The sequence below is a fragment of the Melozone crissalis genome, unplaced genomic scaffold (assembly GCF_028551555.1).
Source record: "Melozone crissalis strain CALT ecotype California unplaced genomic scaffold, PUWL_Pcris_2 ptg000013l_1, whole genome shotgun sequence".
NCBI lineage: Eukaryota > Metazoa > Chordata > Aves > Passeriformes > Passerellidae > Melozone > Melozone crissalis.
The window spans coordinates 28,436,085-28,508,173 of NW_026535791.1; positions in this window are offsets into that span (position 1 = coordinate 28,436,085).

The following is a 72,089-nucleotide window of genomic DNA, read 5'->3' on the forward strand; positions in this document are numbered from 1 at the left end:
GTGTTGTGTGAATTCTGTAGTGTGTTGGGCAAGATCTCACAATAGATACAGAAAATTTAGCTCTGCATCTTGGCACAGATACATTTCTTTTATGAAAATTGAATCACACAATGTAAATTAGAGAAATATATCTCTAATATAAAACGTACAGGTTTTAAGCAAATTATTTTTCTCATTAGTCTAACTTGCCCATTCTCACAAGAAATTCACATTCTCTTATGGCTATGTATCTATAGCCTGCACTTGATTGCTCCCAAGTTCTCTGAAGAAAACCAACCTCAAAATAACACAATGTGCATTTTAAAACATCTGTTATTGACTATGACTTTTGGAGGAGTAACTATGCTAACTAAGTCTCTGGTCAATGAGAACTTGGTGTGCTAAACAACAATATAACAGCAGATGTACAATAAAGGCCAGAAGGCTGAAATATTTTGGCTGCTGCCTCTTCCTTGGTAACAGGAAATGAACAGCTCATGGCATAATCTGTCATAATATTTCTTTGTCATTCTTTGCCTGACTCAGGCACGAATTCAGTAAGACAGCACTTTGTTCTTTTGAAACATCCATATTCCACCATCTAAATTTCAATGTTTCTTTTGCACAAGCAATGCTTTTGTACTGACCTACCAAAGGCAAATATTTTCTTTGGGGCTTGAATGTTTTTCTAATTGTTTTTGCAGTGTTTTTATACTTTAGCATTAATTTTAGAACTCTTTGAAAATTGTGATTTGCATTTAATGTTTATGAACTGTATAGAGATAAGATTTTTAAAAATTAAAGGAAAAAAGCTTCAGTCTATCCCCAGAATATTTCTGAAAATATTAATTCTTTTTCTTACAAAGAAATAATTGCATCTGTTTAAAATAAATGCTACTGCTTATTTTCTTCAATACTTTATTTTCTACCAATTCACCAAAAATTTTATGTGTTCTTATAGTAGGTCTTTCAAATAAAATAGTTTTCAAAAGAATATACTCCTACAGTGAATGAAATGACAATTTTTGCCCACATTGAGTACTTGAAGAAAGTATTATCTAACAGAAATGTAGCAAAATTCATAACAAATCCAGGGAAATATGCAGGGAAATTTTCAAGACAAACCTCCTGAAAGGAGTATATAATACTTTTTAATGGACCATAGCCAGTAATATTGGTACAATGCTTTTGGATATCCCCATGAGTTAAAAGGCAGACAGCCTTTTTTGACCCCTTTGCTTGTTTGCTTGTCATTTCCTTGTTTGTTTTTTTCCAAGCAGTAATAAAACATATCTGGTAGAGGTGCCACTTCTGTTACTATTAAACAATAATCATGGCATGTTCTAGTGCCTTATTCTGCCATTTTCCAATTAATGGGGTAGAAATTGTTCTGGTTAGATGTCTCTTTCTGCCTAGGAATGACGTTTTGGTCTCTCAAAAGATGACTGTGGGTTTGTATCTGTAAGTTATGTATCATTAGCTATGATAGACTGAAACATTGGGATGCAAAACTTTTCCTTAAATTTCAGAGTTGCATTGTCACTACACATGTTGCCTCAAATAATTTTCAGTGCAGTAGGGTTGGAGAAGGATTTCTGGGGTTTTATTGGGGCATATTCAACCTGAAGCATTTGGTACCACAATCAAAAGAGTCAGTAATGTGCTGGACATTATAATGTGTGTGTTCAATCAAGGCACATCCTTTGGCAGAAATATCTTTAAAGATTTTGTCATTCCATTTACATTGAAGCCCTTACCATCTTGCCATAATGCAAAAAAATGTGATAAATATTTACAAATTTCTCCGGACAGTAGATTTTTCAGGAATATCTAAAGATAACTGTTGTTATTTCTGTTAGTTTGGCTAGAAAGACAAACAGTTGGCATACACTTACATGTACTATTGGTTGTAGAAATCACAAACAGCTTTGACTTTCCCAAAGGATTTTTTTTTAAAGCAACTTAGCTGTATTATCCAAACAGTAATTTATCCCACAGCTAAAACAAGTGATATATCCTGTCATTGAGCTACCTTCTCTTTGTAAAGATATATGATGTCTGCATGAATTTTTCCATATCCCACTTCCCAGAAAAAGTCTGCATTGATGTTCTGATTAGGAGATGATGCCCATGATTTCTGCTGGAGAGACCTTAGTAGCTCCTGCTTTGCTTTGCAACAGCTACTAGGAGCCTTAATAACACCTTTTACAGTTACCTCTAGATGCTTTTAGATGGGGCAAAGTTTCATTTCATCTTACTCAAAGAATAATATGTTGACAAACTGTGGAAAATCCAGGGTTCATATTGTTTCCTTCTGATCAGCTAAAAGGATTTGACCATATCCATTGCAGAGTGCTGTATAGTATATTGGTGGATAAGGTTTTCTATGTCTTATAGAGCTTTTTGAAATCTTCCCTACTAATAAAAGTGTTCCTTCTTTTCATCAGTTTTTATGACTTATAGCTAGTGTGTCCTGTTTAGCAGCATATAGAGCAGAGAATTTGTTTGCCAGTTTTCTGGGGTTTTCATCCAAACTGTACTTGGAATAGACATACAGTTTAGCAACAGTAATAAGTGGAGTTGTCATAATCCAGTTTGGATGTTTTACAAAGACACTATATGTTACCATATTTGTTTCTCAGAGTCTTCTATGCTGCTTCAATGCTTTTTATTTGATTTAGGAATTGAGTTGTAGCAGCAATACTCTTAGTTTATATTTTTTACTATGTGCAAATTTGAATAATGCAAGTCAAAACTTTTATTGAATTCAGAATTTTTTTTCTATTTTGGCAGGAAATAACACACAGTATCTCATTAGTCTATGACAAATAATCACCATCACATATGACTGTGGCAATTCTGATGTTATAAGCATCAGCTGAGTTACAACAAAATAACAATTACTATGCCAGTATCTGAATCTTGGTGGAATCCATGCCATCCTGTATCATTTTAGCAATCCAGGACAGTGCTGATTGCTTTACATGCTAAAATTACTGAAGGAATTGAAACCTATGTTGGGCTTGAATATTAGCAAGAGACAGGGTATAATTACACCTTATAACTCCAGTAAGAAAATATTGTAGAAAAGCTTATTCAAAGTCTAAGTAAAAGCTTAGGTAAGTCTTTAAAGATATTTTGTGGATGCTTGGTTTTTAATTGAATATGTTTGTTTGCTAGAATACCTCTATCAGTTTATTCAACTGGATCATTGACTTGTTAATAATTTTAAGCTGCTTTGCTTGACTACATAAGGCTCTCAGGAATTATTTCTCAATGAAATTGAATTTTGTCAAAAGCCACATACTTATTTAGAAATATTTCAAAGAAATTACTTTGTGTCAAAAAGAGTATTTGCAAACTTTATGCACAAAATCAGCAATTTTTGATTTTGAAAACAAGTGTAAATCGAGAAAAAGTCAGCATATTTGGTTTGGAAACACATGGGAATGCCAGCATCATATACCCTTAAGAATGAGCCATTTACACACAACTTTTTTTCTCTGTCACTCATACAGAACCTACTAGGGACATGTCCACGAAAAACACTCCCAAATTCTAGTGGGAATGAGGAGAATCAAGAATGTATTTAAAGGAAATATCAAAAGCAGTATTTACAAAATGTTTCTCCGTGTAACTATTTACATCTGCAGACTTGTTGCTTGTTTGAATTTTCTTTATACAGCTTTAAATGAAATTTAGAAGCAAAAATACTTAAAAAACCCTATTTTTGCTATTAGGAGCAAAAAACCTTAAAATATTTGGTACCTCATCCTTTTAAAACCTAATTCACAATTTCACGATAAATACATAATGTTGATTAAAATCTAATGACAATGTCATGGTAAAAAAATTACCTAGAATTCCAAAAAGTCATGGATATACACAAGGTTACTTGATATATTTGTTCCAATGTAATGTGCCTGAAATTTTTACTGGTACATATGCAATATAACATAATAAAATTTAGTCAAAAGCAGCTCATTATACAGAAGAAAATAAGTCATTATTAAAATCAAACCATCTGCCTTACTCAGATGGGGGTGAGAAAGGTCTCTTCAAGGCCTAGCGTGTGTTTTCACTTCCCTGATGGTTATTTTGTATTCTTTTTTACTGAACATACTCATTTAATTTGCTTTTACTGATATTAACTGTAATTTCTGTTGGCAACAACTATGTGCTCTAAACAATTAGCATTCACTAGGACAATAGCAACAAAAGTGGTTAGACCTGGAATGACTCACCAGCAGAAAATCATTGCCAGGATGGGAAGCTTTGGTGAATTATAGTGAGCTGATAACCTGCTAAGTTTACAGCATGTCATCATTCCTGACTTTTCCTAAAGAAATTAGAACTGGGAACAAGAGATAGAAATTAAAATCAAATAAATGTAAACCTGTTTAATATGTTGGCTCATTTTCTAAACAGGGCCACAATTTTCATATGCTGATTTATAACTTTTAGGGCATGTACTCTAGGGAAGCTTCAATGCTATCACATCTTCAGGAAATTCTGAACTACAGTCAGTTACTTCATTTAATCAAACAGAGCAAAAAAGATTAATATTAGAAACATATGAGTTTTTGATAGATTTAGCAGCAGGTTCAAAGAAAGTAAACACATCTGAATTTTTCTCTTAAAACACCTTTACTATATAAAATTGAAAGCTTAAAAGTCCATTCTGAGTGATTTCTCTCCAAGTAATGGTTTCACTCAGATTGTATGAATGGATGCACATCTATAACTAAGAAATTAGATGTGTCGCAGTCAGATATGAGGCCTGGAAGGCAATGACAGATGGGGGGAGAGAGGCAGTCACATATGGAAGATGTTAGAGCAGTCTGCAAAGCCCAGTCGCAAATCTTATGTTTCTTTTCTTTTTTTGAATGCTTCTAAATAAAACACTGGGCACCAGCCCACTTTCCAGGATCTGTGGGTTGAATGTGGGAGAACAAAACCCAGCTCTGAATCAGAGTTCTGTGTCCCAGAGTCATCATTAATGTTGAAGGATAATACAACTATGACAGTGTAAGAGATGTGTATTTATATGCACTGCTCATGAAAATCCCAAACAACACTAATGGTGTTTTATCTGAGAGCCTTTGATGTTAATGAGAGATAGGCTTGTGCCAAGTCTGGCACATCAAACTTTTGAATTGTATAAAGGCAGCAGCCACAGCAGCTTTGTTCTGCATGAAGGCTTACATGTTGAGAGGGAGATTGTGCTTACAGTTGTGAACAGTGTAAAAACAATTTCAGAGGCTGTAATGCTGTTTCATGTCAGCTATTTTTTAAACAGGGCTATCAACCAGCTGACAGTTTTCAAACTAGTTGGAAATGAAGCAATGGATTTCCTCCCCTCTTCTATATCAGACATTTTAGTTAGCTATATCCCAGCCCCAAAAGTATTAGAAACTGCTATATTTTACTATGTACTTAGAAATAACAATTACTAGCCTTCATATCATTTTTGGTTTCATGTTGGAAAAACAATCTTATTTTCAAAATGGATATACTTAAGTGTATATACACCTTTGTTTTAAAGAGAAGGAAGTTAGAAAACCTAGTTATGTCTGTGAAAACTTATAGATCTTATATATGTCTATATATCTATACATATGGTTTAAAATTACAACTAATACAGTATTGAAATGGACACGATGAAATTATGAGATTTAAATATATAAATGCTTTGGAGACTTTCCCAACCCAAAGAATTTCCATTTTCAGATCAATTTAAGTTTCTGAAAACCATATTTGAAGTCATCATCATTTTACAGTCACCTAAATTTAGGCAGTTAAAAATTAGCTGTCAGCACTCAGTAGTACACCATTTAACTGGAGAGTCTTTCACAGTGTTGTCTGGAGACCAGAATTTCTAGTTTTTGGAAATAAGGATATTCTGAAATTTCTTACACTATGATGTCAATGTTTAAAGTTTCATGTAGAATCAGTTCTTGAAGAATGGAATTTTAATATTTCAGAATATATCACCTAAAATAAAATTTAAATATATCACCTAAAATAAAATTTAAAAAATTTTTAACATTGAAAGTTTTTCTATAAAATATTAAAAAAAAAGCAATGAAGTTTTAAATTAAAATATGATTATATAAAAGTTAAAATTAAATGCCGTTCCAGTATTGAATGTAAGCCTTGCAACTATCTTCCAAAAAAAGAAAAATTTTACAAGTAAGATCAAATCATATATTCTAAATACTCTGGTTTTGTTTTCTTCCTTTTCCCCCCAAAATTTATGTCTTGTCAAACCCAAAATTTCCAATAGAAGTCCTTTTTGTCACTGAGCTCTATTTGATCCAGCCCTCACATTTAAATTTTTACCCAGAGACACTTCAGTCTTCCTAATAAAATTACTTTGCCCAGTTTTTTTCGTATTAATTAAAGTTGAGAGACCAGTGCGCTTGTGTCCTAGATAGAGAACTCTTTTCAGTGCTTACCTCATTCATTGTAATATGCATATTCTTCTGGGAAGAATTAATAGAAGCAGGAAATCTGCCGAGACTTCTGATTAAATTCCATTCCTACCAATTCAACTTTTAAAAAAAAAAATCTAGAAGTACTGCTGAGTAATTCAAATCACACTTTATAATCATGCACATGATATAATGATTAGATTAATGCTCCTTTTTATCCTCATTTGATTATTTATATTGTCATTTGTTTAAGAACTGACAGTGCAAATATGTTTTCTTAGCCACCTCAAGTGGCTAAAAAGCCTACCTCATAGTGCTAGAGACTGAGTATTACTAATTTGGTAGTTTTATATCTAAAGAGTAATTTGTACCCAAAAATGGTGTTGAAAAAGTGTTAAAAACTTGAAGAGAACCATTATTGTTGAAATTTTCTTAGCATAATCAGCCCCAGAGAAAATCAATTTTAGAAAATTGCAGATCAAATGATAAAATTTTGTAAGGAATGAAACAACTGAGGCAGGAGGCTTATAATGGTTAATGCAGGAAAAATTAGCTATCAATTGAATTACTTGTTCAAACTATGAAAGAAGCTGATTCTTTTTAAAGTTCCTTGAGGCTGATTTTAATGAAAATTTTAGCAGTAATAATGAGTTCCTGCTTTATCATCTTAAACTGTGTCTATTTGATATAACTACATGGCCCACTGTGGTAGATCTCATATCTAGGAGAGGCTTGGTCTCTAGGCAAAGTGAAGTTAACTGTTGAGTCATGGTTAGATTAGGTTTTAGACATTTTTCCTATAACTTTGTAAAATATCCTCTTGGTGGTTTATTTCTTGATAGTTAATATCCTCTTGATACCTTTCAATGGAAATCATAGCTTTTTCACTCTTCAAAAGTTAGTTTGGCCTGGAACCAAAATATTAGGAGTTAGGAACCAGAAATTTAAATTTAAATTCCATCATGATATCAAAAGACCCTATTTTAAATCAACTTCTGTTGCTTCATTTTGGTATTAGTTTATTTTGCTTGCTTTAATTGTTATGCTCTTCTATTTTTATTCCATCACTGAGATAGATTTTTCTTATTTTATTCTGGATTTATCTAAGTCTCCTCATTCCTGCTTAATTCAGACAGCTTGTACAGGCTTTAGATAATTGCAAAAAATTTTAAATAATCTATGTAGAATTTATTGCAAATTTATCAAGGGCTTGCAATTTAATTTTTAAAAATTGCAAAAATATATATAGCAAATACTAAGCTAATTTTAATCAATATGTTCCCTTACTTTTTTTTGGTACACTGAAGAAAGAGTGTCACATTGTGGAGGATTCTTTAACAAATTTATTTATTTAGTTCTATTTAATATTTGGTATCTCTTGAGGAGAAACACTTATCTCTGTACTAAACAGTCCAAAGATCTCACCTCCATTTACACTATTCACAATAAAATTCTTAAGGAATTTGATAGAAAAGCCATTAAAAATGGCACTCCAACTTTCACTGAATAAATTATTTCCATGCTTTTGTGAATACACACACACCCCTGTAAACACACACACAGATGAATCAGTGCGCTTCCTCCTATCAGTCAACGTTGTCCTTGATGTTCTCTGGATTTATATCAATACTGACCAAGAATTTGCAGCATTTGTTTAAGGACTTTTTGTTTCTTAGTTCAGTTTAAAAGGCCAGTTTAAAGGATATGGTGGAAGAACTTCAGATTTTAAACATATGTTATTGAGAGACAAATGCTAATCAATTAGAGGGGAAAGAAGTCTGTTATATCAATACAAGAGAAAAAAGCCATAACACCTGCAAGGACTGAAATTTTCAACAAAACCCCCATAAATACTTCCTATTTTTTCTGAATCAGATAGCATAAGTGGTTTTCCTGAGACTCATAATTTAAAAATAATTTCTTACAAAGCCTCACTCTTGCATTAGATGTAAGAGGGTTCTATAAGTTGATAGGTAATAATCTACCTTGGCATATTTAATTTTTTTTAATCAACCATGAGCAAATTAACATTTCCTCTCTACCTTTCTTGTGAGTAGTCCGCCTACTCTGGCACTTGATAAGGAGTGGGATTCTTGGAATAGTTGGCTGAACTGGAAAGAAATAGCAGAAACCTCTCATTTTATAAACTGCTCCTCCTGGCAGAGGAATTGCAGCTGTGAGGAAGTGAATGAAAAATTAGAAGTGGTGTCTCACCAGCCCAACCACTGATGTGGGCACATGCTCTTCGGGAGTGACAAGAGGTAGCAAATATTTCTTCCCTTTCCTGTCTCATTATCCTCATGATGATATTTTTTATTGCTTTCCATACTGAGGCATGTAAACAGGATGGGTGGAGTGAATTGTAAAGCTCTTGTAATTCAGCATAGCTCATGTAATGGAGTGTTTTGGTCACTGCTGATCAGAAGTTGTAGCGAAAGTCATGAAATAACTTTCTGGAAGAGTGACAGGAATGATGTTGGGGGGTGTTCAGGGAATTACTTCATTCCCTTTACTTAAGGCATCTCTGGTGCATATGCCTACACCTGCACTAGCATCCAATTGAGAGAAATGGGTAAAATGGGATGTTATCATAAAAGGCATTCTTGCTTCAGGGTAAGATAAATTAGCTACCACACGCCCCCATTGGAGATAGCAAGATTAACTCACATATATTATCCTGCTTCAGGTACTTGAAGTTACATTCAGCTAACTGTGAGTCCAATTTGTGGTTTAGAAAACACTCAAACTCTTCTTCACTTCCTTCTTTTACCTTCAGAAAAGGCCACAAGATCACTGCAACACATCTGGCATGACAATGGAAGCTATTCTGAAAGCAGAGTACTTGCAGGAACAGCACAGTCTTTACTGCCAGATTCTTCCCCAAGCAGTCTGGTTAAACTGTGGGCAAGTTAGACCATGGGCATTTTGTCTTGTAGCTCTCCTGCACTGAGACAATGAATAGAAAAGAAGCTAATTTCTCTTGTCACCTTTTTTTTCCTTCATGGGAAAAAATACTTTTTCATAAGTAAGAAAAAGTATTTTTTAGTCTGGCTTTAGAGTCATAGCATGAAGTCACATCAGTTTTTGATACTCCAAGATGATAAATCTCTCTGGAACTCTGTCTTTTTTTAAACAGTTCAGTATACTGATAATATTCAGTAATTAATGAATAAGAACATTAGCCACTAGCAAAATATATAGTGCTCTGCTTTTCTCTTCTCTCTCCCATCCCTTGTCCCGTTGTCTGTCCCCATCTCTCCATTCATCATGTGTCCCCCTCCTCTTTCTCATCTGGAAGCAGAAATCTCAGGCCCAACAATTAATTTTAGGGAGATCTGATACAGACTAACTTGTTCATTTACAGACTTGTTGTGAGTTCAACTTGCTCTTCTCGGCTGGTTTTAACTGGAAACAATCTACAACAAACATGAGTGTTCTCCATCCCCAAAACCTCTTTATGAAAGTAGCATTTTGGAATTCTCTCTTTAAAATTTACAGTTCCCTATATATTCCTCTACCCCAGGTGTGTAGCTGACTTCCAAGCACAGACGAGGCCAACAGTTTCTCCCTTGCAAGTTGCAGATTCCCAGGGGAAGTAAATAGTAAAAATTAATTACAACATATATCCTTTCTCTTTCCTGTGATTTGCTTCTAATGCCTTTTCCTCTAAACCTGGGTTTCCTCTCCTACATTTTTATTTTATTCTCTGAAGGGGTGCCCCAACATCAAATGTCAGTGTTAATTGAAAATACAGTACACTAAAACAGAAGAAGTGAATGCTCGTCCATGTTCTCTGTGGATTCTTTTATCTGTTAAAATACTTTTTTGGATCTTTTCTTTTCAAAAGAAGAACTTGTGGTTTCTGCAGGTGCAGATATTAGGGATAACATGCACCACAGGTAGCAATTCTCAAGTCCAACCACAGGCAGAGCACTGACTTTAGGGGTTGTAACTGCCAAGACTTTCATACTTTGATTTATGAAATCCAAATTGGTTTAGAGTGCAAATTTCTAATAAGAACTGTGACACTGGACTTGGAATTATGATAATATTTTTTCCTTCTAAGTATGTTGAAAATATAATTTTATTTTTCCCAAAAAGTATCTGTGAAGTAGCTAATAATTTTCTTCATTTTTGCAGAAACTCCTGAAAACATTGCCAGAGCATAGAGGGAGTTAGTGTCATAGTTGGATGAGACAACATTTTATTGCCATGCTTAGATCAGAATTTCCGAGAATTCCATGATCCTGAATGAACCCCAGTCTAAATGCAGGAAATGAGAAAGGATGTGGTATGTTCTAACACACACATGCCCGCCCCCATGCACACAGATACTTCTTGAATATTACAGCAGATCCCCTTAGGACGCAGAGGACTTCATCTGTGATCTCATCTGGCTTTGGGTCTGATCCTGCCTATATGATGAATGAAAGTAAAAAAATGGAGTCTAAATTTTATTTTTACAAGTAACTTTTTTCCCTGGCTTTTATTTTTTAGATCAAATCATTAAAAAATAGGGATTAATTACTTGAAGGTGATTCCACTTTCCAAAACAAAACAAATCAAAACAAACAAAAAAAAAAAAAGGAAAAAAGAAAAAAGAACAAAAAAAAGAATTTAAAAATCCCAGATGATTTACTGGTATAACAGGTTTTGTCTGAAAATTTGTAGCACCCATAAATTTCAGAGACAAGCACATATAAATTTATTTTTAAACAATATTTAAAATATAACATTTCACTGTAGAAAAAACCCATAACACAATAACCATTTGTTTAAATAAATGCTCAAAGGAGATCAACTTCTAGCAGAGTTTCTTTGGTGAAAAAAAAAAAAAAAAAAGCCAACCAGCTCCATTCACAAAATTCTTTACATTTCTTGTGAAAGAATTAACCATCTCTAATTTGTGATGACTTTTGGAAAGCGAGTTGGACGCCCTATCTCCCGCGCTAGTGCTCTAATCTGGCATGTACTAAGCTGGTTACCCCTCCGAGGCGGGGGCACTCAGGCTGGGCTCTTTCCCAGGCTCCGGCTGCTCCCTCTGTGCCTCTCCATGCCGGCTGCCAGCCCATCAGCTGTTCCGGGGCCTCCGACAACAGCTGCCAGCAACTGCAAACATCCGGCCTCCGCAGAGAGGCATAAAGGGCCAATTGATGGCAACAAACGTCAGGATGCGCAGGAATGCCAGCACGGTTATAAATTAATTCTTTGAATTTTAATAGTCTTAAGGGAATGAGAGAGAGGGAAGAAGAAAGAAAAAGAAGGGAAAAAAAAAAAAAAAGGAAGTTTTTGTCAAGATAACTAGAATGTGGTATATTGATATTTTTTCCTGATTTCCCCAGGATGACTGAAGTGATTTTTTACTAGTGTTGTTTTGCATTTAATCCTTTCTGACCTTCATTTCCTATGTATTTACTCTTGCAAGGAAGTTTCTGCAATATGCCTATAAACTGCTAAGCCAAAAATCATTTGGCTCTTTAACACTTTCCTTGTCAAAGGACAGATAAACCCGTTATTTTGCCTCCAAAGCATCAAGTGATAGACTAGATGGATGTGTTGGTCTTTCATTCCTATGAACTGATACCCCTGCCAAGTTGACTCTCTTGTTGAACTGCAATTACTAGTTCTTAAAATATCTTTGTGATAGCTTAGGTATTTGAGCAAATGAGCACTGCTTTGTTGGGAGATGTCTCTCCTACTGACCTAACACTGCCAGATTAGAGAGAATTTCTTAGTAAAATTACTATTGCAGTCAATCTCCCTTTTTAAAAATGAACATTAAAAAATACCCATGTTAGAAAATAAAAATGTTAGTTTCATGCTGCAAGATATGACTGAGGAGCTGTTCTGTGGCTCATGATCAGTTATTGTGACAAATGAGTTCTTCCTACAACTAACGCAGCATTTCAAAACAGATCACTATAAGGCTGGAGTTCATGAATGGAGTATGTTCATACAGAGGAAAGCCACATTTAAATGGTTGCATTGAACTCCAGTGAACAAACACAAGACAATTCAGATTATAAAGTTTTCTCCAGTGTCTGTGAGAATTCTGAGACAGGAACAACAAATGAGCTTGTAATAGAGCATCATCCTTAACTCTCAATTTCCTGGCAGTTATTAATTTGAGTCACAACTTTAACAGTGTTCACTTTTTGATTCCCCCTCCATGTGAATCCAACTTGGATTTTATTTTGGGCTTATCTGTTTACTTTTTCTTGGTTTAATTGCTTCTTTCCTATTGTTTTTGTTTGTTTGTGGTTTTCTTTGTTTTGTTTGTTTTATTTTAAATTTGTTTTATTTTGGTTTTGTGGTTTCTGTTTGTTTGGTGGTGTTGTTGTGATGGCCAGTTTAGTAACAGTATCTTTCTATTATATGCACTTATAGAAAAAACCATGTTCTGCCATGATTTAAAAAAAATATATTATTTTTCAGGTTTTAAAAGGTCTTGTCTTCATTAATAGGCAAGCCCCACTCACCTCTCTTTAGCCACACATGGGCTCTTGGCCAGCAACTTAATGTTTTGTTGCTTTGGATCTGGAGACAAGAAGGAGAAGCACACAGGGTTAATAATTCCAGCAGGAAGCAAAGCCCAGCATTATGCAAGCTGCATACATAGGAACTGAAGGCATTAGAAAAGCCCATGCAGGCCAAGACTGATGCATGACTAGATAATCTAATACTAAAAAAAACATTTCCACCCTGCCTCTCTGTACAGAGGTACCTCAGAACCATGCAAAAGTAACTTCAGGCGTTAATATTTGATGGACATCTGGGAATAGACTTTATTGTCCCCTTTTCTGACAGCGCATTTGAAAGCTCCTAATCATAGATTCCCATTAACACTTCTGCTGCCTGTTTCTCAAAGCAGTAGCTATCCATAGCTTACTGATTACAGTAAATCAGGACACCTTTAATCAAACTTCTTCTTCCTGCTAGCATGAAAAAATTCCAAATTTTTATCTGTGCCTTCAGTCAAGTTTTATTTGCTATGAACAAAAACTCAGGATTTGTTCTTAGGATCTTTTCTACATTAGAAAATATTTCATTGGTTAGAATGTCAGTGTTTTGCTATTTCACTAAAATGAAGGTCTAAGATTTAGACTGGCTACTCTTATACGAGCAAACCTTCCAGTGAGAGTGTAGGCATTATTGCTCACTTGATTTTGGGTATCCATATGATAGGAACTTTTCCTCTGAGTGTCTATTTTAACTCACTTCTATTCAACAGAAGGAAATAGACCCTTTTATGGCTATTCAAAGTTATTGAACTTAGCTTGGGTAGCTAACTCTGGATAAGATGGATTGTTTCTCAAAATCCTGTTCTTTGCCTATAAAAGATCCCTAGAGTGAGTAGCTAAGATAGATCAGTTTACACTTTAGAGAAATAACTTTTACCCTCAGAGCCAATAAGAGCTTTATTGATGAAAAGAGGTCCTGGAAGAGAGTTGGCAGAGTCGCCTAATCATATTGATTACAAAACCTTGAGAGTAGTTGGTTGAAATGTTTCCTAGGATGGGAATTTTTACTGTGAATCCAGCGGGAGCTCTAGGAATTCTGCCTCCCAAAAGACTATGTGCAAAGGGAACAGCACTTTTCATTGAGACAGGTGCCTGCTTGTCTGTTTCTCCCTTTTCTCCCTTCATTCCAATTCTTGCCATTAAAGTTAGGGCATGTTGTCCAATGACTCTTTAATGCAGAAAGTATAAGGTCTTTGAATGAAGAAATGGAACTTAAAGAACCCCTTCTCCTGCCAGGGAGGGCAGCTGTATTGTCTACTGGGCAATGCTACTACTAGGCTCTCCTGTACTTCTCACTGACCTAGTTTTGCACAGTAGCCCAACACTTAACACAAGAATCTTCCCACAGCAGTTTCAGCTTTGCACACAGACTGCCAGTTAGGCAGTCTCTTTTTGGAAGAAGAAATGAGCACCTATAGTCCTGGGCAAACCTACTTCTTCTCTCCATCACTTTTTGGAAATTGCAGTCCATGGGATATAAATGTTTGGTTGTGTTGTACTAAATGCTGCGAGAGTGCTTTAGGTGTGGTCTCTTCCTCTCTCCTCCCTCTGCTTTACCTCCAACACATGCATTTTGCGAGAGTTAGGCACAGTCTTTGGCTTGATCTGAACAGCCTGAAGCATGAGCTAAGCACCAAGACCTTGGCTCAGACACGATGGCAGCATCTCTAAACAAGTACAGTAGCAGAACTCTGGTCATCTGAGTATGTAAATACTCCTGCTTTGAACCATGTGGTCAATGACTGTTTAGGCAACTGAGCTAATTGGTGCCCTAAGTCAGTCATGATTTCTTCTTGCATAGCTCACTTGTTTAGTTGTTCTTTTGGATTTCATCCTTAACCATCAAACCAAAAACTTTAGCAACTTTTAGCAAAATCCTTTAATGTTTAGGAAACAGAGCAGTTACTGTGGAGACATGCATAAATATATCTGGCCTGTAAACAGCAATATATATTTTTCAAATATAAAGGAACAATGCTATAGCTACTTTTAAATATAGTTTGTTACTTTAGTCTTACAAGTTTAGTTGTCTAAGTCAAGACTTGTGGCATTTGGCATCTATTCTTCTGTTCTTTTGATAAGTACCTAAACAGGATGTCCTTGCAAATCAAATGGAAAACAGCCCTGGAAGATTTCCTCCCTCAGGAATAAGTGTTAAGATTGGCAGATGGCTTGAGTGGAAATACACAGGAATGCACTTAAGCCAGTACTTGAAAATCATTCCAGCAGATATTGTTGAGGTAGATTCATGATGCTCCATCAGATATCTTTCTGCATTGAATCAATTTTTAATGGTTCTGATCAAGAGTTCTAATTTATTCTATCCTAATTGTCACAAAGCAGCCTCACATAAAAGTACATAAAAATCCAGAAGTAATTACTTTTTGAAATACTTTTTTGTTTCAGAAAGAGCAAGGAAGGTTGCTGGTATGCCCTAGCCAGCAATCATTTCTGAAAAATTGATGCAAGGTCTCAGGCATCTTGCAACTGAGTTCAAATGCATGTGCACATGTGCAGCCATTCTTGTAAGTATCCCATTTAGCATATTGGTTGGTATGGAGAGCATTTATATGTAATAAAGTTGCATAAACCTGGTAGTTTACATATTAACTTATGCAGTTCTTGTCCCATTACAAGAATTTTGCACCTCAAACCTTTGCTTCATAACAAATCAAATAGATTCTCTGAGCAGTGTCCAGTGGCAAATGCATAAAACAAAGCAATTACAAACTGCCAGAAATAATATTTGCTCCCGTTCCAGATTCTTCCTCCATTAGCTGTTTAATGGGAAATTTAAAGAATTCAAGGATCTACTGGCCCTCTAGTGGTAAAACGAGAGCTTTTGGGAACAGGTGCCTTCGGATTCCAGAAGAAAATACATTGTCTCATCACTGAGTAAAGAAAAAAAAAAAGACATAAAATAGCGTGCTTTTGTATATGTTATGTGTGAATGTATGTAAGATAGTTGGATGAGTAAAACTTAATTTAAGTAATTTTTAGACTCTTCTGGATTGGGTCTTAATGGGTTTGAGAGTCAACACATTCCATTGTGCCATATTAATGTGTCTGATGGCAGTATTGCCATTGTTTTCATAATAAATAAGGCCTGGACTTCCTTAGTTGAATCATAAAACAAAGCAAAATGAGTGTGCTGAATGATTTAGCACTAAGAAAAATAAATATCTTAACTAACTGTCTTTAGTAGACATGTATAAGAAAAGAGATGCATATCTATGTCATTCCAGAAAGGAGAGGAGAGATAACAAGAGGATTAGGAATTGCTGGCCATGATCTTGACATAAGTCTTTTAGCTGTGTGACCAACTCTCAGGGTAGGCAGAGAGGCAGGAACTTTCTCTTTGCCTCTGTTCTTCTTTAAAGGAAGGGGATACACTTTTTTTGTCCTCTGTGGTGCACTTTTGCTGTTGCAAACTTCATATTGTTGTAGGGGTTCTTTTTTTTTTTTTTTTTTTTTTTTGTGGAGGTGTAGCTGCAGTGGGATGAGGTGTGCTGCTATGCATACTGAAGTGTTTCCCTGAAAGTGAGACTTTCTGTGTTGCTGTATCACCTGTTCGTGCCATCTGGAAACTGTGAAGTGAAATAAAACAGCAGGCACGGGTGCTACAATTCTCTATGTAATTGCTACCATACAGCAGAATATATATGGGAGAGAATAGTGACTTTTAAATGTTAGAAAGACAGTTTGAGGGGTAAATTAGAGAATAATGTGAAAGCAGTCAACATTGGAAAGCACTGATGATAGGATCAGACTTCTGTTAGGATTTTCCTTCTCTAAGAGTGAAAAAGGGTTACATTCCTATTCAGGACTCTTATATGGAACACAAGCTGGCTTCCATTCTATGCAGAAATGAAATTTTGACTTTCTAAATAGTAAGATATATGTCATACTTACTCTCATGTAGAGCTTTTCATCTTAGATTTCCCATGTAATATACAAAATTGTACTCTTAGTAAAACTGCATGAAAATATACTGGAAAATGTTAAATGTGATGAACTGTGTTTTGATCATGGGCACAATAATGTAGTCACAGTATTTCAGTTTATAATATATAATCGAAGAAGAGGTAAATCTGGAATTTTTTATATAACTAACTAGAACAAGCTCAGATGGACTCAGCAAAGGAGAAAATATCTCCATAAAATTGCTCTTGCAGCCTGGGTTTGCTGTACAATGATAAAAATGTGCTTTCTATTTTTTTCTTGAATCGGAATTACCTCAGCCTCAGAGATCTGCATGTAATGAGAATTTTTCTTTGATAAAAAAAAAAAACAAACAACTATTTACTCTAATCAATGCTGAAAAGCCATGGTTATACCCTGTACAAGGAGGTATATCAATTCATATGTTTAGGTGAAATAGATAAAAGAATAGATCAAAGGCATTAAAAACATGTCATCAATAATTCTAAACTAAAAAATCATCTGTGAAAAAATAACAAAAAGGAAAAAAAATCTGCATTTTGTATGTCAGTACCTCTTCTGACTGGTTCTGTGGCTTTCTAACTGCTATTTTAATCCATTTATTCCATGGTTTCCTTCTTCAAATTTCTAACCATGGAGGGTAACAGAAAAATATGTGTATCTTTTAGAATGCTGAGCTATATTTGAAGTTTTTTGCTGTTGCCAGTCTTTTTCATCCCAGTTTTTAAGTGTGTTAGAAACCGACAAGAAAATTTTCATTTCTTTCCCATTCTAATTAAAATTTTCAGAAATATACTCCCAACAGCAATTCAATAAGGAAAATAATATTAACCACAATGTTGTGTTAAAGTGAAACAAAATGTTATTAAATTCTAAAACCTTTTTCTCAGGAGAGGAGAAAAAGAAAAAGGAGAAGATATATTTTGAAGAATAAATCTCTATACAAAAACAACACTTTCACTTGCTGGAGTACTGAGCTGAGAACAGGATGGTTAGCTATTAGCTGCTGAATTGTTAAGCATGAAGTAGTTGTGTGTGTTTTCCAAAGGAAGCTCAGGTTTATTTTAACTATAAAATCAATTTAACTGTAAGAAAAGAAGCTCTTAATAACATTTACTTTTACTATTTTCCTGGTCAATAATATCTTCAGTGCTCTGACATCAGGGTGAGCAGCATGTGGGATTGGAAAGGAAATCAGCTTGTTTTTGCAGAGGGATATTCATGGGTGTAGACTAAAATCCTTAGTGAATGCCAGCTGATTTACCACCACTGGCAACAATAGATTCTCTCTCCTCAGCCACATTACACCACAGGCTCAAGTTCTTTTATTTTTTGTGCTCCACCAGAGACATTTTACAGTACTATTTGTGATTTTAATGACGGCAATATGTATAATGACCTTTTTTTATGGTTGTATGTCATCAAAGACAAATCAATTGACATGAGTTTATAGTGATCACTATGTGGGAATAAAAGTGTTCTGAAAGTACTGGAGTTGTATAACAGTGATACAGAATATTATATCCACAGATATCTTATGTTGTTTTTGATGTGTGTTGTAAAGTCCCATTAGCAGATTCTAAGATTAGGAAAATCTTGTTAACAGCTTAGCATTAATAATATGGCATGGATTTTCTTTGAGGCAAGCTTTATTTTATATTTCTCTATGAAGTTTTTCTCCACTACAGTTCTTAAGGTCAGTAGTCACTAAATAATAGTACTCCTTATTTAAAAATCCAACACATTTTATATGATAATTAAAAATATTTTATCAAACTTTTATCAAGTGTTAACTCGAGAAGAGTCAGTTCAATTAAGTTTTAAAGCAAAAATTAATATACTTCAGAGGTGCAGACTTTGGATTAAGACAGTCTGATGTTTAGTGAGTTTCACAGCTGTTAAAAATGCTTGGCTTCATTAAGCAATGGAAGACTGACAAACCTTGTGACAAGTGGTTGGTGTGAAAATTCACTGTATTCTATCTCATTTGAAGCTACAAATACCTTACAAAAAAGCACTTCTTTTTCCAGTATCTTTCAGAACTGAAATGACAAAAGTGAACAAAATTAACTTAAATAGGCTTAGGTGACAATGCATACCAAGTTTAGTGTACGGAGCCCATATAATTTATGAAATAGGACAGACAGAGAAGATGATAAAATCCCTGGTTCTCATGTAATTAGTACTTAATCCCCACCTTGATTATCTGAATCCTTCCATTAAATTTATGTTACAAGTGAGGTTGCTGGGCCTGTTGGGATGCTTATGGTCAAGTTCTTGCTCAAAAATCTTACAAAATCAATATTAATCAAAGCCTTTGTCATGATTATTAATTTGTCACCAACTTCAAGAAATCACTGGTATCTTCAAACTTCCATTTCTCAAAATTGGGAGCATTTGTCCCTTAGTTTAGCCTTGTAAGACTTAGATGTTTCAAAAACACTTTGTATAGTTATCTTTTGACATTTTATCATTCCATCAAACGCCGCAAGTAGAAAAAGTACACTGAAAATCAACTGACTTACCAATGATATGGAATGACTCCCATGAAGACACTGTAGACAGATGAGGAATTTTCAGCAAGAGACAAATATGAGTGATATAAAGACAGAGGTCTTTAAAATTCAAAAGGGACTCACACACGTGATCATCTGTGGTTGTCAAACTGAAGCATAGGGCAGGAATTCAAAATGATCTTGACCTGTAAGTGAAATTGACTTAGAAGAAAATGAGAGATATGTTAAAAGGACCACTGTAAAGTAAGAATAATCATAGAGAATAATAAAATTATTTAGGTCGGAGAAACGCAAGGTGAGAAAAAGTATTTTACAGCAATTCTTAAGAAAATGCTCTGAGATTACTGGGAACCAGAATTTCACTATAACATATTCTTAAGAAGAAAACAATCAAATGGAAATGTTTAAATAGGAATTAAGGTTGCAAGAAAAGTAAATTATTTATCTTGTCTACTGAGCAACATTAAAATATCAACTGGAATTCATGTTTGGATACCTCAGTAAGTAACCTAAATTGAGTCTCTATGAAAACAAGGAAAACATTGACAAGTACGGAAAATGTAATGTATGAGAAAAGAATGAAAGTTTTGGTGCCTCTTATCTTAAAGAACAGAAGATTTAGAGAGCTCATGATAACATTCATAAAATATATAAAAGATTTTTCCAAAACCAAAAAGAGTCTTTTACATAGCTGTGGCAGATAGGAGTGGTGGCAAATTAGTGGTGTTTGGTTGAAGATATTTTTAGTAAATTGAACATTTTTGATAAAGAAAATGAAATTAAAGGTAAGAAAGTAAAGAATAGAACATATTCAGCACACGTTGTGTAGTCTGTGTCACTCAAACACTGTCAGAAGTAGATATTCATGATCATGCTGGCACAAAATTAGACAGGCACTAAGTGATTTCTAAATTAATGACGTTGTTTTCTTATGATTCTTATAAAAATCTAGTGACATTCAGTAATGTGTTAAATTAAAAAAAAAATCATGAAACTCAGGGCCACAGGATAACACTGAATCCAAAAATATGAATAGTTTGACAAAGAGACTAAACAGATTTGCCTGTGATAGTAAGTAAGTAGAACAGGCAGTGTTCTAATGCTGCAGTGTTTACACAGGATTGCTGCATAGCTCAAAAATACACTGGAAAGATAATTTTGAGGCAAGCTTTTAGGCTTAAAGATTTCTACATATGCTTTTATAATCTTTTAACATGAAGATACCTTTTTAGACTCCCTACTGTTCAACCTGGTGTTTTTTACCTTTCCTTTTGGTAAAACGCAAGATTAGAGAGAGATTACAAGCAGTACTCTGGAGAAGATCACTTGATGTTTCAGGCATAAATTATTTATTTTAGTTGATGCAGAAAGTTTCATCAGCTTCCTCTTCTGGAATGGGTAAAATGTAAAGAGCACAGATGAAGATCTGAGAGAAACAGCTATTCATTCAATTTTTGATTGAGGTACACACATTTTATTCCTTGAGGGAGGAAAGAGGAAGAAAAAGGAATGAAAATTAAAATAGCACATCTCCTCGGCAGATGGTTCAAAGGGATCTCGTCCTTCCAAAGGAACTGAAAGAATAATTCTCTGTCAACAAGGGAGTTTGCAAATAATGTAGTTGGAAAGGCCTCTCATTGCAGAGGAAGTAGAGGCCTGGGAAAGTTCCTGAGCAAAAACCCAAGTAAAATCAGCAAATTAAATTGGAGGGTGCAGTTACTGGGAAAATAAGAAAGCCATATGAGTTTATTAATTATTTTTTCTTGTAAGAAGAATACTTTAGAAGATTTTTATAATTAGACCTCTGTAAAACTTTTGTATTCAGAAAAATGTTTGTAAAAATATCAGGAAAAATCTGATTGAATATAGGCACTTTAAAAGTAAATGTCAAATTCTCATGAGAAGGCAGTCTGTAGTACTTTTGAAAATATTTATTAACAAGAGAAAAGCCTGGAACAGGGTGCAAAAATTTTTAGATAGAAATGGAAATTTTAAAAATGGATGCTTCTGAGGTGGTTGTGATACTTCACGAATTGGGTGTATAGAAAAATGTAAAAACAAGGTTTCACAATTTTCATAAGCTTGAGACCCAAGCAATGTTTACTATGCTTCCAAGTTTAGCAACTGAACCTAATTCCTCTTTGCAAATATGTACTCTGAAAAGCAGGACCAATTCTTTGTTTCTTTCAGTGGCTCAGTCTGAACGTAATAAAAACCTATTGTTTGGATTAGGGGCACTTCCAATTAATGCAAAGAATTACAAGAGAAGACACATCTTTCCCGTATTAGTATTTTTGTGCATATAATTTTCTGAACTCTTAACCCAGAGTGGTACTATAGGACCTCAAAGTGACAGCACTTCCCAGAGTACTTAGAGTTCTGTCAAGAAATAAAAACACAGGGAATTTCTGTATGGGTGGATGAAGATGGTCTCCTCCTTCTCAAGGCTGTGTTTGAAATGTCAGGAGAGAGCCCATTTATTCAGGCTACCGCTGAGTGACATTAACGTGGCACAATGCCACAACAAATACAGCTCATGCTCCTGCCATTCTGTCAGACATATCTGATCTTTCCTAGGAGCCAGGCTTACTTAGAAAGAGCACCAGCCAAAAATAGCTGCGCAGTTTGTTAAGTGGAGTTGCCTGTCTTAGCCCAGGTTACAGAACAAGGAAAAGTTGCCATGTCTTTTAACTCATGTAACACTATATGTAAACATCAGACTGTTATCCAGCTGTAGAAGTGAGGAGCATTATTCGTATTATTCACCCCAACAAATATACAGCGATGTACTTTTCATTAAACTTTATATGTGTACAATGTATAATATGATGTTATTTAAGTATATAATGTATGTGTGTGTAGATATATATTCAAGGATGTATCAGCAGATATATCTCATCCTAAGATTAATGTTTCAGTGCAATCACTTTCTGGGATTCCTGCAGAATCTTATTCTGTAGAGATGCTCACATAGGATGAAGTAAATACATCATAAACAAAGGTTTTGAGTTTACTGCAACATACAGAACCACACTGTTGTTCTACTAGTTATTTGTGAGTTTACAAACACTTGTTGTTCATATATGAAAGAAGGAGTTGCTTTGTGATACTGAGTTTCCTTATTCATACTTTCTAAATTCTTTATCTCCATCTTTATTGGATGGGGGTAGGGGAGCAAGTTGTCACCAGGACTGAGGTACCTAATGCTGTCCTTTCACCAGCCTTTAACAGAAATACCAGTGATCCTCAGGGCAACCAGTGCCCTGAGCTGGTAGACAGGGGCAGGAAGTGGAATAGACCCCCATTCCAGGAGAAAGTAGTTAGTGATCTGCTGTGCACTTAGACATTCAAAGGTCCATGGGGCTGAATGGAATTCACTTGAGGGTACTGAGGGAGCTGTCAGAAGAGCTCACCAAAACTCTCTCCATCATTTTTCATTAGTCCTGGCTGACCGGGGGTATCCCAGATGACTAGAGATTGGCCAGTGGGATGTCATCCACACGAAGGACTGGAAGGAGGATCCAGGCAGCTACAGCAAGATTATGGACCAGTTCATCTTGAGTGTGATCACACACCACCTACAGGGCAAGGTGGCCAGGCTGGACAATGACATCCTGGCCTGTATCAGCAAGAGTGTGGCCAGCAGGACGAGGGCAGTGATTGTCCCTCCATACTCAGCACTGGTGAGGCCACACTTTGAATCTTGTGTTTAGGTTTTGGCCTCTCACTGCCTGAAAGTCACTGAAGTGTTTGAATGTGTTCAGAGAAGGGCAATGAATCTGATGAAAGGCAGGAGCACAACTCTTATGAGGAGCAGCTGAGGGAGCTGGAGTTATTTGGCCTAGAGAAGAGGAGGCTCAGGTGAGACTTTGTTGCTCTCTACAACTGCCTGAAAGGAGGTTGTAGCCAGCTATGGGTCAGCTTCTTCTCCTGCACTAGTGAGAGGACAAGAGGATGTGACTTTAAGTGGAACTAGGGGAGGTTCAGGCTGGACATTAGGAGAAATTTTCTGTAGAAAGGATTGGAAGCATTGGAATGGGCTGCATTGGAATGGGCTGCCCAGGAGGTAGTGGAGTCACCATATCCCTGGGGGTATGTAATAAAAGTCTGGATGCGGCACTTAGTGCCATGGTGTTTTTCATTCAAAGGTTCCCTCAAGGATCTCAGAGGTCTTTCCCAGCCTCATTGATTCTGTGATTCTGTGAATGGCTCATAAATGATACAGAAAGGCTATCTATCTATCATTTCAGAGGCAGAGAAGAGGTAGACTATCCAGAGGTTGCTAGTCTGAAGAATATCTGTTTCTCAGCAGATGCTCACACATCATGTGAGCATTAGCGAGCCCTGTGGCACAAGTCACACTACAGGACCCAGCTGAGGTTGAGGGCCTGGTTCGTCAACGCTATATGATTTTTAAGACATTTCACAAAATCTAGGGTGGTCCCATAGGCTGAACATCCATTACCAGTTTTGAGAAATGGAGTTTGTTCCTTGTACATCTTTCATTATACTTTGCATTTCACGAATCCATTTAGCACTCACTCTTCCAGACTACGCTGTGAGGAGTGGCTCCACAATGATCAAGATATTTGGTTTCAAAAGTGCATTCCTGATCTGTCTTAAAACTCAATTAGAGTTACACCCAGTGTATTTTGCACCAACAGGGAAAGGTCTCTTGGCATACACATTGTGGAATTTGAGTACTAGACTGTTTAAAACTAGCTAAAATTGAAGTCTTGCAAGATCGAAGCCCTGGCCAATTGTGTGAAAGGGATGTGTTTGTCTCTGCCAGTGCTCTAAGAATGGCTATAAAATTAAATTGAAATGTCAGGAAGGCAAACATGAGGGTTTATATGACTATTGTGCACAGATGCTTCAGCTATTTAAGAGCACAAGACAGTGTGTCTGTTTATGCCATCAGTCTCCAGTCCCAAATAAATAAGAGGAAAGGAAAGGAAAGGAAAGGAAAGGAAAGGAAAGGAAAGGAAAGGAAAGGAAAGGAAAGGAATCAGATTTGATTTTTAGAAGTGAGAATATAATCAATAACTTGCAGCTCTGTCTCAAACACCTTCTTTTTAATTTCTTCAAGTAATTTTTTTTTTAATACTTCTTTATGTGACTGCTTTGTGGATTTTTTATTAAATTCTATTTCTTTTCTACATTATTATTGCTTGATAACTGCTCATTCATTCATACTTTGTTTTTCTTTTACACAAGAGAGCCAACAATGCATAAAAGAATTGCTGCCTATGCATAAAAGAATTGCTGTACAGGTGGTTGTAGGCATCTGCTTCTTCCCGCTACAACTTTTTTTTCTTAAATATCTGTGGGGATAGTGGAGGAAGAGCAGGAATTAGGGAGGACTGTTATAAACAGGACTCTAGGCCTCCCCCATATAGTTGTGAGCAGGTTACCCTGGGCTTGGCCTTGAACAGCCCAAACCCCTGCAGGGCAAGTTCACTGGAGTGCAATGGCCTGCTATTAGAGGGCTGTTTTCCAACACCTGGGCAATGAATGGAGCTTCCAGCTAGTAATTAGACACCTCTTGCAGGCAGCAGAAGAGTCCCTTTTTGTACATTGTTTTCAAAGGTGGGGTGGAGATGGAGAGCGCAAAAAGCAGAAAGAAAAAAGCTTCCTGTATGGTGTTTCATGTTAGCTTACACTCTGTCAGGGAAAAAAAACCTGGGATTGAAGTTACTTCCATATTAAATTTCATAAGGGGACATTCCTGCTGGATTCTAGATTTTTTTTAACTCTCTTAAAACTCAATATCATATTACAGGTATTGAAAATAAATGTGTTTTGCAAGCTAATGGGTAATGAGGCACTTAAGAGAAATCCCTGGACCCCTACATCTCTCTGGAGCCCAGAGAAGTTAGTATTCATTGACAGCTCCAAGGGGATTTATTTAAGCCTAAAATAAGTATTTCTTTGGACTTAATTATAGGAAGTGCTTAAGCTGCTGAATTCAAATGCCAAAAGGGATTCATTTAGTCCAAAGAGAATCTTTTCCTTTTCTGAAATTGAATCTCTCAGAACAGTTTGAAACAAGCAAGAAAAAAGATGAGTGAACATTACCTATCTTTTATTGTGTTTATGCCTATTTTTTACCATTGGTTTATCCCTATATGATAAAAATCTCCGTTACCTGGGAAGCAGGCCTTGTTCATCTTCCTGTTATTTTCTGAAACAAGTAGGACAGGTTTTTGTTACAAAAGTGAGAAAACCTCTCAAAGTTCAAAGAATTTAATAGTTTGAAAAACAAGTGGTTTAAGGCTTCAGTGAGTTTTCATGTGTATATGCAGTCTGTGATTAGCACAGGAATGATTGATCATTGGTTGTTATTTTACAGCTTTATTTCAGTCTGTCACACAAGTTTTACTGGAATTTCCATGTCAGGAATTCTGACAAAGGGCAGTTCCATGGGCTGCAGTGAAGCTGCCTGACAGCAGATAGCTGGCCCTGATCTCTTAGCAGATAGAAAGTCCCAGTAGGCTGTAATCACCTAATGGTTCAGTATCATTTGCAAGCACAAAAAGATCTTCATTGACAGCCTATGCATCTGTAGAGGAGCAAAGGCATGCCTGTTTGGAGTAGTTTCAATACTTGAGGCATGCTTTTTGTTCAATGGAACTTAAACTATTATTAATATTTGCTTATTTTTCTTGAATTATTTTATTTGGAAAGTAGGGACTTAATCATGCTTTTTTTTCTTGTTTGCCTCCCTGACTGTTCTCTCCTGATGGAATAAATACTACATATCTCTATTTTTCTCAGCTTATACCATTAGGAGTTATCTATCAGTTTTGACCAATGTACCCTGTGGTTTCCAAACCTCCTGACCTGCAAACCTCCTGACCTGCAAACCTCCTTTAATTTCTATGTCACTCTCCCTATCTTAATAGTGTAACAGATATGGTATTCTGCTGATGATAATAGAAGGGATTTTATATAAGTGCTTTGGCGACATAAAATAAGGTCATGTGATTTGTTATGGCTCAGTCTTGAAAACAAAAAGAACTCTCTTTTGCCCTTTACATATAGATTAATGTATCTGACTGATTTCTCTGAAGTTCTCTGATTTGTTAGAAGCCACTGGTATCACACTGCTCTGAAGACTCTATTAACCTTAGCCAGGTGGAAACAAATTAATCACAAATTCATGAGCAACTGAGCTATTCTGAGCTATTCTGTTGCTTCAGGTCCTCAGCATGTCTAAGACCTCTGGCCTTCCAGCACTTCAGTTTCTCTGAAGTTCTGTCACTACAAGGCTTGGATTCTGAAAAGTGGACAAGAGAAAAATAGGGAAGTTTTGACTTTTGTTTAATCCTCAGCTCCTTCAGTACAGATGAATACTGGTGCAGTCACCTTGGAGAGATGAGCACTGTGTCACAGAGAATGGAAAAGGTATTCCTTACGTGGCATTGCACCACTTCTGTATCGCAGGCTGTTACGGCCTAATTTAACAAATGCATGTCTACTTTCTGTTTACTTCATTGGAAAACTAAGGTTTTGTGCTGTAATCAAAATAAGCATATGAAAGAACATTGGACATGGTGAAGAGCTTCTCCCTTTTTTATCTAATATTTATATTGGCTTAATTAGAATGTAAAACACTAATTAAACAGGCAAATGAAAATTCAGTACTGATGGGACTCCCCAAAAATCTAGCAAATCAAACTGTATTACAATCTATGAGATCATTGATTTCCGGAAATTTCACAGTTAGAGATAATAACATCTCATTAACTCACTTTGAACAATTAAAAAAACCCAAGCAACTAAGATGACTTAATGATTCATATGACTTTAATATGTTGTAAAAGCTTTTCCAAGTTTGTTCTGCAGTGTGGAGTTTACATGATTGCCAGTTCTTTATACTGCATTTATCAAGTTAACACGATTTTGTACAGTAGCTAAGATTTTTTTTATCACAGGCTGTTTAGCTATAGAGCTCTGAATCCCATTAGCCTCTTCCATTATGGGTGGTGTATTATTTATTATTTTCTTTATTTTTAACCTTGAAATTCTATTCCTATTATTTATCCTTTTTGTCCAATCAGATGCATATATGTGCATGGGTATACATGTTAATGTATATACTCAGTTAAATAAAAATCATAGAGGTCTATTTTAGGGAAGTCAGTAGATTCTGATGAACAAAAACAAATCTTCCAAGCAGAACTCAGAATTCAAAGCAGTAGAAATTAATGAAGTATTGGTGTTGTGAGTGGTGTGAGTTTTCAAGAGAATAAAAGTCTCAATTAAATATCATAATTTCTTATATTTATTAATATTGTATTTGGTATCATAAATATATTTACACTTAAATAATGACATAGAAACCTATTAACTATAGATCAGTTAAATTAAAATCATATATCAATATGAAATAATTTTGTAACAAACAGAAGCAAAAATCATTGGCTAATAATTTTTCACAGTCAATTTAATTTATTGCTTAGAGCATTACTGTCCTTTCTAGATGGGTACAGTCACTGGATGCATGCTTGAAAAGTTTCTTCTTTTTTGAATTTCAGGAGTGTTGTATTATTTCAAGTTCTGGGGTACATTACTCTGTACCTTATAGTAGAAATAAAAATTATGTCAAAGAGCATTTATTGGAATTTTGTTTTGATGAATCACAACATTAAAACTTATTTTGGAAGAAAAAAAAATTGTAAATCTTTTGAGATTTTTTTTTTCTTTTTTTTCTGGACACCAAACTGCTGATGTTACTTCCAGACAGCCTTGCTCCCCTACTTAACAACTGGGATTTAATAATATAATCTGTAATTAGCAATGGAATAATTTCAGTTTGCAACACTGGGAGAATCAGAAGGACAAATAAGGGGAACACCTTGGGAGAATAGCACAGCAGCTGCATACTGTGCAATTGCATTTGTAAAATACATAAAAGGTCACTTGGCTGATCTTTAGTGCTCTTTGGAAAATACACTATGTCCTGTTTCAGGAACTGGGGCCAGATGTACCTCTCAAGCAGAATTTGACCCTGTTAGTTCAAGGAAGCTGGAACAAAGACTTTACAGAATTCATGCTTAAAATTCAGCGTAGCATGCAGATTCTAATTTAAGCAGTTGGCTACTTACAAATCTACAGTTTTAATTACACCAAACTCAGATGGGTCAAAAAAGATATCCTAAGTAGTATTCTAGCAGTATTCTAAGCACACAATGTGAATTAAAAACAAACAAAAAAATTTCATATCCTTCAATTCGTTCCATAGGCCACAAAAAAATACAGCTGTTAATATTCTTAAAATACAAGAACAAATATAATCCTTACTTTGACTTTTCTATAGTAAGAGTCAGGTTTGTCTAATTAATTAAATGTAATTATTTAGTGCCAACATTTTGAAATCCACTCACAGATTTAATGTCTGTAAACATGATGATTTGCAAAAGATAAAGGATAAACATCTAAATCCTGTTACTAAAGAGAATGTTAGTCAACTTTATATTTAATTTTAAACTTGATAAATGGGAATGAAGGTACCAGCAAAAAAGAAATCATAACATTACTTTCACTAACATAGAAAGACACACTCTTTTAGAGAAGAAAATGAGATCAGGATCCAGTATAGAAACACAACATAATAAATGAGCAACACAATCTCATGGTTGTGGATACAGACAAACACTGTCAATCTCTCCAACTGCTTTAATTTCAGGCTTATATAAATCAACTGGCTGGTATTCAACCCTCCATCTGCAGAATTCAGTTTAATTCAAATTTAAAATATTTAAACTCTGCATACTTCAGTGGTTCAGGAGGAAGTTTACTGTTTTACTGCTTAAATTTGATTTTTTAGAAACTTAGCATGTCAATGATTATTTTATGTCAGAAAGCAATAAAGATTCTCAGCCCATTTTTGGTACATTGAAATTATTTAAAAAATTGCTCATTCTCTTTAGCATCAGGAGTTTATCTCATGTTATTTTTGTCTCATAGCTTTATGCATATTTTGAACAGCATTGAATGCATTGTGGAATCTCTTTGCATCTGGCAAAAATCCTGAGTTGCAAAAGGGTAAATTGTCAATGTGATGAGTCATAAAAGTAAATTTAATTAGTACTTTTCATTTCAGGTCAAACCTTTCTGAGAAATCTGCATATTCAGATCTGCTTGTGCTGACATCACAGAGCACTGGCCAATGTCTTCAGTCTTTTTCTTTTCAGTCCATATGTAGGTTTCCAACAAAGGTGATTTCAACCATATAATTAAAGTTTGCATTATCAAATACATTTATCTGGGGAAAGGTACAAAATAGTTTTCCAGACCAGTTTTTCCCACCAGTTTTTCTGAAATCAATCCTTTAACACTTCCATACCAGTATTTTCTGATCAAAAATTACATTCTTACTGCCCTCTGATCCTTGATTTTTGATTAAAATTGTACTAGGCCCTAACCCTGTATAGTAGATCCATTACATAAATTCACATCAAGGTATTCAAGCCTATGCCCAAAGCAGCAGAAACCTGTTATATCCAGCCCTTTCTTATCTTCACTAATCCTCCAAATACAAAGTACAAAGACCTTTTAACATATATTTGGAGGAAAAAAAATGGAAAACCATTGTCAATCTTTTTAACTCTGTTTTATCTAGCTGTGATCACATAGCCTGTGTATATTGTAAACAATTTAATCAGGGATGTTTTGGCTTGGTTTGGTTTGGGTTGGGTTTTTTCCCTAATTGCATTGGAGTTCTTCATTTATTTATTCTTATCCAGAGTAATGGCTTCAGGATTTCCCATAAGAAGGCTGAGACATGAAAGATGATATATCAGGAAATGAAAACTTAAATGTCCCGAAGGAAAATGTGTTTCATTTGGGGATTTAGAGCAGATGTTTACATTTTTGCTGTTTTTGAGGAATAACATGTGTCTCTTGAATTGATTTGTTTATCAAATAATGATATAGAATAAGATTGTTCCTGTACTTTCTAATGAGAAACAAAACAGAGGTTTAGATACCAGAAATAGGAAATAAGAAGATCCATTACAAAATTCAGAAAAAAGGAAACAGAACTCCTTCAATTTATACTCTTGGAGATTTTTTTGGTTTTTTGAGGATAGTCTCTCTTTTGTAAAAAATCCATTAATGTGTAAAGCCTAGAAAAATAAAAAAACCTTCACGACCTTTAGAATTGTACCGTGTTGGCCTTCTTATTGAGCAGACGATTGTGGGTCTCTAAAGAGACTCATAAGAGTTGCCAGGTCAGGAAAAGTTTCAGCCATGAAAATAGACTATCTCTGTGCCACAGCCCATTGGTTCAAGCTTTTCTCTTGCTGAAATTCTTGTCAAAAGAAGTTCATCCCAAGCTAATACTAATTTTGAGGAATATTTCCACATCCTTTGTGAGAACCACAAATATCACCAAACCAAGTGCCATACAATTTAATCTTTGTCTCTTTTGTTGCTTGTGAATCCCAAGTAAGAAACTTGTCTGAAAAGGCCAAGGTACTCCTTATGCTCCACAGGTGTCAAACCCTCTCCTCCCTTCCCTAGAGGAAATTAAGATTTATGTGTTGGGAATACCCTATAGGTTTGTTTTGTTTGGTTCTTTCTTTGTTTTTTTTTTTTTTTTTTTTTTTTTCTAAGAGAAAGCATAGTGTCTCTTGAAAAGCAAACACATGACTATTTGTGGATTTATCCTAAGTGTTTATCCCATTTTTCTGTCATTCATAACTAAAAGACCACCAGTAAGTTTAGCATAGCCTCTTGGCCATTATTAACCACATTGTAGGTTATCCCTCATGAAAAGTCTTTCCTTCTTGTCTTATTCTGTGTCACTTCATGGGTTAAGTGCCTTAGAAAATGGGATATTTTAAAGAAATAGATTATCCATTCATGGCTGCTTGTGTGCTTTCCTCCCACTTCTGCTCCTTTCTTTTCCTTTTCAATGTAAGATAGAAAAGAACAAAGGGACTTGAAGGAAAGTCAAGCTAATCAGGTTGAATCCCCTTTACCTCAGATATGCAGGAGTTAAATTCTGCAGTCCAGGCTCTGAAGCTGTTCAATAAATTGAGAAGTGTATGGTGAGGGGAGAAGATGGGGGAAGCCAAGGAGAACATTCTTTTATGGTGTTTTGCAGCCTCTGGGAAAGGAAAGCATAGCTCTCTCAGAAGAGTCAGATTAGTGCTCTCCTTCAGGCACCCCATCTGGAGAAACTTTTCCATGGCTGGCTATAATCACTGTCATCTGGAAAAGAAGGGAAATGCTGTTTTTGTAAAGAACTATATGATTAATTTGGAGCTGTCCAGCAGGGTGTGGGCTCATTGACAGCTTTTCATTCTGATGCAGCCACTCTTCCTGAAGTAATAAACCTATTGAGATGATAGGGAATGGCAATTGTTAGTGTTTGTGGTTTACATAGAACATGACTGTGATATCAATGATAAGATTGCTTGAACAGTGAAAACACAGAAAAGGATATGGACATTTGTTTCTAAGAGTTTTCAGATCATTGTGCTTTAGGCAGGGAAGGAGATCCATTGATTTAATCACAACAATTAGTTTGCTGTAAGGATAAGGATGTGCTGGGTGGGATTTGATTTTGTTCTTATTGCTATTTAGTTCTTATCTTTATGAACAACCTAGAGAACCCTGTTGCCTTAATTTTCCTAGCATCTCTAATAATTTACACATAGTTAATTCCACTTTTCATCACCAGCCTAGTGAGAGAGGGGAACAATTCAAATAGTTTTTTTTATTGAATACAGTCATGATCATATTGTTTTTCCTTTGCACAGAGAGTATTTTAGCTTATTCCACAATTTTCCAAATGTAACAGATCATAAATAGTGTAAGTACAATTCAGCAAAGTTTTTACTCTAACATTGTTACATGTTTAAAACCTCTCTTTTGAAGATAAATAGGATCATGTCTTTTGTATCCAGGATCACTGCAACAGATCTGGTGTTTCTGTAACAGCAGGAGAGAATTACTATTTGAAAATATCCTGATACAGCGACATTTGATTACACCATTTCCCATATAGTGTTATTCATATAATGTTATTAAAAAGCAACACAATTCATATTCTACAAGCTATATTGTTTTGAAAGTGAAAAATATAGAGTATAATGCTATCATGAAAAAATAATTTGTTTTTCATTTTACAGATGAATGAAGACTCACAACTTCTACTAGAACATCGCTGTATAAGATTTCTGGACTTCTATTGAATTTGTCACTAAAGCTAACAAAAGCTCAAAGATCTTTGAATGATGAAAAGAAATGTGTACAGCATACATACACCATATATCATTATCTGGCTCTGCATTTCTGCATAGTCATAGATAAGCATGCATTTAAAATAAATCTAATATATTTTCTAATGAGATTTTATTAATTCAGAGTTTAAGTAGCATCAGTTTTATGGACAAATTCAAATTTTTATAAAACTACTTTTTCCCTCTCTCTTCAGTCCAAAAAGAAATTCTGGAATTTCTTTTCGGAAAGATTAATTTATGAGAAGGCTGTGTTGAGAGGTAGTAAGATACCTCTCAAATAAATTGAGGGGGAAAAAGAGTGTGGATATGCAGAGGGCTATGTAGGCAGATCCCTGCACCCTCCCAGAGCTCTGCTGGAGTTAATATATACAGGCACAACTGGAGGTTTAGATACTCAAATGGTGATAAAGCTAATTGTTAACATCTCAGTCAGTAATCCACAACTTAAAAGTGTGTAAATTGCACACTTGCTCTTGCAAGATTGATTCTGAGTGGACTATAAAGATTGTAGAAGTGTTTCTAATCACATGAAGGATTTTTGTAGATGAGGAAAGCAATTTTTGGCCTAAACACAGTTTTCTTATATGGATCAAAATTTCCACAGATGTTCAAATCACAATCCTCAGATTTTAATGCTGTTATCTAACATGTGGATTCATCTTTGTAGATTGAAATAATAAAGGAAAATGTTTATTTTTCGGAAAAAAATAAATAGGTATCACTGAAACTGATCATTTAATGACAGTTGTGTAGATATTTTTTATTAGAGCTCTGTTGGATGTTTAAATATGTCTGAACTAACTGACATGAACATAAATTAAGATTTATAACTTTTACCCAATTTTATGCTTGCCTAATTTAGCTCTGACATTTCCATCCAAAACAGATTAGACAAAAATAGTTTTACTATTTTCCTAATATTGATGATAATATCAAGGCCTAACATTTTCCGAAGAAAAAGAAAGCATAAAAAGTTTGGTTTCCTAAATGTAATTAACATGAAGGTAAATCTTTTTACCTTTTAGGGAAAGAAAGGGAAAAATTATCAAAATAATATACTTTAAACTATTTCATCTTTCTAGAGTTAAGAATTTAGGCATTGTCTTCCATTTGACTTAAGTTTCCCCTCACTGGATCTCCTTATCATTGGCTTGTTGCAATATTACCTCTAGGTACTTTGAGTAATTTGTGCTGGGCAGTTTAAACCAGTGATGCAAACTTAGGAGGGGACAGTCAGGTGCTTCATCTCACGTATGTTTTTCTTTAAGAATAGGTGAGTTATATATTTTATATATTTGAACAAAATAATTTTCATCAATATATGTAATGGGCTGATGGGAGTTGATTCAAACTCTGGCAAGAGATTTTTACAGTAAAAGTAATTAACAATTTCTCCCTATCACTAAATGGTCTTCCATGCTTAGCACCCCCTTCAGATGAATGACGACATCTATTCACAAGAACATAATGCAATATCTATAAGCAAAATTTACAACAATTATTTTGCAAATTGAGATGGTTGAGGGAGAAAGAATTCAGGCCTCATTGTTTCCCATAAAATGTAGGAATCTTCAAGACGCAAGACGATGTCTGTAAACATTAATCCAAAGCTAGCAGAGCCTGTATATACATATATTAGGTATTATTCCATATTGTATCCAGCAAGGCTGACCAATACTTATTCACAGAGTACTATTCAAACTTAGTAGTTTCAATTATTTGTAAATGCCAAATAATTTGGTCTTTAACTTTATTGTTCTCTGAATGTCAGTGAGCCAGGACAGATTTATTTTAAACTGAATTGATGATTTTACAAGGTACAGGATATTTGGTACTTTAATACAATTATCCCTATAGGAAAGATCAGTTTTTAAAAATGACAAAATACAATTGGGTTTTCATTGTCATAATAGCTGAAGTACTTCTGCATGGGACTGTACTGTGCAGGCTAATTATACCTTAAAATGTACCTAATACCTACTTGATATCTCTTCCATAACTATACAGCTGTTAATATTGCAATATTATTTAAAGAAGAATTTATTTAACTAACTTTTTATATTTAGTACTCAACCTCTATTAGAATCAGAATCCACTCTTTTATTCTCTTATGAGAATCATGTTTGAAAGTGTATTTGTAACCCTTTTACAATTACTTAATTAAAGACAACTTGTGGAATTAATCTTAGTCTTCTCTTTACTGACCTTGAAGGATTTGGAGAATCTGAAACTTAAAGAATCTAAATATTTCAATTGCTTCCTCATCTTCTTTCTGCTTAATCTGTAATAAAGTTTTCAGACTAAATAATTTCTCTTTCACCAACCAAAGTACTCTAAACCAAACCTTGGTTTACTGTAAGAGTTGTTGCAATGTTTCTTGGACATGTCAGATGATACCTGAGATTTATTTTGTATACTGAAAATGAAGCAGAGCATGTACAGTCTAAAAAAACCTCAAAGTCATCATTATGATGTCTTAAGAGGTTGCCAAAAAGGAATTTAAGGAACAGGGAATTAAATTAATGAATGGATTTTGATACTTATTAATCATGATAATAAAACAGTATTAGAAATTTATAGACTTGTGAACATTTTTCAGAATCCTTTTTTCAGTATCCTCTAACAAACCAGGGAAGCATTCAAAGTCTATAGGAAACTGCATTATTCCTAGTGGCAATATGTATACAGCTATCCAGCCCTTGGAATATTCCTCAAGCCCTCTGACCCACACCTGAGCTGCAGTGGGATTCTCATATTGTCTATTTAATTCTAGGAATAGTGCCAATGGTGCTTTCAAAGGGGGCTAGTAAAAAAGCAGGGAGATGAAGAAGTTAATCTACTCCCTCATGTCTGAAGACCTATTGCCTAGACCTCCCACCCAGGCACTGGTAAATGATAGCCCACTCATGTCCTCTCCCCAAGACAGGCTGCTAGTTGGAAGGAAAATTTTACATCTCGTAGAGCAAATGTTTTGTAGGTGAGTTGTGAAGTCTCTAAGGTTGAAACAATTCCAATGATAAAAGTTTTTCAGGATACCAAGACAACCTTTCTTGAATAAAATAGACCTTAAGTACCACAAAGTGCATGACTTCTGAATGTGTATTGATTTTTTTGGATGATACATAAAGCCTTAAACTATCTTAAACTCTGGATCTATTTTTCTAACTTATCTCCTACCTTTCCCAGCTCATTATTTCTTTTCCCATCCACCTGGTGCTCTCCACATCCAAATGCTTGTAATGGGATATCCAAGCTGGGCTCTAGTCTTGTCTCAGTGGTCCCCAGAGGTTCTGCCGGCTCTCAGTGGTCCCTGTCACTATCCTGGGCCATTCCACTCTGCTCCTGTGGGATGCTGCCTGTCAGAGACTACAGCTGCAACGTGTGCTGGAACTCATACCAAAAATTGTCAGTTGCAGAAAGATTTTTTACAAAAATCATATTATTAGCATTGTTATCTATAATTTTCTTCATATCTACTCTTTCAACATCTCAACTTTATTAAAGCTAGGCTACTAGTAGTAGCTTCAAAAGACATGGGAAAGAAAAAATGAGAAAACTAGCTGAGGACTTGCTTGGAGAAGATCAGAGGATATCTGTGATTAGAGGAGGTAACAATAAGAGGAAATTATCATCAATGAAAAGTTTTTGCAACTTGTGGCATTTCAGAGTTCTAGTCTCTCTCCACCCTCACAAAATATCACACCCAAATGTCATCAATAGAGCTGAATCAGAAAAGCTATGGAAAAATGTTTTCACCTAAGGTGAAGAAATAAAATTTTATACAGGGATATAAGGAAACATAAGATCATTAATTATACAATCAAATAACATGCCTTTTTCAAACAGAATCACAGAATCATTTAGGTTGGAAGGTTCCTTTAGGTACATCAAGTGCAGCCATTAACCCAGCAGTGCCAAGTCCACCACTAAACCATGTCCCCAGGTGCCATCAACTACTTATTTTTAAATGTAATGGTGATTCCACCACTTCCCTGGGCAGCCTACTCCAATGATGGGCAAGCCTTTCTGTGAAGAATTTTTTCCTAAAGTTCAGTCTTCTGGCTCAGCCTGAGACTTCCTTTTGTCCTGTTGCTTGTTACTAGAGAGAAGAAACTGATCTCCACCTGGCTACATCCTCCTTTCAGAGGGTTGTAGAGATCAATAAGGTCACCCTCCACTCCAAGCCTCTTTCACTCCAGGCTAAACAATCCCAGCTCCCTCAGCTGCTCCTTGTAAGGTTTGTGCTCGAACCCCTTCATCAGATTCATTCTTCTCTGGACACATTCCAGCACCTCAGTGACTTTCATGTAGTGAGAGGCCAAAAACTGAACACAGGATTCAAGGTGTGGCCTCATGAGTGCTGAGTACAGTGGGGACAATCGCTGCCCTAATCCTGCTGGCCACACTCTTGCTGATACAGGCCAGGATGTCATTGGCTTTCTTGGCCACCTGGGCACACACTGGCTCATGTTCAGCTGGTTATTGACCAGAATCCTCCAGGTGATTTTTGCTGGACCACTTTCCAGTATCTCTGCTCCCAGCCTGCAGCACTGCCTGTGACTGTTTTGACCCAAGTGCAGGACCCAGCACTTCACCTTGTTGAAATTTGACTTATGAACCAGCCTGTCCAGATCCTTCTGTAGAGCCTTCCTACACTCCAGCACATCAAGTTCCACCTTACTTTACCAGTTTCAAGGTATGAAAAAAGTTATTGCTCCGGAGTTGCAGATTTCTGAACTCTGTTACAGTAATTTCTTTTAAACTGCCATTTTTGACTAAACAATATCCACAAATATTGTCTTAATCTTAGTTTTGGTTGGTTGTTTTTTTCAAGGATACTTTTCTAGGTGACTTTTTCTAGGGCATAGTTATCGATTTCTGACAGTCAGAGGAACCCACTGGCAGTCCCATTCAATTTCCTACTTCCTAGGGACGTTCAGGATTTCAGGTTTCCTTCTACCTGGCTCTACAGTTCCCTGGCCAGCACTTACAAGTTTTCTCGATAGCTTCTGTAATGTATCTGCATCCGGATTTTGGATACCCTTCAGAATGCCAAATGTCTAGAAATTACAAGTGGCAGTTTTTAAGGCATCTGAGTTTTTTTCTGTATGTTTAGCTTTAAAAAGTTTTGAAATGTTTTAAATACATTTATGTGTGCACATATTTGCAGAATCAGAGCACTTCTATAGCAAATAGCAAAAAGGTATTATTTCCAGGTATCAACTGAGAACATTGGAATATTTATCTAGTCTGCCTTTAAAAGAGGAATGACTGCAAAGACAACCATATTCCTAAAGTCAAAGGAAGTTGTTCATTATATAAATAATGTATCTATCTATGTTAAAACCAACAAAAGCAAAAAAAAGTGAGACAAAATTAAAATTTTATGTTTTTAGGTTTGAAAAATATTTTCTGGCAAGTTGGGAAATCTGGAAAGCTCTACAAAAAGAAGCAAACTGTGCTGAGATCTCAGGGCTTTTCTGTTATTTATTTACATCTGAATCAAATCCCATTGTAATTCTCCTGAGAGCAATTGTTTTCAATGTGTAAATCAGATAATAATAAATCAACGAAAACACCATACAGAGGCCCTTAAAATAGCAATGCTCATCACATGAAAATAATTTTATTGAAGCCAGGACCCAATAAAAGAGCAAAGACTAGAATAGATACTGTACTTTTAATTAGACAGAACCCTATGTCTTAAATTACTGAAACTACAGAATTTCTCAAAGTTATGAATCATTTATAGCTTCCTCTGTCTTGGGTCACTGAACACTCACTGTTCATCAAAATATATAGCTGCATTCTTCTGTCATTCCCATAACATTTTCTCTCACTAATGCCCCTTTTTTAGATTATCACCTCAGGGCAGATTCAGTTTTATGGTAGTGAACTTAATGATAAACAGCAGATGTAGAGAATACTTTAAATAGAATAGCAAATAAATAATACAAAGTTCTTTGCAGATATACATTTGTAAATGATTTTTTTTAACCTTTTGTTCTCAAGAATGCAGAGAATAAAAACGAGGTAGAATCCTCATAGCAGATGTTTTTTTGGCTCCAGCTAACTATTCACAAAGGAGAAATATATTTTCATTTCAAATGCAGGATATTGGATTGTTTCTGCTTAAGGCACATTTAGAGTTTAAGTATTTGCAAGATCCTCATAAGCTGTGTTTTGCCTCAGCACTTGTAGTGGCTGGGGTTTTTTTAGCAGAAGACTGCAATGAAAATTAATGGATTCTACAAATGCATCGTTAGAGAGAAAACCAGTTTAATTCTGGGATTAATTTGAGTGTCCAGGGTTTCTCAGTATGTGTTTATTTTTTTTTTTTTTTTGGCTGGCATGCACTGATAAGACAGACATTTAGAGTTTGATGCTGTTCCAAAAAGCTGCATCTTATTGTATGGAATAGGTTTCAGACATGAGTCCTCTACTGTGATGAAGATCCTGTGAAAGTGTTGAAAAACAGTTCTAAAGGTGGCATAGGCAGCAACAGAGAATTTCCATGCCAGGAAGACCTTGATATTTCATAAAACCAATGCAACTCACTATCCAATTTATCACTTGTGACCATGGGGACAAAAGGGAATGACTGGTTATTCCTTGCATTTTCAGTTAACACACAGACATCACAAAAGCTAAGGAGGGTAAGGACTCTAGGAGTTTCACCCCAAACACCATATTTTAAGGTATCCCTCTGCATCCATTAGCTGCAGTCAGTCTGCTACTTGAAAGTGAGTTTCATGAACTTTTTGAACCAAAAGTCAGATGATGTTTTAGATTTCTCTTTGTGGGCATCAGGGCTCTCTATTAATTAATGCTGACAATAGTGATTGGAAGTCATATGGGCAGCTTAACAACACCTACCATAGGTTCAACATTTTGTCAGTCCTCAAGATTTGATTTCTCTTTTGTAATTGTGGGTATCAGGTGGAGAATGGAGGCCCTGAATGCTCTGAATTACAAAGAAGACAAGGATTCATGTTTCACATACTGAATGGTTTTACTTTCAGCTGTAACAGTTCTTGCACACTGCTTAGTAGTGTTACATGATGTACTTGGGGAATTCAAGAACTTCATAAAATTTACATGAGATTTAGTTTCTGTAGTGCTTGATTTCTGCAAATTGCATATGTTTATTTGAAGCTACAGGAACAGAACACATTTTTGTGAACGGTACTACTGTGATTGATCTTCTCTGGAATTTTATTTGAATTTAAATTAAAAAAATTATAAAGGTCAATAGACTAGCTGTAGGACTGAACTCTAACCTTTATCTTAAGTATGTGCAACACAGAAAACAATGTTCATCCAGGGAGAATAAAACAGATGCAGAAAGGACAAAGAAGATCATTAGCAGCACCACAAATAAGTTATAGATTACTTTATATGACTAGCCCCATATTCAGAGTCACACCTTCAAATTAACTCATATTAGAAGATAAGATATAAAGTGTCTGACTTGATTTTAGTCATAGCAGAAAGAGTAAGAGTAGTTACTGTCCCAAAATATGGAAGACTGTAGCTAAAAATAAGGCAACTTCATTTTTACCCTCAAACAGTGTAAATACTTTCACCAGCTATGCCAAATACCATATTTCATACTTTAAAAACTATTCTCTGAAGACTTGGGCCAGGAAATATGGAACTTAAAAATCCTTTCTTTTCCTTTAAAGATGTTTTTCACTCACCATAAACTTAATAAATACCCATGATATATAAAATAAATAACTCATATTTTCTGAGAAAAAAAGGTAAAATTAAAAAAAGTATTTTAAAAGCCCAACAATGTAATGGGGAATATGTTTTTTTTTTTTCTTTTCAAATAGATTATGTTGATTTTTTACTCTCTTGAAAGTATAATAAAAGCTAGGACATACATGTATTCAAAATTTCTTTCACCAACTCCTCATTGCATTTTCTTAGCTGTCTCTGAATTCTGTCCTAATTTTTATTACATTAATAGATTTCTTTGGGACACAAGAGTAAAATAAATAATTTTCTAATACTAAATAAATATATATTAATAGATACATCTGCATCCCTCCAAAGCAGCTGCGTTCCTTGTCTCCATATAGTTAAAAGTTTTGCTCTAATTTTAAGACAAAACTTAGTAATTACTAGTTTATGTTCATTCTTTTCCACCATTCTTTATCATTGATATGTCCAAGGAGAACAACAATATCATTTCTAATCCAAGGTCTCCTATTTTTTATCTGTTATTTGAAGGAACTCATTTTGCAATGTAAAAACAACTCACTTGCAAAGCACACATTTTATTTTAACGGTATCTCATTTTTTATCGCAATCATTGTTACCTGGGGGGAGATATAAATTTCATCATCATTTAAACCAAATTATATTTATAAAGTGGTAGCTCAGGGCTATGGACAAGAGATTTAAAATTAAGAATAATACAGTTTGGGTTTAGGAACTATTGAAAATTTTGTGAGTTGTGTATGGATGCAGCCCATAATCTTGGTAAGAGAAGTGTAACAGAGCATAATAGAAATCTAAATTGAGTTGTGATGACTGACAGCTGTACTGTGAAAGATTCTACTTGTACATGAGTCTTACTGTGGAGCACCTCCTCTTTCTTTTGACTCTTTTTTCTGGAACAGCTGGATGACCATAATCATGGTTTATTGCTCCTGAAGTGCTCTTCGAATGATCTGGCATGTTTTAGTTACTCCCTTACTCCCATGTGGAATAAATATATATATGTGTATATGTGTGTGTGTATATATATATATATACTAACAGTATTCTTATTCTTTCATTTCTGTTATATTGTTATATTACAGGTATGTTGGATGTTGTCAGAAGAGCTCTGAAGTGAGAATGCTGAAAAAGAAGACAGTCTGCAGATTCTCAGAACAGGCTTGATGAATGTGTAGAGCACATCTTTTGGAGGACAGAAATGATGCATAGAAAGTTCCCAGGAGTTGCCAGACTCCTGTGATTTCCTTTCTGGTTAGCATACATAATTCTAGTGTCTCCAGTCTCAAGCAGACTACCTCCTACAATGGCCTGTGGAGCAGTTAATGCATGTCTTACTTTTCTCGCATCAAAGTAATTACCAGTTTGGTTTAAAGAAATCCTTTCGAGAAAATCTACTTTCCTAGTCATTGTGAACAGTTCCAAACACTTGAGAATTAGCAAAAAGGTCTACTTCCTCTAGAAAAATCAGATCAGCTTAGACTCTGAAGTATAGTATCTATTAACACACTCTATTATGTAGTTAAGGGATAAATTTTACTATTCCCTGAGTACTCTTGATTCACAAGCACCTCTGATCAATTTTTTTCAAGTTTTTCTAAGTTCTGGATATCTGGATATCTTGTTTGCAGATAAAATTCTGCACCTTGTGAGAGAGTAACTATTGTTATACCATATCCTCCCATTTTTGCCACTAGTATGTTTAATTAGGAGCAATATCAAGGAAAATATCTTTTCTTACTTTTTTTTTCTTGTCCTTTAGTGCTTATCATGTAGGTGTGTATAAAGTAGGTGTTCATATTATTCATTCATGTTTGATGGAAAATATCTCAGTCTTTTTAGAGTTTTTTCTCCTGAAAATTTTTTCCAAAGCAATGATTTTTATCATGACCAGATAGTTTTTGTGTTTTTAACCTTGCACGTATTGAGACAATGAAGAATATCACACAGCATTTGTTATGAAGAGCAAGCCCTGGTTTAAATAACAGGTACAATATTCTATGGTCATAATGCCCTTTGTTTTGTTCCTCAGACCTCATAATGTTGTGTTGACATTTTAAATACTATTACACATTTTCAGTAAAATTTTCATTGAACAGAATCTTTCCTTTTTTTTCAATTTTCTGAGACAATAAATCTCATTTACAATCCCAAAGTGATTGTTTTATTTTACATCTGATAATAAGGTTGGTTTGTTTGGTATTCGCTAGCCAAAAACAGCTTTCCAGATCTTTTTGCATTAGAATGTCTAGCCTGCTGTTTAGTATCTGTACTTTGGATTTTGCAGTTCTACAGGCAAGACTAGCTAATGGAAGAGTACTTCAATTAACAGGAACAGGACTTAACTTTCTCTGAGACAGTTTTAGAGAAATGCTCTTTAAACATGTGAGGCATCTTTCCTGTGTTAAACATATAGGCCTCACAAAATGCCTGCTTCTTTCCAGCAGTTATGAGTGCTGTTGAGGATAATGGTTCAGATGAAATCCATATCAGATCCCAGATATTTCCAGTACTAATATTTATTAAATGTCTATTCTCCCTATCTTTTCTTTTATAAGTTTTAAATTGGAATTTCAAAAATTTCATTGATTTCATTAATCATGGCCTTCATGTACAGGTTAACATGAATTTCTCTATTGTTCTGCCACTATTTCTATAGTGGTATCCTGGTTTTAGCTGGGATAGGCTTAATTTTCTTTATAATAGCTAATACAATGCAGTAGTTTTTTTGCTTTATTATGAGAATAATGTTGATAAGTAGTTTTTGCCCTAAGTCAAGGACTTTTCAGTTTCTCATGCTTTAACAACGAAAAGGTGCCAAAAAAGCTGTGAGGGTGTGTAGCTGAGCTGAGCTGGCCAAAGGGATATTCCATATCAGAGAACATCTTGTTTCAGTGTGAAAGATGGGGAGGATTTGGCTGGAAGGGGACATTTACTACTCCAGAATGGGCTGGGCATTGGTCAATGGATCATGAGAAATTGTGCAACACTTATTCTTGGGTTGTCTTATTCTTTCCATTACTTTAGAATAATGAAGAAGGTGATGATGATGATATTTTAATTTATTTCAAAATTTAGACTGCTCTTATCCCAAACAACAGGTTTTGCCATTTTAATTTCTGATTGTCCTTGCCTTTCCATTGTGGGGTGAGTGTGAGCAAAGGGCTGCACAATACTTATTTGCCATCTGGAGTTAAACCATGACAAAACTTTTTGTCCTCAAGGTGGGCATGACAGGTTGAGCTAAGAACAAATCCGAGTGGAAAGAATTAGAAAAACTATTATAAGCATACTTTATTTTCATTTAAGAGTTGCTGGTCACAGTGTTGTTTTGTTTTCTCATAAAGTTGGTATACTTTTTCTTAAAATTACTAGAAGTAATACCTTACCTGCAGTGTATGATCCCTGTTATGCTGTTTATCACTCAGGGGAACTGAGCTAAGGCCATCCTGTTGTTGTGCTTTGTAACAGTGTCTTATGGTATGACAGAATTACAGGTCATGAAACTGATCTGGTATTTATAATCAGCATTGCTATCATCTCTGTACTTCGGGAGCCATCTGTTGGAAGCTATTAATAATTATGCCTTCTCCAAGCCAACCTAAGGGGGAGGCACCTCTTTCCATCTCCACCTTCTCCTCCAGGCTAATTACAACTGCACTTGACAATTTTGAATATCCCTGGGATGCTCAAACCAGCATGGTCCTGTTGCTAAGTCTTCTGAAAGTATTTCAGGTCCTGTTTATGGTTAATCTATTTGAGAATACTACACAGAGATCTCCCACGAGGCTGGATAGTTGAAAGGTATGTGGACTGTACAGGCAAGTGCCTAGGACACTCATTATCCTGCTCTGATTTTTTTAGTAATAAAATCAATTAATATCCCCAAGTTCAGTCTGTTTTGCCCATGACTGTGAAGAGTGAGCAATGTCTCCCGGCCCTTAACTCATGAACCTTTCGCTGTATTTTCTGTCCTCTGCCCAGTTGCAGAGATAGAGAGATTTGGTGGGTATCTGGCATCCAGGGTACCAGGGAGAACCCACCCCAGTGCCTCTAATCATACATTCATCATAGACTGAGGACATTCCTGCTCTCTTCTGTGTATACCACTGACAACAACAATAATGCCACATTCTGTTGCATGTGTAATTATGCAAATTGGTACTGGAAGAATTTTTCCATTTTGTTTCCAAAGCCTACTTTTCTTGAATACCGTCACTGAACCTCATGTCTCTAATCTCATTGTCTTCAGTCAACAGGAAACCTGTGTCATTGTATTTTCCAAGATAACTCACCATTGCAACTCTTTTTGTGTGCCATTCCCCAAGCCTGTGTGTTTTAAGTATAGACCACAAAGAAATTATAGTTCATGGACCTGATTCATATAGTTTTTACTGAATATACCTTTGAGGGATCCTCAAAGTTCAGATTATATATTTGGGTAGTTAATTTTGCTACAATTTTTATAGTTTAAAAATCTGGTGTTCAGCATCTTAGCTATTTTAGTCACCTAATACTCTAAAAATTAATGTCTGGAAATCACCAGTTTCTACAAGCTGCTACTATACTTTCAGGAATTGAAATAAAAACGGACTTTGAACTTCCCAAAAAATAAAAAGTTCTCTGATGTCTTTGTATCATGAGAAAGCCGCTTCCTGTTGGCTGTTTTGGAAAATTTTTCATGTCTTCAAGAATCTGCATAAGATTTTGAGCCCATTTTTCCAGGAACTGTCTCAGTATTACTCAATATCTAGTTTCTGTGGCTGAGGCTTCTGCCATTCCTCAGAACATGCATATCCTTAAAAGGTAATGTGATCCCTCAGTAATTGACATTTGTTTTTCCCAAGTTTCAACCATTACTCCTTAAAAAGCTTTAGAAGCTTTTCCACTCTTGCCAGATGTTCTTCCGATGTTTTATGGAAATGAATGAAGTCATCTGAATATGTGACGATGTCTTAAATTCTCAAAATGTGGTTTAGATCATTTAGTGCCTTCTGAAAAGTCAAGTCTCATGCATTCACAGTTTGAAGGTCATTCTAGAGGACTGAATGATTGACAGGGTATCATAAATGTGGGATTTTTTCCCCTTAATATTCACCTAGTGTTTCAGGGGTTTTTATGTTTTTTTTTTCCTTTCCTGATTTGATAGTATACAGATTATCAGTCAAAACCAGTAAAATATTTTACTCTTGACATGGGGTGTGGCATGGAAAGAACTCATTGACTATCCTGCCCTGTCTATGCATTCTGTTTTTCTATACCAGTATTTAAGATCGTTGGGGGTTCTATTTATAATTACAACTAGGCATTTTCAAATGAAAATAAGTTAAAGAGATATCATGCAGCAATGAATTTAAATCTTTCTCGGTGCTATCTGATACATTAAAAGAATTAAATTTCCACATCCTCAGTGCAAATGCAGCTACTAGAACCTTTGACCTATTGGGATCTCTGAAATGTCTGTGAATACTGTACAATTAAAAATATTTCAATTAGCTTCTTCACTATCAAATAGTTCCTAATGTGTTCAATGTAATACAGGAGTTAACAGCTGATATTCTTCAAGTATGTGTTTTTCTTCCATCCTTGAAGCTACTTGTTAACCTGGGGAGCCATAGCTAGGAACTTACACCACGAGGATTCTCACATGAAGCATTTTCACATGGGGTAGTTCATACCTTGCCAGTGAACACGGACACTCCTCACGAGGGAAATCATACAGAACCCACTGTTAGCAAAGCATGATTTGATTTTCTTCAGCCAACACCTTCCGTAGCACAAAGTCTATCAAAGGAACAAAACATCTCATTATCTCCACAATTCATAGGTTTTGACTCATGTAAAGATTCTCTTGTCCTCTTGAAGCTGCTTCCATTTACTGCAACATCGACGCAAACTGTAGGATTTCAGGACCAGATAAAAATGTAAACGATATGATGTTGATCTGAGAATTGCATCTCAACAAGCCTTTTACTGAGAAGTAACTATTCCATGGATGTGAAAGTAGTAATAGAAAAAATTGTCACAATTTCACTCAGAACTTTACAAAATTTATTGGAAAACTGAAGTCATCCAGTCATCCACATCCAGCCAAACACGGACAGAACCTAAATTAATTTCAACTGTGGGTCCCTTCCTCCTTACTCTTTCAATAAAAGACAGTAAAGCATCAGACTAAAAAGCAGTCATTGTGTCACATTGTGTCACTAAAATAACATGACACAACTCCTTAAGGAGACATTGTATGAAAAATTTTTTTTAAACTATAGAATTCTGAAATGGAGGTGAAATTGGAGGGTGTTATCAAAATAATTCTGAATTTACTAATATTTCTGAATTGTTTTTAAAATGATTACAACCACTCTTGAGACATTATTATAGATGTTCTTTTTGATCTGTTGGACAAAGTGTTAATAAAAAGCTCACATAGCACAATACTCTCAAGCAAGGGTAACCCTCAGAGCTTCACTGATATATTTTCATGATTCAATTAATAATAATAGTATTACATGTACATTTTCAAATAGGTACAAATCCATTCTTTGTTTTATTCCATGTTTTATCTGATATGGAATCCTAAGTTTTGTTAGATATAACAGGTCTCCTAAATCACCCATATGCAATTGACTTGTTAGAGCACACAGAAAGGAAATTACACATCAGACACAGCTGTTGATTAGTGTCTAGGGTGTGTATTTTTGGTCACCTTATTATTACTGAGATTTTAGAAATGTTACTCTTCATTAACTCATTCCAGTGTTTCTGTGGGTTCTTTAATTGGTCTGGCTTTATAAACATTAGCATTTATTCCAAGAGCATCAGTGTCTGGAGACTGTGTTTCATGGATTCTGTAGTGTGAGAGGATGGATCCATCATCTATTACTGACCGACAACAAACCAAGTTGTTAAATAATCTGTGAGTTATTATGGCAGGGGGGTTAGGAACAGATGACCTTTAAGGTTCCTTCCAACCAAAACATTCTACGATTCTACAATTTACTTACTTAATCGCTTGTTTGTAACTTACTTTTGGCCATAATCATTTTTTAGTTTCATTCTTGAGCTCCCGTGCTTTTCCTTTACACTCACCCTTAGATGAATTAAATAGCTGAAAGGTTCCTGGTGGAGTTATATTTCTTTCTGATTTGTTTTGCACCTGTTTCCAAGATTGTGACAGTTTTAGCTGTGTCTTTAAAATTTCCTGCTTTAGCAACTTTGGAAAAATTACATACCCAGAAGTTATGGAATCCAATGCAGAACTAGATGGTATCCAGACTGTTTGAAATAGGCATTCCTCAGACTTCTGAGGGTATATTTCCAGAACAAATTATTTGATTACATCAGTAATTCGGGAATTTCAACACAGACAAGCATTAATTTTCAGAAGAATGCAGGTTTAGAGAAGAGTTCTTCCCTTGGAGGAGGATATATCAGAAAGATTGTCTGTCTTTCCTGTGAATCATTCCCACATCTGCCTTTACCCTTCTCTGAAATATTTTTATTGTCTAGCTACTCTGATGTAGAGCTTAGAGAGCTTGCAGGACAGTGTTTCCCTAGGCCAAAACTTTCTGAACAGTGAAATGCAAAGCTTTTTTAAATATTTGAAATCTGCTACAGTGCTCAAGTCAAACGATACTGTGTAAATGCACATTTGCTTAAGGAAAACTTCATATGATTCACACAATTTTGGAAAATAATTAGATGGAATCCTTTTTATCTAAGTTGTGATATTGATGGTGGTGTATTATAGTGTAAAAATTCGAAGTTACACATAAATAATACTAAGAGACTGACACATTTTAAATGAGATCATTCAAAGGAACAAATCCTCATGCACACCTCTTAAGTTACCATAGGCTTCTAAGTGTATCTGTTTGATTAAAAATTAGGAAGAGATATCAATAAGGGAAAGTATTTACTATGGTCAACAAAGGGTTCTTGGGGCCAAAAGAAGTGGTAACAGAATTTGTTGTAATAACATTTATTTCCACATAGTGGGATAAGACTTCTGGAAATATAAATCAAATTAGCCCCATTGAAGTCAATATTTGTTCACTGGCCCCTGTAGAAAAAAAAACCAAAACAAAACCAATTTAAACCAGCTAAGAAGCTTGGATTGTTGTGATTATAATAGAAATCAATTGTAATGTATGCTAACAATGTTACATGTGACTGCCAAATAAAGGATGGGACCACATAGACAGTCAAACACATGATTGTATAACAGGCATCACAGGGTAAGATTGTGCTGCCTTTTAAAAAATGACACTTAAAAATGTGTTGGAGAAGGAGGTTGTCTAGCTTTATTGATTCTGAGCTGAAGCACATTTAAAACATATGAAGACCTTTAACAATTATCAGATACTTTTACGATTAAACTGATGGTGCTTAGAAATTTTATGACTTTGAAATGGATTAATTTAGGGCACTTCAGTTTGAACATCATATTATTGAAAGTTTACAGTCTTATACAGTTAGAGAAACAGAACATGTTTTCTAAGTACACCTTTACAAATTTTGGCATAAAAAAAGATTATCTTGTCCTAATTTTCTTCACTTTCTCATACACTAGTTAAAAAAACTGAAAAGTATCTCCTGCTGCAAAATACATTTAATCATAGAGATGGCAATGGAATTTAATAATACAGTTTTTGTTCTTTAAATCTTTCATTCTGCTCAGAGGAGTTTGTTCTCATGAACAGTGTACAAAATGCTTATTTTATGTGTCTCCTGTAAGAAAAATATTAATGAAATTTGTGATGAAATCATGTCTGCTGTATAAATTTGTAAATTTAATGGAAACACATTGCTTCAAGTGCTAAAGTTTTAATGTTATTCTGTTTGGTAAATGTCAGGTGGAAGGTAGTTGAATGGACAAGGATAATGATTAAATATATTAATCAATATAATGAATTTCATATTCATGGAAAAGTCAATATACATGCATGGATATCAGTAGATTCGTTGATTAGATATGCAGAGACTCACATTCTCTAGATGATGTCCTGATTAGTACATATTTTCTTCTCTTTATTCCTTTTTTAACAATTTTTTTTTTGCATAGGGCTCTCATTGCATTAGAAAATACACTTCTTCATAGGGTTTATTCATCACTAGTACTACATAGGCTCTCTGAAGTTGATTTTGTCACTTTTAAAATCAAATACAAAGTGAAACCCACCAGAAAATCCAAATATGTAAATATTTGTACAAATAAGGTCATTTGACTTTTTACTGAGGCAAAAGAGAAGAACAGAAAAGATACATATAGCTGGCTCTGCTCCCATGGTAGTAATATTCAGAAGAGGGACCAAACAAATAGCTGGGGACCTTTATTCCATAAACTATATCCACAGAAATATTTGTGTCTATGTCAACAGGGTTTCAGAATATTTTCAGACTACTTCAGCTGATCAAGTTACTGCTGTTTATCAAATCATGTTTTGTAAATTGAGCCAAGGTTAACTAACATATGTGTACCTTCCTTTCATGGCCCTGCAAATGAAATGAGATACTTTTAAAAGTGATGTTAAGTAAATTAACCATTTTTTAAGATTACAAGTCATAAGTACACTGGTCAATTGACAAATAGTAACATGTTAGAAACTGCAAAAAATATAATGATTGAAATAATGTGATTTAAAGTATTTACATATTTAAAGTAACAAGATAGGAATTAAGATTACAAAGTTAGACAGAAACTGAACCAACAAAGATCTAATGTTTAAAAGTAGAACTGACAAGCACAAGCATCTGGCATTAGCTTAGCAAATTACTATGTCATTGTAGCTGGAGTAATTGCAAAAGCAAGCTATTCAGACACAGAAGTGATGGAAAACTATTGCACTGCCAATTTTTAGTCTATAATTACAGATATGAAGAATAACTGTGCTCTGGTATAGATATGCATCATCTTTGTTTAAGAAAACTTGGTTTTACTAAAATGATTTATGATTCCTTTTGACATATACAAACAATAAAGAGAAGTTATCTTTCGTATTTATGATGTCATCAGAATTATTTTGGCTATGATGACTTTAAACTACTCAGGAAGGCTTATCAGTTCCAGGCCTGATGATAACACTGTTAGGGCCTTTATTAGAAAGAAGACATTGAGGGAAACAAACAACCTGTAGTGCATTGTTTGCAGAAGGACCTTTCTCGTGATGTCTAGCATCAGGATTTATGTATTCCAACACAGGATGGATGAAAGACACTCACTGCAGAGCACACTGTATCACATCATAGGGGTAAATCTAGATGCAGCTACTCCTTGTTTCATTGAAATAAATAAATTTCTTTTAGCACTTACAAGAAACTCAGTGCTTTACTAAGTTGCTTATATTCAGACAACTACAACTTTATGAGAGAATTTAGCATATGGATCCAGCTTCCACTTTGGAGGGGAGTGGATTTCGGTGTGTTCTTTGCCGTATTTGCAAAGTCTGTGCAGAAGTCTTGGACAGTATCCCTACAATGCCAGCCAGATCCAGGACAGACACCTGGATCTTTACAAGTGGCACTGAATGTATTATGTGTAAGTAACTAAGCCCATGATACTTTTTCCTATCTGAAATTAGACAGGAAAAGACAGTACTTTTTCTTTAAACACTTCAGGAGGATGATTCAGGTTCTAAGTGTAGATACAGTAGTATTTTTGCCTGTGTAGTGTGGAATGTCCAGTTTACACTGTGATCAAAATACAAATGTAATTAAAGAAGCCAGTAGAGGCTGGAGAAATATTTGGCTCACCCTAACAAAAACACCTAGATGTTTTCAACTGGAAAGCTGTCTGCCTCTAAATTACTGTATTAGCCATGTGTCTATTCAGTTGATACATATACATGATATATAACAGATATCTTCAGTCTGTCACTGAATCCTACTTAGATTATCCTAGACTTGGGCGCATGGAAAAGACAGAAACAACAAGAAACAGAAGCATGTTTACCTATTGGATCACTATACTACAATCTATCTTTCTACTATAAATAATGCATGAATGTTTTAGAAATTTGGTTGTAACAGAAGATTTGAATAGAACTGCTATTGTTATTAGAACATTGTAAGATAGTGGACCAACATTGCATGTCTTCAGAGTTTTACCCTTTCCCAAAGTCCTCTAAAACATTCCCTTTACTGTCATATTCTGAAGGCAAGATAGAAATTTCTACGAGTGTAAAGTCTATCATGAAACAGAAATTAGTCTCAACCCTTATAGACATCTCAAAACACTGATGACATTACTGCCCACCCACCCAAACAAAATCTCTGCTGTATTGTATAATAATTGTTTATAAATATAATGCTATAGCACATATAGTTTGAATGATTAGTTTTTTCTAAATTTAAAAAAGAAACCACAATGACATACTGTTTTAAAATCTACAGTCAGTTGATTTTAATCTGTAAAACAAGAAGGAGGTTATATTTGCTCTGCCATATTTATTTATCCTGTATTTTTTACTTTATTATAACTTTAATAAAATTTTATAATTCTGTCTTCTTGGTGTTTTTGTTTGAGATTTAAAAAAATATTATATCCACAAGTAAGTAGTAAGTGCATAAAATATAAGTTATTTTAGAAAAATTCAATTGCTTACAGCTCAAGAAATTGAAAACATATTTATATGTAAATGAGAAAAATAAAAATACAGGATAATTTTGCATATACTTCTATCAGAGATAGGATTTTAGTTCAAATTCTTCATATAGTGAAAATTATTTTTTGCTGAATAAATACCCTTACCTAAAATTGCAGCAAATCAAAACCACATTTGTTGCCTTTTTCTTGACGGCTCAAATATAGATGTTAAAACTATTTGGGAATATCTACATAATAGGAGGGAAAGGGAACCCCCTAGTGCATGAAGTGAGAATTAAACATGGATATTACCTGAAGCTGTAACCATCAAAGGTGAGCAGGGTGGCATTCAAACTAGATTTTGTATAAAAAGAAATTAAATATTTTGAATATATCCTAATTCTGAGACAAGTTGAAAATATCAAGATTACAAAAATTAACGGTGATTAATCCGTACTTGTGAAACAGCAATACAATCTATTTGATTTTACTATCTATTAGAAATTGTCATCGAGTTTAAAAATGTTATTTATTGGATCCACCATGAACTCTAATGATGTAAAAACTAGTGGAGAATGATAACTTTTGTTCTCTTGAAAATATTTTATATTAATTGTATCTAGAAGTCACAATTTTGGTATTTTTCCTGTGTGAGTGCTCTGTGAACCCTTACCTTTGCATGTTCACCCTAGCATGTCTGTGTTTCAAATGTTTCCTTCATTCCTCATGCTCTTTGATGGCTTTAGTAATACTTTTCTGCTTTCGCCTGGTCTTTCTTCTTTCTGATAACATTCAACTACAGAAGTAGTATTGATGTCTCAACACCCTTTACCTAATGGCTTGCTTAAATAATCAAACACAAATATAAAAGAGTGGAGATTTCTGGTTTCGTAGCTGATGTATTCTCCTTTTGCTTTAAATATGGACAGCTGTCAAAGAGAGCACCACAATCCAGCACTAAAAACTCAGGTATCTTTATTAAAGATTTTCTGTGGGGAAGAGCCTCTACAGAAAGCTGCATGAGAAGTGGCTGAGCTCACTTGACTTGTTCTGCCTGGAGAAGAGGAGACTGAGGAAGACCTCATTGCAATCTGCAAATTCCTTCTGAGGGGAACAGGAGGGGCAGACACTGATGTCTTCTCTCTGGTGCCCAGTGCCAGGACCTGAGGGAATGGCCTGAAGCTGTGTTAGGGGAGGTTTAGTTTGGATGTTAGAAAAGGGTTCTTCACACAGAGAGTGGTTGGACAATGGAACAGGCTCCTCAGGGAAGTGGTCACAGCACCAGCCTGAGAGGGTTCAGGAAGGATGAGGAGCTGGACTTTATGACCCTGATGAGTCCCTTACAACTCAGGCTATTCTGATTCTATGAGTCTAGATTCTCTTAGAATACTTTGTATTACCTTTTACCTCCATTTTTATTGAGGTGTTTACTGACTTTAATGAAGTTGTCTCTGGTTCCAACAAGGTTTGTGAGATCTAAATTAGTTTCTATCTGTTTTAAATAAATGGCAAAACCAAAGAGAACTTAATCCATTCTGTTTTCCAAGGGTGCAGCTGCATTCTGTTTGCTTCCCATATTGCTAAAAGGACATTTGAAAGGTGATATAGTCTTTTTCACAACCTACCCCATTGTTTTGACTTTTATATCATTCACAGACTTCTGCCAGTTTTTCCTATTCGTCCTCAAACTTCTCAAAGTCCAGAAAGACTGAGAGCAAATACAGCTGCTGCCACATTTTAGTATTGGGCCAGCTGAGAATAGTGTACTCTTCTCTCATTAAATTCACTCCACCCTTTGGCTGCTCCCTGTCAAGGGACAAGCTGAAAAGAGCCTGAAATAAATTTTTGTGCTTGATCATCAGTTTGGGAAATAGAAAAAGGAGGAAGTTTTAGAAATAAGTCTCCTATCCATAAGCAGTTAGAGAAAAAACAGAGTACAGCAAAGACGTGAAATAGAGAGCAGAACTAGTGATGGCCAACAGCCAGAAAAATCCAGTGGTGAAGAGGGACAGCCAGGAAGCTGAAAAACTTAGAGGAAGGCCTGAGCATCCAGCCAGAAGCCATGAGTCAACAAATTCTTATGGGAAATCTTGTCTGAGGGATCTTAGCACTTCTAGCTCAACAAGAAGGAAAGACAGGTGCAGAACACTGAACCTCATAAGTCATTTTGTAACCACAGTCCAAAGAAAATAAAAACCCCATTAGTACTGGAAAAACTGACTTTTGCTTGCTCACTTGACCAAATTAAGTACTCATACCAAAAGTATCAAGCTGTACTGGTAAAATATATTGCATAACCTCATTCTGTGTCAAATCTTATTTGGTGTAAACTTTGAAAACTCCATCAATTTGAGTGAATTTATATTTGTATAAGCTAGCTGAAATTCTGGCTCTCAAAATGCAAAATTAATTTTGCATGAACAAGCACATATGAACAACCACTTGTGGAGTGCTGTGCTGTGTTAATGTTCATTATGGATTACAAATGCTAATTATCAAAGGTGCAAACTAATAGCTACTTCATAGTAACAGACTCTCAAGCTCTGACTACTAGCAATATGGAAAAGTTTTAGATATTATTGACATGTATTTTCAATCTAAATCAATGTTTAGCAACCAGAGAGTATTAATACCACAGAGATTCAGGGACTTGGTCGATTTATCTAGTCATGGGGATTTAGAACTCCTTTGTGAATCTGCCTGGTTTCAAGCTGCCACTTCAGGATGGCTGAAATCTCCTTGAGATATATGATATATACAGAGTTGTGTGTCACCCTCACACAAATGCCTCAAACTACCTGCAACAACATCTCAAATTGCAATAGATGCCTACGTTTAGCTAATCAAATCAGGCCTCTATTGCCTAGACTGCCCATGTCTATGTTTGAGCAAGATTTTTCACCTTTTTTGTAGTCATTAAAGATAAATTGACACCTTTACTTCCCAAAAAATATTGGTGAAATGTAAATGTTCTCTTCCAGACTGTATCCAAGAAAACACTGTTTATTCTCCACTAAAAAAGAAGCCAGAAGTAGTCATCTTAGATTATATATAAATTTACATTTTATGGCATATTGCCATCTAGCACCATACTATTGCTCCTAAAGGAAATTATGTCTTCCTCTTTCCCTGCTGTCTTGTTTGTCATGATAGAGATTTATGCCACCCATAAAACCACTAGTACCAATACCAGCTACCACAGGCCCACCTGGCCTCAAATAAAGTGCTATTTTCTCCTTCGTCTGTCAAATGATTGACCCTGTGAGACAGCCATTATCTTTGCTAAGAAAGCCTGGGGGATTGCAGTTTAGTTCCATATAGGATATGGCCTTACAGGGAAAATATTTTGCTTTGCTTCTCATTGCAGCTGGACAATGTACTTATTGCAGTAACCTTCTTCCACAGAGGAACATAACAGGTCTTATGCACCTCATTGTTTAATAAATTAGCTTTCTGAGGTACAAACAGAGGGCCACAGAAACTTAAGCTGTTTGCCAGAGAATACATCTGCTGCTTTTCCTAATAATGCTTTTAAATGAACATCTGCAAACCTCCGGAGACTATTGACTGATTTTGTCTTCCAGCCTCTTAACACTGAGAAAATAAACAACTCTCCAATATTTTCAACCTGGGAAGAATCAGCTTCATTTCTTCAAGAAGAAGATAAAGAAAAGATGAAGCTGAAAATTATTACAATTTTTAGTAACTTGTCTGTACATAAAAAAAATTAACTGTAACAGAAACTTGCTATTTAATGATATGAGAATAAATAAATTTGCATGTATGTGTGCACATGTATGCATGTACACATACATAAATGTATGCTACTGAATTCAGTGGATAACAGAAAGCTGCTGAAGACTAAGAGTGCATGCATATAGACAGATAGATATCCTCACCTGTTAGTAAAGCCAGAATTATTTTCCACTTCTACTTCTTAAAAAAAAGCTACTTATTTGAATTTTATATAGAACAAACAATGTAAAAGAGCAAACAGAACCTTCACACGTTTGTGTAGTGTATGAAGTACACAGTAAAAAGTTGTCTTACACATTTTCACTCATGTACAAATGGGAACATATTAATGGGACTGTTTCAATACAATAAATTGATTATGATTTTCTAATTTATTCCATTTTTTTTCTTAGTAGGATAGCTAATAAAATTTGTTGTCATCTTCAAGGTATTTAGGTTACCAGTAAATTAAACACAGATGATTGTTTCTGATAAAAAGTACTTGCTGCCAAACTATAGAATGTTGACAGTCTCCAAATTAAAAGACTATAGAGACTTAAGACATCTAGGTTTCATTCTTAGCATGACAGTACACCATGTGTGTACCATTTCATCATATCTATCAAATCACTTATTCAGAGCCTTTAAGTCCCGAATGAACATTCTCTCCCCTGTTCTGTTTATTTTGGATGAGATAAGGTTAATTTTCTTCCTAGCAGCTTGCACTAGGTGCTATGTTTTGGATTTGGGACTGCAACAGTGTTGATAAGACAGGGTTGTTTTTGTTATTGCTGAGCAGTGCCTACACAGAGCAAAGGTCATTTCTGCTCCTCACCCCACCCCATCTCACCAATAGTTTGGGGGCTCTCTCAGGACATCTGACCTCAACTGACCAAAGGATATTTCACCCCATCTGACATCACACTTAGGGATAGAAGCTGGGGAAAGGAAGAGGATAAAAGGATGGCAGGATGTTCAGTTACGGCATTTGTCTTCCAAAGTCACTGTTATGCATGGTGGGGTCCTGCTTTCCTGGGGATAGCTGAAACACCTGAGTGAATTCCTTGTTTTGCTCTGCCTGTGTGCATTGCTTTTGCTTTACCTATTAGACTGCATTGATTTCAACCCATAAGTTCCCTTACTTTAACCCTTCCAATTCTCTCCCTCATTCCACTTCTGGGGAATGAGCAAGTGGCTCTGTGGGGCTGAGTTGCAGGCTGGAGTTAAACCAAAACATCTACAAAAGTCAAGCATTATTTGACTATAAATTAGATTTTCCATACATGATAAATATAACATTTTATTAATAAAATTTAACAGTAAAATTATTTGAAATATTTATTTCTCTACCTATTTTCTTGCTGATAAAATCTAAATTGTATATTTGGAAAAAGCCTGAAATCTTAACTAAACCAGGAGCCAGTGAAGAAATCAGTAAGCCTGCTGGGAGGAGCACTCTATGGGCACTGTATGTTGGAACACCCTCAAATTACAGAATCTACTGCATTAAAGGAGGCATGCCATAGATCTGCTTTAAAATATGTAATTAAAAATAGTGCCTTGCTCTGCACATTTGAGTCTAGACAACCTCACCCTCCAGAGGATGTTCCAGGCTGTCAACACTGAATTGTGAAGACTGAATATAAGTTTAAATGTCACCTAGAACACCAGGAATGACCTGCTTTGGACATCTGTGCTTATTGCACTGTTCTGTTTAGAAAATGCTAATTTGTTATGTAGTACTACATGAAGACTCCTCTTCTACAGCCAGACACCAAAATGACAGTTCTCACAATAACCTTTAGGGATTTTAGTGTTTTGGCTGATATAATCTGTAATTAATAATTCACAGGATCTGAAATTAACTATAACATGTAAAGCAGTCCAAATAGCAATAGATAACACTGTCAGCCACTCAGCTGTGACTGTAGCACTTCCTACTAATGAAAGCATCCTGTAATTTCAATCAGAAGACCTTACTCTACAATCATTAATTAAAAAGCACCATCAATGTGCTCTTCCTCATCTGAGCAAATTCCAGGAAAACGGAAACATAAACTAATGGGACAACATCACCGGCCTTTTTCTACCAGTGAAGAAGTAGCACTTAACTTTCTCATAGTAAAAGAACAATTCTTAAGAATTCATTAAGAATGTTAAATGCTAAAGGGGATGGACTTTTGAAAGCATGTTAAAATGATGTAGTTTTAAAAATTTATAACTGATAAAAAAACCTACCCCAACAAAATCATAACTAATTAAAAATACTATTTCCCCTTGGACAGTTTATGTTGGGAATTCTGTGTATGAGCTTGTTTTCCTGGCTGCACAGAAGATCAGGGGCAGGCTGATTGTAAGAAGGTTGTTGCTCATACAGCTGCATTTACTAGGGATAAAGGAGCTTCCTTGGACTAGGACAGATGTAGATAAAAATGACCTCAGGTGTAATTTGCCTTAGTCTAAGTAGTCTGTTTACTGAGCTATGAAACAATGTGCCCTGCCCTGATATTTCCATTTGAGTTGTGGCTCACAGTGAGCCTGGGCTTTTAACAGTACAAAAGCAGAGTTCTTTCTGTCTATGCAGAACTGCAAACTTCTGGGAAGTATGTGTCAAGAGCATTCCATGTTTAGACAGGTCAGGCAGGTAGGTAATATCAAGCAACAAGTTTCCCAACTGATTACTTGGATGTAAGCACACACATGCAATGTAGTAAAATTTTAGACTCCAAAACCCAGTGTTGATTCAGATCCTTGTGTTTAACGTCATTTACAAGACTAAAATAACTGCATGCTCTTCAATTCACATAGTTGTTACTAAAGAAAATAATCAGCTGTAGTAACACATTCAGAAATTACTATTACAAGAAAATCTCATATAAAAATTAACAAATCAGAATTTCATCAGTGTTAAAGAAACAGGGAAAACCAAGAGTTTTTCCATGAAACTTCTTCCATTTCAAATGCATTATTGAACCTGAAACTCCCCCTAGCAGAGAAAAGAATTTTGATAGCGAGAGGAGAGGAAGTAATGCAGTAATGCAACCCCTTCCGGAAAAATAGAATAAATTACTAAAAACCAAAGCACTATGTATCATTAAAGACATTGTTTGGGGCTGAAGGGATGGATTGTTAAGCAGGAAAATTTTTGGGACCTCAGTTTTATGTACAAGTAGTCAAAGTTTAAATGATGTTTAAGTTCAGGAGCAAACAATGAGAGCTGAAGGCAATGTTGAGTAGGTGCTTTCTAAATGGAGCTCTTCCATTCTAATGCCTAAATGAGGTTAGGATACTCTGGAATATCACACGAGAGAACAATGTTAAAATTAGGAGCATATTGAGGGATGAAAGAGAAAGGCAAGGAAAGATTTTGGGTTTTGGTACAATAGAACTTTCATACTGTCAAGTCTGAGATTTTTTAAAAGTAATTCTTAGTCTTTAAAACATTTCAAAAGTAAGTTTTCTTCATGTATTTATATGAATTGACATTGCATACACACCTTACCAGCTCTCAGTAAGAGCCTCAAAAAAAAATACAAAAAAAGATGACTCAGGTGGCATTGGAATAAGAATTAGCCCAGCTTTCATTAATATGATGTTAGAATGATGATAGTTCATAAACTAGAGACCTTCAAAATAATGAAATTATCTAATAAATTCTGAAACTTAAACTGAATCAATGTTTATTTCAATTGCCATATGCTGATATTTCCATTGGGAGGAGCAAAAAATAGCTCTGAGATTATATTTTAGTGCCTGTTTAATGAGCTATTACAAAAACATTTAATAGCACCATAAAACTTGGCAGGAAAAATGTCACTATATTCCCAATAACTCATGCTTGCAATTATTTCATTATTTTCAAATTATTTAATGAAGCAGAGATCAGTTGAATTAAACCTGTAATACCAAAGCACCATGGCAAGAATTTCATAAGTGGGACTCTCCAGTTAAACTTATTAATTCTTTTTGCAGCCACACACCTGTAAACTAATTTTCTAGATGCTACACAGAGTAAAAAATTTTAAAATCTTGACTTACTAAAGAGCTTAAACCTAGACTCCATGTGAAAAGATATTACCAGAATGACCAGATCTTTAAGTGAGAACACAGATATCTACAAGAAATCACAGAAATCTATGCTGTAAGTATGAACTTTTTGTCTTTACTATATCTTTAGTAACTGGAAGGTGACTGCCTGGTCAAAAACTGCTGGATTTGTGACATATATATATATATATATATATATATATATATATATATATATGTCAAAATCCTAACCTTGCAGGGCAAAGTTTGTAAGCAAGTAATTTTTGTTTCTTCCTCTTTCTGAAGAATGAGAAGTAATAATACTCTCATCAAATTACAGATATGGTTTAAAATTATTTCTCTTTCTCCGTTTCTGAATTATATAAAAGATTAATAAGAAAAGCAACATTTATTAAAATTCTAATTGCTTAAGCCTTTTAAAATGTAAGATAAAAAAGATAAAGCAGGATGAAGTAATTCAAGTGTTGAGTACCCACGTGCTGCCATAGAGTTTTAATTCTTTATTCAATACCTTTATTTATAAATGCATTCTTATAAAGATGAGGACACTGAATTAGGAATAAGGTTCAGGCTGTCAGAGATACTAAAGCCAAGTCATCCTCTAAGCTATGTTAGCAGAGCTCATGTACAGAAGCTGGGTGCCTCAGTGAGAGATAAGGCCTTTGGAAATCTCTCTTAGTGTGAAATCAATTTCTCAGTCTCTGAAAAATATTAAAGAAAGAGATAGCAACTGAAATTGACATAGAAAATTGTTAGTTGCAAATTGCATGCTTTTGTAAAATGCTCTGTTTTCCATATTTGCTCAGTTTTGCTGCAGCAGTCATCACTCCTGTTGCATGGGAAGCAATTGCTCTGAATGAGCAATTAAACTCCTTGGTAAAATAGAATAAGATGTTGAAAGTATGCTTATACTGCCTTATTTTCTTTTTATTTTCTTTATGCTTTTTTTTTTGCCCTTTTATCTTGCTGTAGGCTACCCATTCCTTAAAACAAGAAAAGTGAATGCATGAAAGGTGGGAGGCAGGTGAATCTAGTCAAACTTAATCTCATCTTATCAAATCACATTCACTTTCCCTAAACAAAGGCTTCAGTCACAAGAAGAACCTTGAGGGAAGTCAGAGTATGGAGCTGGTAATTCACAGCACTTTTCAAATTTAAAATTTAGTTTAAGAAACTTTCACTTACGCTTTTTATAAAATGAAAAGAGGACCTGTATTTGGATTAAAATTCACCTTCAGATTAAAATGAAAATAGTAGGGTTTTTTGTTTGTTTTTTGATTACATATGCACAGGGTTTCTTATCCGCTTGCTTGTAGTTAATTTTTGGTTTAGGTTTGGAGTTTTTTTAAATGAAAATTCATCCTTTGGTGCCATGTATTTCAATTTACCAAGTAATTTGAGAGTTTTATTTTAGGTCTAACTCATAAACTGTTTTGAGCTTCTTGCTTTAATTCCAAGCAATACACTTGCAAACACAGAATTAAGATCCATCTAGCTATAACTGATTTATTTTCCAGCGACTCTTGTGGCTTCCAGGCTGAACATCTGTGCAGACTACACCCTATTCTAAAGAGTTACTTCCTCTTCAGGAGCAGTCATGTGGTGTTGAATTGACATTATGCTCCACAGGCTCTGAAGAGCCATTGCCAGGAGTGAAATCAGAACTCCACCCCACACTTGAGTGTTGTGCAAATGTAGTTTATATGGACACTGCAAAAGGCTAACTTGTGTCAGTGTGTTTCATATAAACTTCTCTAAAATGTTGATATGTGGCTATTGCAGTGGAGGTCACAGCATGTTTTTTGGATATGCTATTCTAAATAGTTGAGACTTTTAAGAATGTATGAATGTAAATGAGATTCTAAATAACATGCACTTCTGAAAAAATATTGCCATTCCCAATCCCTTAGTGCTGGCCCATTTCTTAAGTCTCACTTTGAAAGAATAAACTAATTTGGGTAAATAGAAGATAATATTTTAATTAATATAATATTTTTATTACTGTAAACATTGTATATATAACTCTTTTAATCTGTGGATTTAATTAATGGTGTATACAGCACTTGGCAAAGTAACTATCAATCTCTTCATGCTTAGTTCCACTGTTATCTCTGAATAAAATGGCAGAGACTACATCTTCCAATGATGTTTCAAAAACAGAACAAAAACTGATATAAGAAAATGTTAAATATACGTGATCTCATGATTCCCAGAAAATTGAATGATTATTTGTATTGTTGGTGGCAGTGATGAAAAGAATAACATCTGAAAGATGTTGTCTCAAAGAAAGGAATCCTTTGTTGTTCAAAATTGATGTTTTAGGGGTCTCTAAAAAGCATGCTCTCTGCCAATTACTCAAAGAGGGACTGATTTGATACACAAGTTGTGGACCTATGTGAAACTGCAAAAGTTGTAAGGAAAAATGCTGTAAGAAATTATATATTACGTCGTAGGACAAGATTGCTGTTCAATCACATCTATTTATTCCACTTTTTTATTAGACAACTGGCAGAAAGAATCCTTTTCTCTGGTCCCTTAACTTCAGAGGGTACCAGTTAAAGGGTTAGAATGGTGAGCAGCTGGCAGGAAGAGACAGCAGCAAATTAATTAAGAGGAGTCAAGAGAAGCAGAGTAACTGAGAAAATATGTTAGGAAACAGGAACATATTGGAAAAAATCAGTAATTTGAAAGTTTAATAGTTGTGAGGAAACTTGAGTGATATATGTAGACAAAGAGCTGTAAAAGAACTACTGTAACCCCTGTTATTTTCTTTTAACACAGACATTTCCTTACACACAATTAAAGTAGATTTGGAGGATTAGGAAATAAATGTTTCAGAGCCTGTGGGAATAGAGTTGTTAAATCTAATGTCTTGGCCACATTCCAGTTTGGATATTGTCCCATTTTTTTAAAGTTACATATGGTAACTGTCTGTATTTCTTGTCCTAAATTGACAAAATAAAGCAAGGATACTTGTCAGACAGCTGCTTATTCTTAAGTAGTTTGTAAGTCTTTGGTGTAAAAGATGGTATATCCAAGGGTCTGGATTGAATAGATTGCTTGGCGTTGCCAAAAGGAAGATATACATGGCAAAAATTGTCAAGGTAAATTCTTTTCAGAGTTCCTGCTGTAATGTGTATGTGGAGAGTGGGGAAAGGAATATATTTCATGCATTTTAAATGAGCTTCTGGCAGCAGGACTTCTATTTTGGTTCTCATTGCAACTGATGAAGTTCTCTTTGACACAAGGCAAGGGATTTGGAGTCCTTTTCTTGAGTTAAAAGTTGACGTTTGCATATGCTGTTGTAAGAGAGGATTTTCATATAGCTACTTTCATCCACTCAACAGTATAAAAATTCTGAGTTTACATAACCTAATCAATTGAAAAAAAAAGGAAAAAAATAGAAAAAAGAAAAAAAGAAATCAGTGCTGAGGCAGAACACTGGCCTTCTTAATTCTTTTCCTGGGCAGTGAGCTGGGTAATGAATTGTGATATCATCTTTACAATTCTCATTAATGAGAAATTAATCTTTCCCTTAGGAAATAGGACCTGCTAGATGTCATTACTCAAAGTTTAAAGAATTGCTTGCCAGGACAAATACTGTCCTGGCTATACTTGCACAAGCACAAACAGACATCTTGACTTCTCTGACTGCTTGGCCAGAGCAATAAAATATATTTATAATCTCAGTAACCAAAAGGGAGGAAATGGAGTCATTAAATAATTACCTCCTTTCTGTTTGTGCCCAAGGCCCTTTTATAGTTTACTTCCTATCTGTATTTAGCACTGTTTCCACTTGATGATTTTCAGACTAATTATTCTTTTTCTTGGACATATTTGCTTTTACTTTTCTGAAGTGAAAAAATATCATCTTACCAAGAATGCTGATACAAACTCTACTTTCATTGTAGCTTTTGTTCTTGCCTAGTAGCTTTCTCTTCTGCTTTGTTCCATCTAAGGCTGAGAGTGTTATAATGGATAGTTTTGAGGGTTATTGGGTGAAGTTAAAGTTCAGGCAGGTTGACTTCTGAATGACCCTCTGTGACAGTTGTAAATGGCAAAAATATTTCTAGTAAGGAACTCAGGCTTACAATGGCTTGCTTCTCTGTTTAGGAGGTTGGGGAGGGAGGAATGGTCTTTACTAGCTCAAACATTGTGCTGCCAAGCAACTTGCAGTCCACATGCTAGTGGTTAATTTTAATAGACAGGTTGTGATATTTTTCTAAAAGAAATAAAAATAACATTTTTCACAGCCTGAAGAAAGAAGTTTTGCAGTAACAGAACACTTCATTGATACAATATCAGGGGAAAAACAACTACATGACAGCAATGGATATACAAAAGTAAGTGAATTCATGTATTCGTACTTTGTGCTTATTAGGGATATTATAAAACTTTTTATCATGCCAGTGTTACACCATTCCATGGACTAGGTTTATTTAACGTTATAGAATCATCAGTCAGAATACCATTGCCTGTCAAGATGTGACTTCAGAAAAACATGCAAATGCTAACATCTTTGAAGACTCTGTACGTAAATATTTTCTTTTCGTGCTTAAGGTGTTGGTCTCTTTTTCATTGAAATAGTGTCTAAGATAAAAGGGAATATTCCCACCTGATTGTATTAAACTGGGTGAAAGAATTAGATTCTTTGTGAAACTGCATGTGAATTTTGAAGGATCTGTGCTGATGTCAGCCTCAAATGAATTTTAGCAATTTCATGTCAGTATTGTTTCTAGCAATGAAGAACGTCAAAACATCAGGACCTATATAATACGAAAAGAAATGCAGTGGAAGTATGAATGGAAGTGATAATGAACTTCAAAGAATACTTTAGCCAGAAAAATCCCAAATAGATTTAAAAAAAAATTCTCTTGAGAGGTAATTCAGGTTTTGAAAATATGCAAAAATATAGTGTTTTAAAAAATGTAAGTAGTTTATGGCCTTGTTTTATGGCAGAGGTGGGGTTGTTTGCATGCCATAAACAATTATTTTTATGCCTATGTATATATAAATTTCTTTTAACTGTTTTTCTAAAAGGTGCAATGCCATTGCAGTTATTTAATCCCAAACTTGACTCCAAGCTAGTGCAGCCTTTGTCTGCAGACATTGTTTGGTGATTAAATTGACAACGTACACAGACTATTTGCAGAGAGAAATATAAGCACATGAAATTATCAAAATTGGCTCAGAATAACAACCTTTAATGTATTTTGCTGTATGAATTAATGAGTAACATTAGGATATTTGTGGGAGCTGTGTAATTACCTGTTCCATAACCAGAAGACTGCACCATTATCCGTAGTGATGTGGGCAAGAGTGCACAGGCAATATAGCAAAGAAACATACAGTTTTTGTGATCTAAGTTGCTGAGGAGGTGATGCATGCAAGTCGTAAAGGAACAATTGCCATGACTTGTTTTCTCAGCCAACTGCATGCTGTTTGGCAAGTTAACAGGGGAGAATTACACGGGTTATATATAATGGAATGTCTGAACAGCTGCTGTGGTGAGAGCAGTCGACAGGTTTGTCAGCTTTTAGAGTAATTAGCCCAGCAGGAAATCCATTCCCAGGTGTCTACTGGAAGGAATCAAGTTTGGTGAGGCAATGACGGATAAGAAAATGAGCGTGGAGATGTGTACAAGCATCTTTGTCTTTTTATAGAACAACAAACACTTTCCTGAAGTTTATGGGATTGAGACTTAAGAACAGAAATATTGTTTCAGTCCATTTATGCATCTAGATACAAAATCTGTCTCCAGAAGGCTCTGACTGACCATAAGCAGGTATTCAAGAAAAAGTATGGACAGAGCAGGCATGTGGATTCAAATTATGCTCTCAAATACCAATTGACTTCAGCTCAGGGGTTTCTGGAGTACCAGCTGACTTCTCTCCTTAATCACCCCACTGCATGATTCTTCCACATGACCATCCAAGCTTCTCATGAACCTTGTCAAATCTTTACAACCACAATGTCCTTTGGTAAGGAGTTTCATAGCTCTGCTGCCTGTTGCATTAAAAAAAAAAAAAAAAAAAACAAAAAACAAAAACAAAACAAAAAAAATCCCAAAAACTTGCCTTTCTTTGCTCCAAACTTGTGCACTCCTTGTTTCTGCCAATCATCCCTTCTTCTTTCACTGGAAGAGCTTAAAAGCTCTCAGCTCCTATGCCTTCTGTCTCTTATACACCTGAGTATATTATTCTACCCATATTCACCCCTTTTCCAAGCTGTGTCTCTTCCCTGGATACATATCCCAGCCTATTTGAATTTTACATACACACAGAAACAATTTCATACACTATTTATTTGTTTTGCCTTTCTTTGAAAGTAGTTACTGAATGAAATTGGGTAAGTGGAGTGATCACAATCTAATCTTTGCTCACTTTATATTGACTAGCTTATATAGGCTATAATAGGTGAACCAAGAAATAAATATGTGGTGGATAATCTTCTTGGTGATTAGCTATACAGGAGTTCAAGAAAATAAATGAATCCAAATGCCTAAAGGTAATCCCTTGCTTTTAGTTCAGTCCAAGTCAATGCACTATACAGGACCTATCTTTTCATAGCACCACAGCGGTGAAGTAGTAATATCTTAAGTATTCAGGTGTCTAAGTGCTGGAGAGGGACTTTACCTTATATTTTGAATACATTATTAGTCCTTTTTGTAACACAAAATAAAACTATATAAATTTTTCACTAGAAGCTTTAAATGAAACTTAAATGTCTTTTCATACTTGATTTTAATTTCAGTAAAGCAATATATCTCTATATACCAATATATCTACATATACCAATATATCTCCAATATATATCTCTATACCAAATACCATTTAAAATATGACTGTCATTGTAAATTAATTTTATAGCTGCCCTTAAATAGAATTTTTTTAGTTGCTAGTATTGGCTTACCCAGTAAAAATATCCCGAATGAACTAAAGTCCAGATACCAGAATAGTGACTGTATCTTGTGAGTTAATGTTTAAACTATTTATTTATGGGTTAGTGTTATTGTAATCAAATTTTTTCGAGTTTGGAAAAAAAATTGTCAAAAGATTCATGGGGGCATGTACAGAAATCTAAAAGCTGTAGACTGGGCTGTGTGGAATCACTTTGCTACAGTCATGGCTCAAAATAGATTGATTCTGGAGAAAAACTGGCATCAAGTTTTCAGAGAGATTTCATTATACACTATACATTATGTATACATTAGACAGAAATCTAAATCAAGAAAGGAAGTTATTAAGCCATACTGAATATTGCAAAACCTAACTTTCTTGTTCCTGTCCCACAGCCACATCCGTATTTAAAATTAGGTGCATAAGCTACTTTTATAATGTCAAGTGGGAACCAGATACCTCAGAAACAGATCCAAAACAATCAACATACTAGAAAAAGTTTTGGGCCACAGGCTGCAGACACCAGCATTAAACTAGAGGTTCCCTAACAGTCTATAAAACATGCTTTCATACAAATGATGTCTTTATAATTTTGTATTGTGCCATCCACGATATCTAGTGTCTAGATCTCTAACTTTGAGTGAATACATAGAGTGTATTACATTATGTATTATGACATGTAAATTCACTCTATGTATCAAATCAGAAGTAAATGTACTGCTCAGTTGTTGAATAACGAGAAAAACACTCATAGCCCTTGGCTAATTTTTTTTAGAAAATGGCACATCACGATAAGAATTCTTGAAGTATTTATGAACAGAAAATAGGGGTATTAAATAAGAAAACATTACTTTCTACTTTGTTGTTAGTCTATTTGATTACACGTTGCTAAATATCCAGTACAGAAATGAAGCAGAAAGTTTTATAAGGCTTTATATCATTCTTCTGGCCTGACATTCCTGGCAGAAAAGTAGGAAATGAAATGTCATTACACTCTGTGCATGAGAGGTACTGTAGGACCCTGGAGCCCTGATTTATTATATTCTTTGGGGATTTTTACTTTCTTACTAATTTTTCCATTAGCAACTCAGCAGCTTTTGGAGAAATTTTCTTGTGTTATTGCTGCATTGATTGCTGCTTTACATGAAAAATATCCTCTTTTCTGTTACCACCTTATCCAGTTGTGCTAGGCAATGTTCAGCAAGCTGTATTTCATTCCTTTTTGCTTCATGTTGTGCCATATTTTGATCACACTTCATTTTCCTATTACATATCTAATATCTGCTCACTCAATAAACTTGGCATTGCCAGTCTTTGTGCCGCAGACACTCATAAAGTGAATTCAAATAATTATTTGACTTACAATCTTACGTTTCAAGGCATAATACCAGGGTCTGTTTCTTTAAAAATAGCTCCAGTACAACTCCCTTGGCTTATTTGATGCTAAGGAATCTGAAAGATGCAATCTATGAGGGTAAACTGATTGGAGATGCTTGGTGGAAATTAAGAAAAAAGAGAAAGCTATTGCTTTGAAAGGAAAAAGAGACCAAATAGTGGGCAAGCGGAAGACTGGCAGTTTAGAAGTACTATTGCTGCAAAAAAATTGAAATTAAAAAACCCTTATTTTTTTGCCTAATACATTAAAAGTGGTGATAGATACTATAATTTGAATAAGACAGAATATGCAGAAAAAATTGGCCGAGAAGCAAAAGCAGCTCATCTTTCACCTATCAGTAAAAACATGTAGTCCACATCTGCCGAATGCCAATTTTTTTTTCTAATTTTCAGACTCTTCAAATTTTTCTTTTTACACAACTTTTTTTGACCAGAAAATCATAAATTAATTTTTAAACTTGCCTTTCAGACCAGTCCTAGTGAGACATAGTGATATGATGGTTTACCAAACATCCCATCGCAGAACAGAGATAACAATGTGCTTTTATCTGTGCACATTCCTCACCTCATGAAGTGAGTTCTGCTTGCCTGTTTATTCAGGCAAAAGCTATTGGACATCTTGGCTCAGAATGAGACTGCAAGAAAAAAAGACACAGGAGAAGCCGTTAAAAAGCTGTTTTTTCTTCCCATGTATAAAAAAATAGTTGAATGGAAGTCAAAAGATCTGCTTCCTGGAATTTTTTTTTCTTCTTTTATAGTTCTGTAATTTTGTGTTTAAATATCATATTCCTTTTATGTTAGAAAGACAGATGTGCATACTTTTGTTCACTTTCACCTGAAAACATATCTGCATTCTGAAACAAATGCCCTTTTTTAATTCACAAATATCTTTTCAGATATGTCACAGCTGTCTACCCACCTATATGACTGCATGTTACAATTTTTGTTCCACAAGAACAGGTTAAATTTTTCTTCTCTTTTTTTTTTTATTTCCTCTTATTTTTACAATGGGTAACACCTGCTGAAATTTTATGTTGAAGAAAAATACATGGACTTGCAGAAAATAAGAAAAAGCACAGTTTTCTGGCTCTTTTGACCTCCATAAACATGAGATGCATTACAGCGGAAGCCTGGAAAAGTCATCATAAATTTTGTAATAAATGCAGTACAAGTGTGCAGCCTGCAGGCAATTCATACAAAGGTGAATTGGTGTCAGAATATGATTGCATAGAGGGGGGTGAATCTCTAGTTATTGAAATAGATTCAGCCACTGCTGAATGCCTAGTCCAAGTTAATACAAGGATAAGAAAAGTGCATATGGGATAGAAAAGAGATGAAGATTGAACGAGAAAGATAAAAATGAATAAATTACCTAACTTTGTAATTCATTTCAAAAGCTACATTTTTTACTTTGATCAGTCTCCTCTCTTTCCTTATTCTACCCTCATTCCAGGGAACAAAAATTACTGACATGCTTGGTAAAAAGTGCATGTGAATATGTCCTGACAAATGGAATCACAGTGAATGATATGTCAAGTTTCTTGGAAAAATATAAACTTTGGATGTTGATATTTTCTCCTGGTTATTGTCACTTTAATTCAGAAACTTACAGCTGTATTTACCCCACTGGTTTAGGGCCCATCAGGATAATGTGAGTATGTAATTTTCAACTATAACATGATGTTAATGATATTGCAAGTTCTACAGTTTTCCTACTTTCCTTCATCTCCTATCACCTTTTCAAATTATTTAATTACTGGAAAGCTTCTAAAGCTATCTTTAAATAAATAATTTATTTAAAGAATTTTAATTAAATAGAGTATCTAAAAAAACCAAAACACTTCCTCCATTTGACCCCAGTTTAAATACCAGAAGCTACAGCTTTAACTGTGGTAAGCCTGCAAGATACATCATGAGACTTTTGTTTACATGCTCAACTGTGATTGCTTGTGGTAATTTGCTTTGTTTGCTAACTTTCTGTTAGCTTTCTGAGCTAAAACACTATTTGCACAGGAAACCTTTTCCCAATTATGAAGGTTCCCTGGGAAACACAGAGAACTAGAAAACAAAAATATGCATTAGCAGCCAATGTGTGAACCAGGGAATCAATAGGGCATCAGAGAGATGCAAGCAAAAAGGAAATTGTTTTAGATCATGAGGATGTTTCTCCCTAGAATTTGTTCCTCACTCCTGGGCAAATTAATTTCAATTTAATCACTCTCAGAGATGCTGGAAGGCTCCTCTGTTTGAGGAGTCTGTCCTTTGAGAGACATTAGAAAAAAAAAAACCAAAACAGGTACCCTGAGGTCATTCAGCATTTGACAATGCTTGCTAAGTCCCTTAGTCCAGCTTGTTGGAATGAAGCTACAACTTTTCTTCTGCTCCTGTAGAAGCGCGAGATGATAGGACAGCAGAAACAAAATAAACCCTCATGGGATTCCTTCACTCATGTGGTGCACAGTTTCTTTAACATTTTTTGAAAGTCTTTTCCATATGCTAGTTATGGACAAAAAGAAACAGTTACGTTATTGCAAATCAATTATTTCAAAATTACATTGAAGCTATAATTTGTTCATAACTTGCACTGACATTCTAAGGGTTATAATATTTAAAAATAATTTTATAAATATTTCTATGTCCTTAACTTCAAAGAAATATTTTTAACTTCAAGTAAAGTATAAAGAGACAGTCATTGTACAATAAGAAGTTTCCTTCTTTTTTTTTTTTTTTTTTTTTTTTTCCTCTATATGTCCTCTTGGAAAAGAGACAGAAAGTCTTGATTTCTTCCTGAAATTTTCAACAGATCCAACAGGAACAGAAAAGACTAATTTTTACCAGAGACCTCCAGGAATTTTAGTCCTGAGCACAGGAAATAGTCTTCATAGTTTGGTCAATATGTCTGTCATTTACAGTCTCAGAAATTATGTCCAGAATTAGCCTTGAGAGTCATATAACTGATTCCTTTACTTTCACATTAATTCTGTCCAAAGTGCTCCTACCAAATATTTGTCAAATCTGTCCTTAAGAACCTCCTGTAATGGAAATGTGTTTGCTTTTTTCTTTTTCCCCTATGGACACCAAGAATAAATTATTGCCTTCTTTGCAACAACAACTCTTATTCATACAAAGACTGTGATCTTAGTCTTCTACAGACTAAACAGTGCTCATACCTACAGTCATTCTTTGTCGATCACGTTTCCTGTACTTCTCAACCTTTTTGTTACATGCTCTCTGGTTTATGAGCAAAGTGAAACTCTATTTTTTTTCTATCAGTATTACAAGCAACACTGCTGTTTATACATCTCAGCACTCATCCCATTTTCTGCTGCACTGACAACTGATTTATGTTCAAAACTGTCAAAGACACACTGAAGAACCCTGATCAAATCTGCCTGTCATTATGATGGTTAATCTCTGATTTAGTAATTGTTTACAGTTTTCTAGCAAGTTTGCCTCCTACTCTATCACTTTTTTTTGCCTTGTGCCATGTATCCTAAATGTTATTGTAAGGTCATATGAGCCAATGTTAAAGTTACAAATAGAGAATGAGTTCTACTCCTTGAAACCTGTTTTATTGCTTTTTTCAAATTGCATTGCTCCTAAGTGATTTGCTCTTAACAATATCTTAAATTTTTCCAAAGGCTGTAGATTGGTTTATGATTTTCTTTTTCCAGTACACTTCTGGGAACTGAGATTGGACTACGTGATCAGGAAGCTTCTTTCTGTCTCTGTCTATCCTTTTCTCTGTGTGTCTCTGTGCATCTGTCTGTTCTTCCTCTTCTGTTTTGGAAATCCAACTGTACTTCAAGAGTTCTCAAAGTTAATAGTGAATAGTTGACATTCCTTTGAAAAATGCTGACTTCATCCAGGTGAATTTCATTATATTTAGGAGTTTGAAGTAATCCAGGTATTAGCATGTGAACACCAGTGGAGAGTGTGTGGGAAAAATGGGGAGTGGGGAATGTCTCCACAACTCATTTGTATATTTTGCATAACTTCTGGATAATCTTGAGTCTTAGCAGTAGCTGGGAACCAAGGTGAGATTTTGCAATC